The following is a 70,871-nucleotide window of genomic DNA, read 5'->3' as shown; positions in this document are numbered from 1 at the left end:
AAAAAAATCGAAAAAGAAAATAACACGCTGATATTAATAATAATAATAAAAATCGAACTAAAAAAGGCTGGGAAAATTTCAACTTCCAAGGTGGAAAAACTTGGAGAAAAAAGAAAAAACAGGGAAAAGTGGATTGAAAGTGTAAAAACGAACAGTGGCGGAAAAAGAAAAAACGAGTAAAAAATAAAAAAAAAAAAAATAATAATAATAATAATAATACGGGTAAGAAAATTTAAGACGAACCGAGAAAAAAACTTTTAAAAAAATTTTTTTTTTCTTTTTGCCTGCCAAAGGAATAAAAAAGGAAAGGAAAGGAAAAAGTCAGTCACGTCTGTTTCTGCTGAGTTTTCCTCGTGGTTTTTTTTCCTTTTTTTTCCGTTTTTTGTATTCCGAGAAAAAAAATAAAAAGAAAACTTTTCTTTTTGTGGTTTTTCTCTTTCTTTCCACATCAAAATGAAAAATACACCGGAATCAATTTTTTATCCCCTTTCGTTTCTACCTCTCCCTTTCCCTCCCCATCCCCTCCTCCTCTTTTTCCTGAAAACTTTTCGAATTCCTTTTCGGTTAAATATTTTTATTCGAAAAAAAAAGAAGAAGAGAAGAAAGGAAAAAAAAAAGGTGAAGAAAAGGATGGAAAAGTTGGAGAGAGAGTAACGATGTGAGATTACAACAACTACAACCCAAAACCCCCTCCTCCTCTCTCCCTCTTCCCCCTCGTCCCTTTGTCGATTGTACACTCCCTCGACTCGCATACAAAAAGTTTTGGGCCATTAAGCTAAGAGCCAAACTTTGTTTCCAACAGAAAAAGAAGAAGAATAAATTTTTTTTTTGGATTGGCCTCCTCTTTAAAAGCATTACAATTATTATCTCTTGTTAACCACTTATGACGTTTTTTCGGGGAGAGAATGAGAGTGAGAGTGAGAGAGAGAGAGAAATAGAAAAAGAGAGATAGAGGGGAGATGAACAACAGCTCCGGACTTACTTAAATTCCATGATGTGGTAAAGGACTCACTTCCGTTTTTCATTGTGTGCTCACTCATTGTGCTCCCCGTGGAGAAAACAATTCCAAACGTTTTTTACCTCCCTTTTCTTCTTTTCTTTTTCATTTCGTAACCGACATTTCTACTCGATTATGACTTTTCCATTGTTTTCCATCTTTTCTTTTCATTTCGAATCGATCCGTTAAAAAAAAAAAAATTCGCTCCCCCCCATTCCCCTCCCCTTCTTTTTTATTTTTCTACACGACAGAATTCGCGATATTTCAGGTACATCCCCCTACCACTACCCAATCACGACAACAACTCATCATATAAACCAAACGATTTGATATGTACAAACACAATCTTCATCCACGAATAATAATAATAATAATAATAATAAACGGCAAATTAAAGAACAATAAACCATTATTATTATTATGTTAAAACACTTAACCCCAAAAAAAACCCTTTTAAATTCGTTTATAATTGACCCTACCCGAAAGAAAAAAATTTTTTTTTTTGTCGCATCCTTGCAAATGATTGACTTGTAAGTAATCCCAACTGTCTAAAAAAAAAAAAAATGGAGGAAGAAGAAGGAAAAGAAAAAAAAAAATCTAATCAAAAACTTTTTTTCTTTCTCTTAAGAGGGAATTATTATTTAACTTCCGCCGTAGTAGTAATAATAATAATAATATCTCGGTAGCGGCGGTTAAGGGTAACAAATTATTTCACCCCTTAGTCTTTTAAAATTTTGCCGCGTTACACATTATTATCATTATTATTATTCATATTTTTTAATGCATTGTTTTTAAGTGTTGTGTGTTGTGAAACAACCGTATCAACTGTCAAAATCCCATCAAATCAATCGATTAATATTGATAAGTTTAAAAAAAAAAAAAATCACATCGTGGAACCTTTTTTCTTTTTATTGTCTCCGAGGGTTGTAGAGGGTGCGGGGGGAGGTCGAGGGGAGCCAAGGGGTGGTGAATATTCATTAAACGATTTTTTTTGTCATGCATATCAAACGTATCGTTGGGGGTTGTAGTAATTGAAACAAACAAAAAAAAAACATTGAAATCGATCATTTGAATCCAGAGAAAAAATTATGAATATTATTATTACGATCTACTTTTTGGGTTGATTCTCCTCGTCTACCGTTTGTCGTTTGTTAAAAAACAAACGGAAATCTCCGATTGTTGTCATTGTCGTTATTTTTATCCCCCCCCCCCTAAATTTGACGGTTTTTTTAATAATAAATATTAATTATTATTTTTATTATACATTCGAACCCCGCGTTTATTGACTCTGTTTAAAAAAAAATTATTATTTAATAATATCGAACGATAATATTTCGATATATCGTTCGATACCGGTCGTCAGAAAAAAGAAAAAAATAAGAAAAAAAAATAACTTCGTTTGTTCCTTCTCCGAATTTTTTTTTTCCTCGAGAAAAATTTACAATTAAATATTTTTTTTTTTAAGACGAGAAAGGACAACAATAGCAACAACAACAACAACAACAACAAACAAGAAGATTACGACGGTTTATTCAAAATACTTTTTTAGCATAATAAAAAAAATCGTGAATATATATATTATGACGACGTCATGCTGTAAACCTTTCTCATTAACTTGCCTTTTCGACAAAAAACCAAACAAAAAAATTTTTTTTTTTTGTCATATTTTTATAAATTTATGCCACGACAAAAAAGGAAAAAGGGTAGGGAGAGATACGGGGGTTGGGGAGGAAGGGAGGGGGTTGACAACATTATTATCTATGCAAACATTTTTTTTTTATGCATAATAGAATTATGCAAAATATATGTACACATTTTAATTTTTTATTATTGTTATAATTGGTATTTTAATTTCGTGCAAAAAAGGAACAAACTTTTCCTTCTCAACAAACGAACAAACGCGCACCATCACACAACAAACAACAATTGTAACATCATTAAAGAACCATTGGAATTTTTTTTTTTTCTTTTTGACTCGAATTTCTTCTCAACGGAATGAATCGGTAGTAGTGGCAGTGATATAAAGAAAATAATAATAATAAAGAGAGAGAGAGAGAGAAACGAAAAAAGAAAAGAGAGACAGAGAGAGAGAGAGAGAGGAATTTTTTTAAAATTACCTGATTGAATGATGTGTTAGTCAAAGTTGTCTATCAAAGAGAAAAAAAAAAAGAGCAAAAAGTTGTCCTCGAAATTATTATTATTATTATTAAGGTGTCCACGCGGGTCCAGCATCACAATAGGCATCTTTCCATTGTGTGATCTTTTACACATCTAACGTGACCCCATATTTACCTTTTGGATGATTTTTTCACATCCTCAGGAGTTTTTTTTTTCCTTTTTTTTTTTCTCTTTGATTTTATTTTGTTACATTTTTTATTATTATTATTTCTGTTTGATTACACACACAAAGCTACCACTACTACTACTACTACTACCGGTTTCATCCCTTTTTTACCTAAAAATCGTTATGTATTGTTATTTCGTCAATAGTCGATACCGGAAATGACGTTTTTTCTTCTTCTTTTTCTACTTATTTTTGACAATAATTGTAAATTAACGGTAACGGTTTTTTATCCAAAAAAAAAAAAAAATTTTCTCATTTTTTTTCTCCAAATTTTCTTATCAATCGACGATGATAATGATAACGATTTTTCGAAATTAAAATTCCTCATTTGAATAATAATAATAATAATTTTTCGCGCATTTTTTCAGCGTTTTCCTTCTTTCTTTCTTTTTAGTTTCTTATCAGCGAATTTTGTGATAAAACCTTTCGACGATTCCTGGATTTAGGGAAAAATAAACCGACAAATTTCTCAGCACGAAAATTCCGGGAAGAGAGAGAGAGAGGGAGAGAGACAGAGAGAGGTACTTTTATATAAAAGGTCGCGATCTCCTCTTGTCAATCAAAAAAAATTTAAACTGGAGTAACGGAATCTCATCTCAGCAGTTGGTGTCTCATTATCATTCAAGCAAGTCAAAAAAAAAATCAAAAGGTCCATTGATTCAAATAATAATAATAATAATAATAAGTAAAATAATCAGATAAATTGTTATAAAAGGAAAGAATGCAGAAATTAAAAAAAAAAAGAAGTCATCGGTTAAAAATTCAATGATTATTATTATATTTTTTTTGATGTATTGTGTGTGTGAGCCCTCTCTCTCTCTCTCTCTTTCTCTCTCTCCCGATTACAAAAATCTCCTTAAGCTAAATACGATTTTTAATTTGACAAAAAAAATTAATACGATGCCTGTTGATACGTATGGTAAAGGGAAAAAGAAGTCCGAAAGAGCGGAAGTTGATATTAAAAAGCATGTAATCGTAATGTATAAGTCGTTGAGAACAAATGATTTCCTCCTTTTGTTAAAAAATCTTTTTATTTCTTTTTTCTTTTTTTTGTACGCGTTAAAGATCGGTTATATTGAGAAAGAAATAATGAAGAAGAAAAAATTTACCCCCTCCCCCCTCCGTCCGTCCGTTTGTCGTCCATTCCGCAAAAACTATCAACAAACAAAACAAAATTTAAAAAAAAAAAGGAAAATTCACTTACGACGGTTATATTAACAGGAAGTAAACGCGTGCGCGTAACAATTACTACGTAAAAACGCACATCTGGTATATCACTCACGCACACGCACACGCACATCCGAGATTTTCTTTTTTTTAAAAATCTAATTATAATAGAAAAAAAAATTACAAAACTTTTTCTTGTTGTTGTTGTTGTTGTTGTTGCTGTCGCTTTCACTATGTGGAATTTCCTATTAGAAAATGTTTGTTGGTAAACTGATTCTTTGGTTGTTGTTTGTTGCGGATGACTCTCCACCACCAATATCTTTTTACCCATAAACAAAGCGATCAAAAATCTCCTGAGAATATTTTTTTTTTGTTAAAAAAAAAAAGGGACAAAGGCTGAGAAAGCCGGAAGACGATCTTATTGGGTGAAATTAAACGCGATAAAAAAATTTTTTTTTTAAAACAATTTTTTAGTCCATATAATGTGACATATCACATGATAATAATAATAATAATAATTAACATTAATCCCGTGAAAAATGATTATGGTCGACGATAACAAAACAAACAACAAAAAATTATTATTATCAATCCGAGATGAATAAAACATACAACAACAAGAACAACAACAACGTGGACGACTTAAATGGAAAGAAAAATTCCACGGTTTGAAATTTCCTATTTCTTCTGCTTATTTTTCTTCTGCTACTTTTTCTTCTGCTTTTTCGTCTGCTACTTTTTCTTCTGCTTCTGCTTCTGTTTTTTAATTTAAAACATTTACCGTATTTGCGACGAATTTTTTTCCAGATGAAAAAAAAATAAAACCCAACAACGACGGGTGAAATAAATAAAAAAAAATGAAATGAAAAAAAAGGGGAGGAATGGGTTTCGGGGGGAGTTTGAGGGAGGTTATTTATTTTTTTTTATAACTCAATTTTATACCCCAACACCGAAGGTGTCATTTCACCCCCTCCCCATTATATTACGATGTTTGTACAAATCTTCATTACGCGGTGTATATAACTTCGTGTCTTTGTTTTTTTCCTTCATTCTTCCCCCTCCCCTTTCCCTCGCGCGCGAACAAGATTTAAAATGATTACGTCATTATTACGCAAACTTTTTCCTTTTGGATTTACCTGACACGTTTCACCCCCCCTCTCACTCTCTTTCTCTCTTTCTTTCTCATCCCTTATTTCACATTCAAACTCATTTTATTTACACGGTAGCAAAAGAAAAAATAAATAAATAAATATTAAAATACGAATTTAAAATTTATTTATTTATTTATTTTTGTCGTGGAACTATTTTTTATGATTTACGACGTGGATTTAGAAAAAAAAAGATGTATTATATATTAATAAAGAAGAAAAAAGTCATAATAGTAATCCAATATTTTTTTTTTCATTTCGCATAAGAAGAATTTATCTTTGATATTGATTTTTATCGTGTATTATTATTATTATTATTGTCATTATTATTACATATATTATTATTATCATTATGAATCCAATATGGCGGCGGCCAACGAAACGAAACGGAAAAAAAAGTAATATTTAAATATATTTAAATTTTTTTTATATTTTTTTTCCAAAGACGTTTTTAAACGAAAACGACTCGTGATGTAATAATAATAATAATAATAATAATAATAATAATAATAATAATAATAGTAGTAGTAGTAGTAGTAGTAGTAATAATAATATTAATAATAATTTTGTTAACTGTCAAAATTTGTGTTGATGTGACCCGACCGACAACCACTTGTAAAATCGAAAACAATCGACCAAAAATTTTTTTTTTTTTTGACAATTTTTATTTTAAAAAAAAAAACCTCCCCTCTCTCTCCCTTTTCCTCCTCTCTCTCTCTCTCTTTATCTTTTACGTAACCGTAATTTTCGCAATTTAATAATAATAATACTAAAAAAAAATATGATAATGTTTGTTTGTTGCCAAAAAAAAAGAAAAAAGGTTTAACCGTCTTACGAAATTGACTGACACATTTGACCTGAAAAAATAAGAAATGACCCGAAGCAAACCTTTACAAAAAAAAATCCATCGGTTGTCGGTTGTCGTTCGTTGACTTTTGGGAAATTATTAATAATAATAATAATAATAATAATAATAATAATAATAATAATAATAATAATAATAATAATAATAATAATAATAATAATAATAATAATAATAATAATAATAATAATAATAATAATAATAATAATAATAATAACAAACGAATTCAACGGATATTTCTCATGAAAATAATTTTTTTTTTCGGACTTTAAATAGTTGATTATTACCGACCAACGACATTTTATAAAATGACCAAAAATCTTTTGTTTTAAAAGGACAAACGACAAACCCCTTTCCGCTTTCACTTTTATGTAATTTTTTTTTTTGTTTTAATTTCACAACGTGACCCTTACGAAAAAAAAAAATTCTTTTGTTTTTATTTGTTTGTTTATTAATAATAATAATAATTTTTAGGTAAAACAAAAAATAAAACAAACAAACAACCGACTGACCAAACTTGGGTTTTTTCCTGTAGACCCCTTCATCCGATCATCATGACACGTATAAGAACCTTTTTTAAAAGGTTCAAGTGGGTATCGTCTTATGAACAAGGAAGGACGCAATGCGAATATTTTCCAGTTTCATATCGACGACAACAACAACAACAAACAATGAGAACAAGTCATAGAAAACTGCTTTTTTTTTCGTATTTCCCTTAAGGCGAGTTTACCCGCCACGGCGGGGGGGGGAGGGTAAAACCGATAATTACGTAAGTTAACCGTTGACAAAAGGGTCGAAAAAAAAACGAGAGGATTTTAATATCGGTGGGCGGTTTACATAGGAAGTGAGTAAAAAAAAAAAAAAAAAACATCTGCTTTCATCGACGACGAATCCAACAACAGACAAATCAAAACAACAAACAAACGGTTTATACAAAAGACAATTTTTGCGTTTGTATTCTCTTCTTTTCTCCGACCCTGACTTACTGACTTATTCATCTTCTACCCCCTCCCTCCCCCACACGTACTCTACACTTCAATTGTTTGTAACAGCACCCACTACTTTAATAATAAATTGTCGTGTTCGAATGCTCGTACAATAACAACAACAACAACAAAAATTATATTATTATTATCATCGTCATTATTATTATTATTATTATTATTAAAAATTAACAAACGAATTAAACATTTCTTACGTGTAAGTACCAACTTTAAAAAAAAAAAAAAAAACAATTTCAAATCGTTTGACATTAATATTTTAATGATTCGAAAAACAAACACAGTTTTTTTTAAATCGTTTGTTTCTTTTGCCAACAATCAACAACAATCTACAACAAAAAATTAATCGTTGTTTGTTATTCAAGGTTTTTTTTATTAACAATTTCCCCCAGGTACGATTTGATAAAATATCAAAAAAACCTTGTGTCGGTTCGATTTTTTTTTCCCCCCCGTTTATCAAATCAAACAAACAAACAGACTCTTTTTACGAAATAATAATAATAATATCCTTAAACGTTTCGACACGATTTCAATTCCGACCATAATAATAATAATGATAATAATAATAATAATAATTTGTAGTCATAATTAAAAATAAAAAAAAACTAGAAAAAAATAAGAAAAACGACGTTTTTTTTTCACCCTCGACAAACAAAATAATAATAATAATAATAATAATAAAAATGTGATAAAATCTAACTTTGTCTTAATGATAATTTCTTATGATAATGTTTGTTTGTTTGTTTGTTTTTATTTTTTTTTTAAATTAAAAAAAAAAAAAAAACGGGAAAACACGAAACAAATTAAACTTTTCTTTTTTTTTTTAATTTTTCTTTGTAATGTGTCGTCGTCGTCGTCATATCCGCCTTTACCCCCACCACTACCGCCGCCATTATCGTGACGTCACATTTAAAAAAAACGCTCAATTATACATTCTTCAATTCGAAACCTTTTTTCCTCACTTTTAACAATAATAATAATAATAAAAAGGTTGTCTGTTTTTTTCACGAAAATCCAAAAAAAAAAAAATCCGTTATTTAGATTTCCAATAATTTTTTTTTTTGATTTATCCTCCTCCTTGTCTCTCACTCACTCTCTCTCTCTCTCTTCACATCTCACTCCTTTAATATATTTACAAAAAAAAACTTAATTTTTGCCTTTAAAAATTTTTTTTTCATTTCATCCTTTTTTTATTATTATTATTTTTGCAAAAAAAAAAAAACCCGGCAACTCGAAATTCCCACAACCCTTAAAAAATAAATAAAAAAAAATTAATTTCCCAACCCTTTTATGTAATTTTTTCCATTCCTTTTCCTTCCTTTTTTTCCTTTTTTTTTTCTACAAATTTGAAATCTCTTTATAAAAGGATTAATAAATATTTTATTAGTTACGTGGAAAAAAAAACGAAACCCTTTCTTGAAGACAATGTGAAAAAAAAGGAGGAAAAAGGTTAAAGGTTTGTTTGACACCGTGAAAATTTTCGTGATGACAACACACGCACACAGACACACAGACACACACACTTTTTTCGCAAAAATTGTCAAAAAAAAAAAAAAGGTGACATAACGAATTTATTTATTAAAACGTCAGGTAAACAACCCCAAAAAAAGGTTCGGCAAAAAAATAAAAAATTGAAAAAGGGGTAAATTATCAACAAAAAAAAGGTTTGAGGACTTAAAAATCCCGCTGATTAACCCACAATGGGACAATATCTACACACAGTGGTTTATTCCATAATATATATCTTCATCCCTTTTTTTCCAACTTATAATAATAATAATGATAATTTTTATCTTTATGAAATCGTAATGAAAATTAAATTCAATTCTCGTTTTTTTTTTTTTTTAAATCCCATACCGGAAGTTAAAATATTAAACAACGATTCCCAATGATTCGGACGCGAAAAAAAAGAAAAATTATTTTCTCTCTCTCTCACTCTCTCACTCTCTCTCTCTCTTTATACTCAGAAAACTGAGGAGAAAAAAAAAAAAGAATAAAATCCTTGTAATATTAAAAATCTCATGAACTCCAGCTGTTGGTTGGTATTACTGTAAAAGAGGAAGCCATTAAAACATCTAAACGGTACTTGAGAGAGAAAGAGAAAGAGAGAAAGAGAGAGAGAGAGGAGTTCGAATAGTTTGAAATAAAAAAGAATCGGATTGTTTTCTTTATTATTGATAGAACCGTTTTTTTTTTTTTTCGAAACGAACAATTGTGTGTCGTCAGAGAGAGAGAGAGAGGGTGAAAGATCGTTTAAGGGTCAATGTAATAAGCAATAATAGTCCTAGGGGGTGGATTGGTCACACATATGTTTCACCAATTTTATCATTTTTCAAAAAAAAGGGCTTACGCGAGGAGAAGGGGTGGAGGGGAGGAAGAAAGGAAGGTGGGAAGAAGGGAGGGGGTACTGGGGAGACGCGTTTTTTTCTCTCCTAAAACAAAAACGAAAGAAAACGCGTGAACAAAAAAAAAGAAAATTAATTAAAATTAAAATTAAATTCGATTATCGATCGATTCTCTATCTCTCTCTCTCTCTCTCACTACGTCATCGTATGAAAAAAAAAAACGATTTTATCGATCCTTTCGATAACGAAATCGACGACGATTCGATTTTTAATTAATTAAAAAAAAAATTTCAATTTAATTTATATTAAAAAAAAAAAAAAATCCGAACCGAGTTTTTCGAACAAAATGAAAGATTTAAATTATTATTATTATTACTTATAATGACTCTTGTAAATCTCGTGTGAAAATGATTTCCCACAGATTTTCCTCCTCCATTCTTGTAAGATTTATACATTATTATTATTATTATTTTTTGTTTCAATTTATGATTTATTCTTTCGGATGAGAATTCAATTACGATGAAAGCGTTTGATACGTCAAATGCAAGTGTCAAAGATCGGAGTTCGGAAATTAGAAAATCATCTCTCTCCTTGTTTTACAACACACTCTCTCTCTCTCTCTCTCTCTATCACCTCTCTTTTTCTCTCTCTACTACAACCTCTTCGTTTCCTTTTCCACCGCGAAAATTTTTCTCCGGGAAAATGTTTTTTTTATTTTTCTTTTCTCCCCCTTTTTGACTCTTTTCTCTCATACCCATTCTCTCTCTCTCTCTTTTTCTCTCACTCTCTCTTTCTCTTTCTCTCTCTCACAAAGTTTTTTTTTTCCTTTCGAACGCATCATTTACTTTTCAACAAAAACTCGACTCCTTTTTCTTTTTTTTTTTATATTAAAATTCACGGTACGGAGTAAAAACCGATTCGAAAAAAAGATTCTCTCTCTCTCTTTTTGCTTCTGTTGTTACAATGATGAAGCCTCAAAAAACAAAAGTTATGAAGAGAGAGAGAGAGAGAAGAAAAAAGACACGATTATCCATCACTCCAGGAAATCTATTAACGGTTATATACGAACGGCTAAAGTAAAGGACCCGAATTGAATTTTCACGCGACAGCTTCTTCCCCTCCCCTCCCTCCTCTTTCCTTCCATCCTTTTTTCTCCTTTCTTCGATTATCCTCCGAGATAACTTTCTCTCTCTCTCTCTTTCTAGTCATTTTCCTGCGATGAGTTACAACGTTTTTCAATTAATGGGTGTCTCTGGAAGTGAAAGGCCATGCTGAGAGGTCACGGGTTCGCACTCTTGCTAACTTTGGTAATTTTCCGATTTAAAAGATTTTTTTTTTCCTTCCTTTCCTTCCTTTCTTCCTTTCATCCTTTCATCCTTTTTTTTTTTTTTTTAGAAATGGAAAAAGCACTTTTTAAACTTGATAAAAATCTCTTTCTCCCCTCCCCTTACTCTTTCTCTATTTCCACAAAAAAAAAAAGAAAACTTCTCTAAATCTTTTTCACAGCTTATCTTTCACTACCACCCCACCCCCACCTCCTCCTCTACCTCATTTTTTTTATTTTCGATTGTCCGAATTGAATAGAATTTCAATCGATTCGATTTTAAAGAAAAGAATAATCAGATATAAAACTTCTCCCTGGACAGCATCCCTAACATTGAAATTCCAAAGTTTAAACTTTAAATGTTTTCTTCCTCCTCCCATTACCTCCTCCCATTACCTCCTCCTCTCCCCTTCTCCTACCTCCCACCATATTTTAAAGGGTGATCAAACGTTTTATTTCTTCCTTTTCTCTCTCCTCCTTCTTCTTCCTTTTTTCATTTAAAAAAAAAAAAACAAAATTTCTCTTTTTTTTCCCTTTTAAATTTTAAACCGTATCAAAACACACGTAAAAATCATTATCATTATCATTTCAAACGTTGGCGGCGCAACAACAAAAAAAAAATATTTTTCTTACTCCCACCGATCGGATCCCCGATTATTTTCTCACCTCCTCCATAATTTTTTTCTTTTCCTGAATTTAAGAAAACAAAACAAAACAAATTAAGAAACATCCTGGAAAAAAGCAGAAAGCAAAAAAACTTTTTTCTCCCATTTCAATAAATAAATAAATTTAAATTTCCAAATTTATTCCCACGCATTATTTGCTTTTTTTTTTTCTTAACGACTCACAATAAAAAAATTTATTTCCTTAATTTTTAGTGTGGGTGTGCGCACACCCACGCACACACGCACACAAGTATTCAGGTAATAATAATAATTATTATTATTATTATTATAATTAAAATGTTAACAAACTCAATAAAACAAAATTTTTACCTTGTTTCACTCTCTCACTCACTCTCTTTTTCCCTTCCCCAAAAAAAAATCAACATCATCATCATCATCATTATTATCACGAAGAGGAGGGATTCCTCCCCACCCCCTCTTGTTTCTTACCGTATTCCGTCACGGTAAAATATAAAATAATAAAATTGTCAAAACAAAACAAAAAAAAAATGTTATTCGAACGGGAAGTTAAAATGTAAAGAGAAAAAAAAAGAGAGAGAGAGAGTGTGTGTGTGAGGGAGAGAGAGAGAGATGAAATAAAGAAAATCGAATATCATATTGAAAGTCAAATAGGAAATCAGGGGAAGAGGGAGGAGGGTAACAAAAAAAAAAGCAATGTCGTCGTCGTCATCGAATCTTTTGCCAACATGAAAATTGAATCATTGAATACAAAAAAAAAAAAAAAAAAAAAAAAAAAAAACGTGGCTTTAGCCATTTCAACTTTTCTCTGTTCTGGACACGATATTTTTTTTTTTTAAATTCCGCCGGTGCGGATGAAACGTTTACTTTTTTTTTTTTTTTTTTTATAAAAATAGCACAAAATGGCGAAGAAATGTTTTTCCTTCACCCGTTCATGTTTACGGTATAACTTAATGTGTAATTAACGATTTTAACATTTAAAACGTGCTTCACATTCGAATTGGTTCCTCGTTTCATCTTAAAACTCTTTTTTTTCGTATTCAGCTGTTCTCTCTCTCTCTCTCTCTTTCTCTCTCTCACTTTAAAAAAAAAATAAATAAATATTTACGTATATATATACGCACACACGACCTGTACTAATTGAGATATTTACAACATTTACAAGTATTTTCTCTCTCTCTCTCTCTCTCTCTCATTTAAACAATTCGAAAAAAAAATCATTTCAAAATAATATAAAAGAAACAAAGAAGAGAGAGAGAGAGAGAGAGAGAGAGAGAGAGATACGGAACAAAAAAAAATCGGTAAGAAAAAAATTAAAAAAAAAAAGAAATTTTCTTTCCTTCATTTTCGAATGCGCATGTATTTGCCTTTAAGGGACGACGTCGTCGTCGTCGTCGTCGTCGACGGCGGCGGAGGCTCCAGCGAGGGAGGCTGCAGCGGAGGGGGAGAAGAGAGAGAGAGAAAACTCTAACAACAAGATAAATCATATAAAAAACCATCTGGTTATGATAGAATACTCGTGTAAGTTTGTTCCAGTAGATAACTATTTCATCTTAGAGGGTTATCACCATAATAAATTATTAATAATAATACCGAAGAGAAATCAACTTTTCAAATACACACACACGCACACGCACTCTCTCTCTCTCTCTTCCTCTCTTCCTCTCTCTCTTTTTTTTCCATCTCGACACATCAAAACTCAATTTTCATTTCTTTTCTTCCTATTTTTTTTTTTATAAATTTTTTAATATTATTCCGGGTAATGTAAAGAAAGAAAAAGAAAAAGGAAAAAAAACAGAGAGAAGAGAGAACTTTTTTTTTTTATTTCTTCTACTTTTTTTTTCTTCTGCTTTTTTTTCTTCTGCTTTTTTTTTACTTCTGCTTTTTTTTCTTTTTTTTTTTTTGCCTTTTAAACTTTTTATTGAGAACCTATTTGATTTATGTTCATGTTAAATTTACAAAAAAAATATATTGATTTTTATTCTTTTTCTTCTTCTGCTTTCCTTTTTTCATCATCTTTTACTTTCTCTCTCTTACTCTCTCTCTTTCTCTTTCTCTTTCTTTCACTCGAAATAATAATTAATTTTGTAAGAGAAGTATATAGTGCTCACTTGGTTTTTTTTTTATTTCTTTTCAGTTAGAAAAAACCCGAATGAAAAAAGTTATAAATATATACGTATATTCACGAGAGAGAGAGAAAGAGAGAGAGAGAGAGAGTAAAGAGAGAGAGAGAAAAAAACGATTAAAATTAGCAATAATTCCGAATGATGGCATTAAAAAATCAATTGTTAAAACTTCTTCTTAATAATTTTAAAATTATATTGTCCGGAAAAAAAGAAAAAAAGTCGTAAAACTGATTATAAATGCTGCTGACTTATTAAACGGTGGAAATAACGTTAAGCTAAATAGTGAAAAAACAAACCTAACAATAATAATAATAATAATAATAATAATAATAATAATAATAATAATAATAATAATAATAATAATAATAATAAAAACTTTGAAGAAAAAAAAACCTGATTTTTTTTTTTTTAATCATCGAGTTTCATTGGTTTTCTTCCTTTTTTTTTTTTTTTTTTTTTTTTTTTTTTATAGATGAGACGCGTTATCGATTCTTCGTAATAAATCGATAAATCCATTCTACTGACACGTAGTAGTTGTAGTCTCATTACCCGACTGAATTTTTTAATCTAATAATAATAATAATAACAATAACAATAATAAAATTTAATTTGCCGTCGAAAAATAAAAATTCAATATTTTTATTTATCGTCTATTATTAAATCGAAACAATAAAATTATCATCATTATTATTATCATCATCATCATCATCATCATCATCATCATCATCATTATTATTATTATTATTATTATTATTATTATTATTAAATCGTAAAAGAATATGAGGAAGAAACGGTTCGACGTGAAAAAAAAACAACAAAAAACAAATCGCTAAAGTTTTAACCGAGGGATGTATACCAACCAACACGTCACGTTTTTTTTTCTGCCGTGTCATTAAGTCACGTGACATAAAAACCACGAAAGAAAATTTTTAAAAAATCTCATAGGATTCGACCGCATGCGAACGTGGAAATTTTTTTCTTTAAAAAAAAAAGAAAAACGAGATGTTAAAGATGGTAGGAGGGATCATCAAGTCGTTGAATACGCACAAAGAAAAACAAAATAGAACAAAATGGAAAAAAATAGAAAGATGATGATGATGATGATGATGACGTTGAAACAAAAAATCAAACCAGGTAGTTACGTTAAACGATAAAATAAGAAGAGAGATTCACGAGAGAAAGAGTGAGAGAGAGAGAGAGTAAGAAACCAGTTGAATTTTTGTTTACAGGTTCAGGTACGACAAACAACCAATAAAAACGTTTTCGTAACCAACATAATAACCGCCCACCGTCACAACTTAACTCCCAATCGCTATGTTTATTAATAATAATAATAATAATAATAATAATTTTTTTTCTACATTCTCGTTTCATTATTATTATTATTGAATATTTTTTTAATTTTATTATTTATTCGTTTCGATATGAATTTTTGTTTGTTGTTGTTGTTATTAATCTATCCGTGAGTTTTTGTTTGTTTGTTGCGGTCACAATTTTTGTGGCGAAATGTTTGTTTCGTGTTTAAATAAAATCGTCGTCGTCGTCGAGAGTCGATCGTGAGAAATTAATCGTTTTTCAAACGATTCGATTATTTATTCAATATTTTTTTTTAAAAAAAAAATTTTTTTCTAGTTTGTATGTGTGCGTGTGCGTGTGCGTGCGTGCGTGTTGTTGTAGTTGTCGGTTATCAAAACTAGATAACAAATTATTAAAAAATTTAAATTAATAATAACCTTTAATCCGATTGTTTTGTTTTGTTTTTTTTTTTTGTAAACTATTCGAAATAATAATTTTTTGTTTCGAAACTAATCGAAAATTTCTAGCAGAAAGCTTTTTGTTTTTTTTATAACTTGTACAAAAAGTAATAAAATTGTGGGAGGGGGGGAGACGGGTAACGCCTAAGAAACATTCACTCGCGTACCGCATTTTTTTCTCTTTTCTTCTGAGAGAGATCAACGATGTTAATTGTTGTCAAGATAAGAGAGAGAGAGAGACCATTTTGTAATTTAAATCTCCATTCACTTTCGTACCTATTTTAATTTCATTTATACACTAATACCTGCTGACTATGTCATATGACGAACGTGACGTTCTGTCATAATTACGATACGCTAACGTCTCGCAAAATCATTTCCACGTTTCAAATGAAAATAACAAGTTTAATGACCCCTAACCGCACGCAGGCATGGTTACGAACAAACAAACAAACAAACAAACAAAATAGAAATTTTTTTTTTTTTTATGGCATCCGCTTCAACAACAATTTCCTTGTCTTAACGTTCGCGAGATGTTCAAATCAGCAAATAACAAAGTTGAAAACGTGACCGTTAATCTTCGAACGGTTTGGGTATCAGAAGCTGTCCTAATCAAAAAACCGACTCGGGTCGGTTGGCTACAATGTCCTGCCACCGCCGCCGCCGCCGCCGCTGCCAACAACGCCAACAACAACAACAAACTTCACGCGTCCTATATATGGACTTGATATCGTTCTCGAGCATTGATTTTCCAGAACAAAATAATTTTCATATAATACCCTATTACCCAAACACGCAGGGGGGAAGGGAAGGGAACGAAGGGTGGTGGGGAAGGGAATCACGATGCGAATCGAAACACATGCGAAAAAAAAAAAAAACAAAGTTAAACATATTTGAGTCATGCAAAATCAGCATTTTAACAATAATAATAATAAACACCGCGAGATGTTTGTTTGTTTGTTTGTCTTTTACACATATAAAGGTTTGCAAATCGAAGAATTCTAAAACTAATAGAATTTTTTTTTTTTCGCTATAAAACGCCTTATTTAGAACCTTGAATCTAATGATTAATAAAAAAAAAAACTTTTTACATGATAGTTGATTGGGTAAAACGCGTGCGGATTTTAAACAATTTTTTTTTTTTTTTATTGTTGAATGATATGCGAATAAAAACGCCATTAAGAAAAGTTTTTTTTTTATAAAAGTTCCGAACGCCCCCCCAGAGAACGGATGACCTCACACATATTCATGGTTTTTGGCTTTCGAATGATGGCTTTTTTTTTTTTTTTACGACTTTAAACTTTTCTTCAATTCTCTCTTCTCTTTATTGAAATTTTTTTTTTTTTTATGTGGGCTGCTGCTGCCATTATTATTATTCCCTCTCTCTCTCTCTCTTTCTTTCTCTTTCTCTTTTTTCATTTCACTACGTTCGTATATATTAAATTGTCGTTGGGAGAGATGTTTCGGATAAATTCGAACGGAAATACAAACGAACGCGTATTTTTAATAAATTTTATAGCTCGCTGGAATTTTAGTCGGACACAAAAGCTTTTCTTTGAATTTTTTTTTAATAATTTAAATTTGCCATCACCGTGTCAAGTAAATAAATAAATAAACAATTTATTTATTTATTTATTTCCCCCTCTCCCCTCCCCGTTTCCGTCGACGACCACCTACCGACACAAATTTAAAAAAAAAAAAAGTAACGGAAAATTGCATTCGGCCACTTTTTTCTCTTTCTTCTTTTTCCTCTCTTTTTTTTTTTCTAAGAAATACAATTTAAAAAATTTTTTTCATTTTCTCTTTTTATATTGAAAAACGCGCGCGTAATTTTAAAAAAACGCAAACGCTCGCGTTACTAAATTTCTTTCCAAAAAAAAAAAAAAATTTACCACCCTTTTATAATTTTTTTTTTTTAAATCGATCGATCGATCTGCGTTTATTTTCTCCGGTTTTTTTTCTCTCTCCTCTCTCTCTCTCTCTCTTTTTCATTCTATTTATCATAAACGAATGTTTTGATTAGGAGAAGAAAAAGAGAGAAAAAAGAGAAAGAGAGAGAAAGAAAAAAGTAAACTAAATATTCAGTAATGTCGTGTTTATTGTTTTTTAGATGCCTGCTCTCCTTCTTTCTCTCTCTCTCTTTCTCGCAAATACAATTCGGTCCTTGTTTTTTTTTTCTTTTTTTTTACGAGAGAGAAAGAGAGAGAGAGAGAGAGAAAAACGCAACGTATTGTCAGGTGGGGAGACTTGGCACAGGACAAACATCACGTTCGCGCAATATAGACAGGCCATTATCTTTCAAAATATCATTCCGTCAGCTTCTCTTTATTTTAATTTTTTTTTTTTTTTTCTTTTGGACTCTTTCTCTTTCTCTCCATTACCTCCCCCTCGCCCCCTCTCTCTCTTTACTTATGCATTCGTTTCGAGTCGCGGCGGTAATTCGAACGATCGAATTTCCCTCTCAACTTAAAAAAAAAAATTTTCGTTTAATTGATTTTTCAAACTCATTTTGTCAACACGGTTAGACGAAACAGTTTCAAAAGGTGGTAATAGTGTGTGAGAGAGACAGAGAGAGACAGAGAGAGAGAGAGAGAGAAAGAGAGAGACGACACGTCGTCGTCGTCGTCGTCGACGACGAAAATCAAATTAATTTTTTCTTTTCATTCCCTGTATGACAAATTCGTTATTTAAATTATATTATTATTATTATTACCTTTTAAAAAAAACAAACACGCATGCTTTCAAACAATAATAATAATAATAATAATAATAATAATACCTGAATTTACTCAAAACAATTTTAATGAGCGAGAGAGAGAGAGAGAAGATTTGACTGAATAATAATATTTATATATTTACAAATAATAAAATAGATAAGAAAGATTCAAAACTTGAAAAGTCAAAGTCTAATTTTACGATTGAATCGCAATCGTTTACGTCGTATGTGTCAATCATTTCAGAGAGAGAGAGAGAGAAAATCGGAAAATTTAAAAAAACGTTCGGAAAATTTACGCCACAGCCGTCACCACCACCACCGCCGCCAAATCATCACATAAACAATTTTTTCCGATCGATGATGAAAAATACAAAAAAAAAATAATTATGAGAAAAAAACGACTTACTTCCTGTTTAAAAATTAATTAATAATAATAATGATAATAATGGCGGCTGTGATGGGGGGCGATGGTCCACTCCCCAAATTTTATATAATAAATTCTTACCTTTTCGTTTCCGTTCGTATTATTTTCGCGATCGATAGGTCGGTCGGTTAGTCGCGTATCTATCACCATCCGTTGATAAATGAAAACTATTAACTAGTTTTTTTCTATTTCTCTCTCTCTCTCTATCTCTATCTATCTCTATCACTCTCTCAATCTCTCTCTCTCTCTCTTCTATATCTGATAGCTCCGATATATATCATTGAATGTTTATTAAACTGTCCTTTGTCTCAAGTTTAAGTTTTTATTATTATTATTATTATTATTATTATTATCACCACCACACATCGACAACGCATTTGTTATTATTATTATTATTATTCAACGTGAATTTTTTTTTTTTTCATAGATAAAGCACGTCTATCAGTCGGTATATTGTTTCGATCAATCGATGATAGTAATAATAATAATAATGATAATAATAATAATGACAATAACGACAACCCGATGAAAATTATTTTTGTTTCCTTTTTTGTTTTTCTCCCCCCTCTCTCCCTTTCTCTCTCACTCTCTCTCTCTCATTGTTTTGGAGCGAAAAAACAAATTTTTGGAGAATCAAATGAATCGTAACAAAATATAAAAACATTATTTTGTTTACGTAACAATTATTTGTAATAATAATAATAATAATAATAATAAAAATAATAACAAATGATTTATATATATATTTTGGAAAAAGGTTAACGTTATCATTTGTTTTGGAGACAAACAATTATTATTATTATTATTATTATTTAATTTGTTGTTGTTGTTGTTATTTTTTAAAAATTATTTTATATAAAAACAACACGTGACAATTCGAATGACGAATGAATGATTCTAATAATAATAATAATAATATTTTTGTTTTTATATTAAAATAAATAAATAAAGATGATGACGTAAATGGGATGAATTATTTTTGTGTTCGTAATTCCGTATTGAGGAAAAACTCGAAATGAGAAAAAATCGATTCGATTCGATTAATCGTTTAATAAAATTATCTATTTGTCGATTAAATTTTTTAAACTGTCCTTGTTAATAAATAAATAAATAAATAAAAAATGACCACGTGCAATTAAGTAGTTTTGCGTTACACTTTGGTCTCATATACAAAAAAAAATTCAATAACAAAAATCACACACACAAAAAAAAGTATGCTTTATCTTATTAAAGAAATAAAAATGCAGTTTGCAACAACAACAACGACAACAACAACCACAACAACCACGACAACGACAACAACGACAAACAACAGAAAACAGAGAAAAAACTATTTACGTAATTAATACCGAATAATTTTGTTACGACGATAAATAATACTTTTAATTATTAATTGTTTACGTTGCGTTGTGCAACAAAAAGTGCGTAATAATAATAATAATAATAATAATAATCATTTCCGTTTACGACCGTTATTAATAATAATAATAATAAACAAACCTTTTTTTTAAAAAAAAACGCGTCCGAACCCGAAGAAACCGGTTAAAAGTCTGATAAAAAAAAATTTTTTTTACAAGTTTTAACTTGTTGAAAAAGCTAACGTCCTACGTTTTTGCCTTATCGCAATCCTATGACAGTAGAAAACATCTAAAAAAATCCCGGGGAGAGAGAGAGAGAGAGGGGGGGGGAGGGGAGAGAGATCATCAAACCTCTCATTTCCTTCCAGACAGTTAGTTACACGCTGATAGCGATATCTCAATAACATGTCTTACCGAGTTTTACTGATTGTTTTTAAAACTTATTTTTTTTCTTCTGCTTTTTCTAATGATGATAATAATAATAATAAAGTGAAATAGCTAACGTCTGAACAAATTTGGACACGAAAAAAAAAAAAAAACTAGCAAAATGATAAAAATAAATGATAAGAAAGGATGTGAAGAATATTAATTATCAGTTCCCAGCCACATTCCAGGAGTGATAAGAAAATATATACGTGTGGGATGATGGTCTTTACTATTATCATTTTCTTCTACCACGACCAAAATTACAATAATAATAATAATATTTTTTTTAGTAATAAAAAGAGAAGAAGATGATGATGATCGTATTATAAACGGTTTATAAATATCGTCGTCTGCTTTATAAAATACGCAAGGGTAAACCAAAAAAAAAAGGAAAAAATTCCGTTACGCTATTATTTAATTATTTTACAATTACTTTCTTTAAAAAAAAAAAAAAATGTCAGTGACATGGGAGGAGTGGCGGACACAAACGTCTCATTTCTTCCTGTAGACTGTTAAAGATTCATCTCGCATCTGCATCCTCTTCATTGTTTGTCTTACAAACGCACACCCTTTTGTTTCTTAGCACGCGACTCATATTATTTTTTTTTTTCGCCACCTGGACATTCTCCAGATTCTATTTTTTTTTGGAAATTTCTACGCTGGAATACTTTTTCCTTTTAGTTAAATAAATTGAAATAAGAAAATTTTTTAAACAAATCAATTTAAATATGAATGAGAGAGAAACCATAAAATAATAACCGGGAAATCAGACATGGGGTAGAAAAAGAAGAAAGGAAGGAAGGAAGGAAGGAAGAAGGGTGAATGTTAGAACGAAAGAAGAAGAAGGAGAGAGAGAGAGAGAGAGAGAGAGAGAGAGTAAAAAAAGGTAATTTAAATAACGATCTTTTATTGAAACCTTATAAACAGCAAATTATTATTATTATTGATCACGATGATGATGATAATAATAATATATTTTAGTCGATGAAAATTTTTTTTTCATTGTTTAATTTTATTATGTGAAGACTCACATCGTTATCGTGTCTTTTGATAAAGCAGAAGAAGAAGAAGAAATTAAAGAAAAAAGAAGCAGAAGATGAAAAAATTAAAAAAAAACAAACGCGTTTGTCGTTCTTAAATCAATTTAAAAAAAAAAAACTAAAAGGTTTCGTTGTTTGTTTGTTTGTTTGATATTTTAAATCCATTTACGCACTTTTTAATACGCACGCGTTGCGTATCGATATTAATTTTTTAGTGCGTAAATTTTCTACCACCATCACCATCGTCACAAAAAACGGTTAGAAGAAAAAAAAAATTATCGAACAAAGAAATTTTTTTTTTTAATTTTTTTTTCGTGACCTAATTCCATAATCATAATCATCATTATCATCATCGTAGTCGTAGCCGTCGTCATCGTCACTATTATCAATATTATCACAAACGTTGGTCGATCGTAAAAAAAAAAAAAAAAAAAAAAAAAACAATTTTTTTTTTTTTCATTTAAAACGATTAATCATGAATTATTATTATTATTATTATTATTATTATTATTATTATTATTATTATTATTGATCGTCTGTTGCCAATTTGATATTTTTTGCTGTAGTTAATGTTTACGTTTTTTAAAAAAAAAAAAAAAAAAAAAATGGCGGAGAAATGGAAAGAAACAAAAGCGTAAGGGAAGAGTTAAAAAAAAAAAATTTTTTTGGTGGATCGATAATTAATTTCCCGCCTTTTTTTTTTTAAATTTAAATAATATTTTCCGGAAATGATTATTCTCCTATCGTTCATCAATAATTTCGAAACGAAAAAAAAAGAGGGGGGGGAAACTTGCGAAATGTTTTTTTGTTTTTAACATTTCATTCACATGATTTCGGTTGTTTGTTTTGCTGTTTGTTATCTTGGAATTAAAAAAAAAAAAAAAAAAAAATTATCTGAGGATGTACTTCGGTTGTTTTATGTATTTAAATATTTTCTATGAGAAAAAAAATTCGCGTTTTCATTTCTTTTTTTTTACGTCACGTCACGTATGCACTTTCGACAAATTTAAACACAACGTATTTTTATTATTATTATATCACTTCGATTGCTCTTGTTTGTCCTCCTCATTGTGTAATTAAAAACGCGGGGAATCGAAACAAAAAAGCAAAAAAAAAAAAGTTTGGTACTTTTAAAAGACAAATCGGAAATTAAAAATTTATATCTTTAAAAATGATAATAATAATAATGATGATGATGATGATGATGATGTAAGAATGAAAAATGTCGCAGGAGCGTAACGAATAAAACGCGAGTAATTTAAATAAAAAAATTGTAATTAATTACTCCGTATCACGATAATCAAATTATCTACAACGTACGAACGTTCGTTTGTTCACTACAACAAAACCTCATTACAATTTTCCATTTAAAAAAAAAATTGAATTGAAAATGGCAGATTAATTTCCCGAATTCAAAAAAAAAAAATCAAATTTATTATTATTATTCTTCATTTCCGTTTTTCTATATTTTCACGAACGTTATTTAACAAACGGAACGATTTATTTTTATAGTTAAATTTTTTTTTGTACGTTTCTGATTATTGTTTAAATTATTATTATTATTATTATTATTATTATTATTATTATTATTATTATTATTATTATTATTATTATTATTATTATTGTGTTAATTTAAAGGGAAAAGGAAAAAGGACACTAATTAAACCGGAAGAAGGAGGCACGAGACGAAACTCATCAATTTATTTTAAACATTTGGTCATCATTTTAAATAATTAGGGTCCATCGGAGGTATCTGTCGGACCGTGACACCAAATCGTTCAAAAATAATTGTGACCGTTTGTGGTGAGGAGGATGGGAGGGGAAGGGAAGGGAAGGGAGGGAAGCTGTACACCCCCCACAAAAAAGTTTTTTTTACGCCGCGTCTGGAGCGAACGCAATTGAAAAATCAATAAAGACAATTTGATTTATTTATCCGAAAACTTTCCATTTCCGTTTCCTGTCTCATTACGTATAGTTTTTTTATCTTGTAGATGGATGACTTTTAATCAATCAATATCAACAACGACCTTCTTTTTATTTTGGTTTTGACCCGTTCGTATAAAGAAAAATTTTTTTTTTTCTAACTTGACATCATCAATATTGATAATGTTTTCTCTCTCTCTCTCTCTCTCTTTTCGATGAAAAACAGAGAAGAAAATTTCAATTGTTATGTAAAAAAAAAAAAAAAAGAAAATCGACAATAGGGAGCAGGAAAAACAAAAACAAGTTTCTTCGTCGTGTTTTTCTTACAACAAACAAACAAACGAAAAAAAATTTTTCCCGAGTTTAACAACAAACAAGCCTTTGGCGAATACGTATAAACAACCCCCCCTCCCCGTCTCCCTTTCCTTTTACCCTCATCACTCGACGTTTGATATCGTTGACTGGACAAAATGTTAAACACGTGTTTTCCACCACATCTTTTGACCCCGGAAAATAAAAAAACAGATACAAAATGAAAAAGAAAATTTATTTTCGATTCTTTTGTTTATTTTAAAACGTTCGCCCGTTCGTTCGTTCGCTCGTTCGTTAGCATAACGCAAATATTAAAAATTAATTAATCAAAGAACGAATGCAACGTGAAATTAATTTCATAAACAAACAAAAATTCAAAACGGAAAGGAACAAACGGAGGATAGGAAATGGAAAAACAAGACAAGACAAATCAAAATGATAAGAAAAAATTTTAAACCTTATTATACAGGTACACGAATGATAAAAGTCACGAGAAGGAGAGAAAATAATAATAATAATAATAATAATAATAATAATAATAATAATTTTTTTTCGAATGAAAGGATGGATGGATCATTTCTCCAGCAGCTTGGATTTGGTCTCTACGCGTGACATTTACTCATTCACGGTTAATAATTGAAAATAAGAGAGAGAAAGAGAGAGAGAGAGAGATAGGAAAGAAAAACATTCATGGGGATCATTCTCTGATTGAAGATGATGATGAATAATGAAACAAAGAGAGAGAAAAAAAAATGAGTGAATTAAATTTCATTCTTGGAAACGGTGTTAAGAAACGATCGCTTAAAACGTGACACAAATAAAATATTGCGACAGAATCTTTTGTATCATCGTACCGGGGGACCGTGACGAAGGGAGTCACAAATGAAATCTCATTGACACAAAGGTAATTTATTTATTTTTTTTTCTGCAAATCCATTCATTCGCCCTGCTATCTTTTTATATATTGACCCATCTCTTATTTAACCACTCTTGGAATATTCATGATCACGTGAACAGAAAGAAAACCAGAACCATCGCGCGCGATGACTCCTTATTATGAATTTTTAATGGTTACAAAATACATGTCAGGTATACAAAAAAAAAAAATTTTTCTTCATCCTTTCATCATCATTATCATCATCATCATCATTGAATACTTTTGTGAAACCGTGGAATTAGCTGGATGCCGCTTTTTAAAATTATTTTTATCGTGTATTTAGACACAACAACAACAACAACAACAACGACAGGATTTTTTTTTTTTTGACGAGATTAACACATGGAAAATTTTTTTTTTTTTCCCGGTGACATTTGTTGTAGTGACTCTCTCTCTCTCTCTTTTATATGAATACTAATATAATATTACGGAGACAAACCCTTCCGTAAATATATATAAACCGGATGATGATGATGATGATGATGACACGGCTGAAGACAATGGTTAAAATAAATCCGTGATTGAAAACGATGCTGTCGTCGCCTCCGCCGCCGCGTTTAAATCCGAAACCTAAATATTAAATCTTTATTGTCGTATGCGAAATAATAATAATAATAATAATAATAATAATAATAATAATAATAATAATAATAATAATAATAATAAATAAAGAGGTCATAGGATTATTGTTTGAACGTATGCGATTATTATTAAAAGGACCGAAAAATTTAACATTAAAACCCCCTCTTTTTTTTTATCCCGTGTCCCGTTTATTTTCCTCCCTCCCTGCTGCGGCAAAATATGTTTTCCTATTTTTTTTTTTTTTGTGTCGGCGACGCCCCTGATTTTTATATGTTTAACTCGCAAATCATCCTCAATGGAAAGAGAGAGTGAGAGAGAGAAAAACATAGAAATGTCAAAGCGTGAAAAATGACAGATAATAAAGACATAAAGCTGGATTTGACAAAAGGGACAAAAATGGCGGTGGGGAAGAAGAAGAGTATGATGATAATGATGATGATGAGGAAAGGGGATGATGATGATGATGATGACAAACAACAATAATAATAAATTTAGGGATGTACAAAATAAAAATTACTCAATTATCAAAATATTCGGTTTATCCCGTGTTTGTCTTACCCGATGCGTGAAAATTTTAATTTTTCCGGTGGTAAATAAAAAAAATAAAAAGCAGACGACGACAGGAAATTCCGTATAATTCATCTACTCTATTTGTTAATAATAATTTTCCTTTTTTTTTTAATTACGTAATAAAATAATAATAATAATAATAAATTACGATTCGGATAATTAATAATAATTTTTTTTTTCTTTTATTGTTTTCTTTTAAGTTTTAATTGAATAAAAATAATAATAATAATTATTATTATTATTATCTAGTATCTATAATAATAGATAAGAATAATGTTTCGATAATAAATACGGAGTTGAAGGGAGAGGGGAGAGGAGGAAGAAGAGAAAAAACGCCTGGAATATCGTAAATACGACGAATTTTGTGCGCTTGCAAGAGAACGAACGACAATTTCCTGGATCGTAAAATTCCAGAATAATTTTTTTTTTTTATGAAAAATACGTTAATATAAAAATTTGAAACCCTGGAGAAAAAAAAAAGAAAACGAGAGCAGATTCAGCAAATAAATATTTAAATGCGTTTTGAGAATTCATTTTCCGATTCGGCCCAAAAATGAAATCATACTTCCGTAAATGGAAAACGCAAAACGTGATTTCATGTAAATGATCCATAAATGATACATTAGACACCCGATCGTCAGGTGTTACTCTCACCGATATCAAAACCGTTTTTTCCCCCCCTCCTACAGCCCCACAATCCCCATCGCCCCCTACCACCCCGTTTCCGCCACCGCCTCGCTCTAACTTCCTACATCCCGATGATGCGTGGATTTAATCCCCACCGAATTCCTCATCGTCATCATCATCATCATCATCACTTTAAAAAAACGTTTCTGCTTTGCACATTATAAACCCACATCAAAACCAATGGCATCCAACATGAGAAAAAAAAAAAAAAAGAATCCAATCAATTCCGATTTAATAACCCGACGTAAAATTCAATAAAAAAAAAAAATAAGAATTTTTTTGTTTTTTTTTTTTTTTTTTTAAACGAAGATATTATTATTAAAATCGTGAAAGAAGAAACAAACAAACAAACGACAAACAAACGATACAAACGACACAAACAATAATAAGTTGTTTCTTCTTTTAGTTTTTTTTTTAATTAGTATGAAACGTGACTTAAAAGGGTAATAATAGAGAATATCTGACAGTTAAATAATTATTATTATTATATACGAGTTTATTAGTTTTTCTAGTTTTGAGATATGACGTCGGTCGTGGTTCAAAAATTTTCAATCGGATTTTTTTACTCTCTCTCTCTCTCTCTCTTTCTCTCTTTCTCTTTCTCTCTCTCTCAACCAATCGCCATTAATTAAATAGTTCATCTTTTTAAAAACTATTCGTTCGCCATTATTTGTCACACATTCCTTTTTTTTTTAAACGGTCGCGTGATTTTTTATTACAAAACCTAGACAAGAAGAAAGAAAACCTATACCTATAATCGCGGTGTCGACTCTATCTATCTCTCTCTATCATTTGGGAAAATTTAATTAATTAAAAATAAGAAGAAGAATAGAAAATTTAATAAAAAAAAATCGTTTGCTTATCGTTATAGCACCCACTCACTCGCGAACAAACGAACATTTCCAATCGATATTTTTTTTTGTAAAAATTGTTATCAGTAAACTTTGTTGTTGTTGTTGTTGCGGTTGTTGTTGTTTATTTTTCTGTTGTTGCAACAACAAAACATTTAAAGATTTAAAATTTCACATTGTTTTTTGCTTTCAATTCATGTGTGAAACAAATTTGGTGTTAAAACTCGATAATGTGCAATTAAATGTTCGACTTAAAAGTGTTAAAAACTTTTTTTTTTTTTTTTTTTTTCATTTCTGATTTATCACTTTTGAAAATTTTTAACTCTCCTTATCAATATTTTCCGTTTTTCTGATTTTTAAAACGCTGATGTTTAAAACGAAAGCTTTTATGGGGAAAAAACAAAAACAATTTTAGATGACCGTTTAAACGTTTGTTTAACATATTAATTCACTCATTCATTTTTTTTTCCCATCTTTTGTCAAATTTTTCTTTTCGATTATTAACCGAACGGTTTTCTTTCTCGAGTGTTACCATTTCAATAAAAATTTGCGATGAGAAATTTTTTCTTTTTTTTTTTCGAGTGTTATTAATTATATAAAATTAATTTAAATAATAACAAACAAAACAATTGATTTTTATTATTATTATTATTCTTATCAAAACCTTATTGTGTTTGTAAAGAAAAGGGGAAGGGTAGGGGGGTAAAGGGGAGTAACAAAAACCTCCACTTGACGTTAAAATCGAGAGTTTTTTTTACAAGAGAGAGAGAACATTTGTACGATCAAAAAAAAAAAAACCTTTTGAAAAATCCCCGGGGATTTACACTTGAAATAACATAAATGAACTTACCGCGATAATAATAATAATAATAATATATTTTTGGGAACCGTTTTTAACCCGAAAAAAAATTTTTTTTTTTTGTTTCAAGTAATTTAATTACAAAAACTCGAGTTAAAATTTATGAGGCACAAAAGAAAAAAAGAAAAAAATTTTTTTTTGGTTTTATTTTATCGGCCGTATCTTTTAATTTTTTTCTTTGAAAGAATTTTCGAGAACGATGAGTAGGATGGGGAGAGGTTGGGGAGGGGAAAAACCGCGAATCGAATACTCTTTTTTTTTCGTTTGATTCGTTGTCCGAATCACCTGGCGATTGTCATCATTTCGAATTTTTTTTTTTTTTTTAATTGTACAGGTGTAGAAATATAAAACTTCTTTTTTTTTTTTTTAATATATATAGCATTTCGTAAATTGTTTTTGTTTGTTTGTTTGTTTGTCGAGTGTTAATTGACTCACTCACCGGACGAAATATTAATCCAAAGATATTTTTTTTTTTTGTTTAAGTTTATGTGTGTGTGTTTACAATAAAAATTCAAACGCGTGTAGGAAGAATAATTTTTACAGAAAAATCCTCCCCGCCCCCTCTCTTCCCCTCACTCTCACACATTCGTTGATCTATTTAGAATTATTATCAATAATCATACCCGATAAACTTCCCTAAAAAAAATTTTTTTTGTAAATTTTTCCAAAATAATAACAAACTAAAAATTTTTTTACAGACGGAAATTATTATAAGAAAATTATTGACGTTAATGTTAAACAATACCGACAGTGAGTCATTTTATAATAAATGAAAAATTTCTTTTCCTTTTTATTTCTCACGTTAATTTTTTTTTTTTTTTTTGTCCTGTAGAAAATTATAATATTTTTCAACAAAAAAAAACGACAGCAGCAAAAAAAAATGGTTTCGCATTTATCAAAATTATATTTAAATAAACTATAATTTTTTTTCCTTTTTTTCCTTACATGTTTAAGATATTTAAAACATAAAACATAAAAAAACTTATAAAATTATTACTTTTTATATATATATATAAATATAAATTTTCATCGGGAAAGTTTATACGGCATTAATTATTAGTTTTAAGGTTAGATAAAAAACAAAAATTGCGTGCAATCGTTTTCGTAACCCAAATTTTTTTTATAAAAATATATATAAAATAAAATTTACAACGACGACAAATCCGATTTATTAATGATAACGACAAAAATAATTATTAATTAATACAAAAAAAAATTATTATTACTATTAATAATGAAGGGGAGGGTGAAAGGAGGAAGAAAGAAGGAAGGAAGGAAGGATTTTCTTTTAAAAACTCGAAGGCTACATATAAAAAAAAAAAAAGTGACTAATGCAAATACGACGAAATTTAATACCTGAAACACCAACAACAACAACAACAAATTTGATGAGAGAACGTTTTAAGAATGTAAGATAAAAGTTAAAAAAAAATTAAATAAATAAATGATCAAATATTTAAAATTAGTGACACTATGGTTCTAGAAAAGAAAAAAAAAAGTTACAAAGAAAATAATGATGATGATAAAACCACGCCCAAAACAGGAGAGAAAAAATTTTGTCGATTATTTTGATGCTGCAGCAGGAGTTGGAGCAACAGCATCCCTTATAATTATCTTGTCAGTTCAAAAAAAGAGATAATGACGCAGGCGCGTATATATGAGAAAAAAAAAGATGTAAAAAATCGTAACGCCCTAAAATCTATTGAATAATATCGGGATTGGATGAGCCCCGGGGAATGATTATCTTGTCATCGGGAATTCGTATGAGTGAGGATGCGCCGGATCATCCTTATCATCTCCCGCCCATTGCTTACCTTGTGCTAACCTTCTTGCGACGGGTTTCGACCTCATGCTCCTCGGAAAAATGAAAACTAAAAATTTTCTTTCCAATAACCAACCAAAAAAAGTTTTTTAACTAACACAAGAGATGTTTAAATATCTTTCGAAACCTTTTTTTCACTCTTATCACCAAAAAAAAATTTAATTAATTAATAAATAAATAAATTAAAACGATTCACGATTGATTGATTGATTCCGTACGTGAAATTTTTGTTTTTTTTTTTTTTTTTTTTTGGTTTTCGTTTTCGATTTGTTGTGATGATGACGTTATTAATAAAATCCCGCCGAATAAATATTTCGAATCGCGGAAAAAAACGATCATTATGTTTATTATATTATCCCGATTGTTAAACACATCGATAACACATTAATAATAATAATAATAATAATAATAATAGTGACACCACCACCACCACCGATGACGAGTTTCTGGAATATAAGAAAATAATAATAACGAATCCGTTTTACCTTCGAGTCAGAAGTAAGTTTAATAATAAAAAAAAAAAAAAAGAAAGAAAGAGAGAAAGAATAAAAAAAAAAAAAAAGAAGAAAAGAATAAGAAAAAGAAGAGAAGGAAAGAAAAAAGAGAGAGAGAGAGAGAGAGAGAGAGAGAGAAAAATCACCCGCACCACGACGACAGCGCTTCAACGGTGGATGAGTGAACGAGAGTAACGACACTGCCCGGGAATTTCCTTTTGCTTTGATTTGAATAAAATAAAGAGTTTAATAAGAAATGTAAAAAGAATTTTCTTTTATCAAGGATTTACACGTTTTTTTTATTCTTTTTACGTTGAAAAATTTTTTAAAATTACATTTTATTTCTTGTGCCATCTCTGATAGCGGAGTCGACCAATGGGAAAGAGTTTTTAGATGAAGTCCATGTGATTGTTATTGCGCAAGGGTCATTGCGCAGGTTCCCCGCTCTACTCTTTAAATTTAATAAATTCTTTCTTTTTCTCTCTTTCTCTCTCTCTTCTTCTTTTCTTTTCTTTTTTATTTTTCTTTATACGACAAACCATTTTCCCTTTTTTTTTTTCTTCTGCTTTTTCATACCGTAAAATGTGAAAATTATTTTTATGAAAAAAAAAAAAAAAATAGAAAAAAAATCATTACGCATATTTTTATTCTACGAAACTATTTTTTTTTCCATTTCGGAGAAAACCGGAAAATGATTTCGTTGTACTTATGCCCTTATTACATAATAATAAATAAATAAATAAATTCCAAAATTTTTAATTTTTTCGTCTTTATCATTTCATTTTTCTCCCTTTTTTTTCGATTTGAAAATTTTTTTTCTCTTTCCACGAAATTTTATCTTTTTTGCGTTTGTTCTTTCTTGTTATGTGTGTGCGTGTGCGTGTGCGTGTGAGTTTTATACGCATGCTTCGTAAAACTTTTCCTTTTTTTTTTCAAATTTCTTTTTATTTCTTTTCCTCGATTATCCTTATTATTATTATCATTATTTTTCCCTTGTTTAAAATTATTATTCTTTAACTACGTTAAATTTTTAAAAAAAAAAAACCCGTTCGGACCCGATTTTAATGGTATATCGATGAATGAACGTCCTTGTAAGTTAAAATCTTACTTAAATAGAATAAAAATAGTTTTTTTTTTTTTTTTTAAACGATTTCTTATGTTTTGTCTACGTTTTTCTTCAGTTTTTTTTTTTTTTTTTATCAGTATTTATTTAATGATCAATAATTAATCAATTTCATTTTAATGGATGGTTTTAGTATGAATGCGCGTTTAAATTTCGCCATTTTTTTTCTTTTTTTCTATTTCATTTTAAAACGACTTCGATAACGACTTTTTTTTTTATTTCCCTTTCGAAAACTCATGTGACAAAAACGAATTTTTATTTAAAAAAAAAAAAAATTATTTATCATTAGTTTAATATAAAAAGGAAAAAAAAAAGAGTAAGGACATTAATTGGCAGCAAAAAGGTTAAATTCAAATGATTTTCCGGTTTTTTAGGGAGTTTTACATCCGGTTTTGACGTCACGAATCCGACCCCGACACGGGGCGTCTTTCGAACGTCTTTTACGTGCGTGTTGCGGTCAACAAAAAAAATTTTTTTTCAACTTACCCTCTTTGTCTATTGTCCACCACCACCATCACCACCACCACCACCACCACCACCACCATCGCCACCACGACAAAACAAAAGATGGGGACATTGTTATTTTTCATTTCTGCACGCGATCTTACGCTTTTCTTTAATGCAATTACCCTTTTTTTTCCTTACCGCATTTAAAATAACGATTTTTTTCGATTTCAATTCGATATATCGAAACTCTCCTTTTTTTTCGAGCAGAAGACAAAAAAAATGACAAAGGAAAGGTTTCCCCTCCCCTCGTGCATCAATCGTCTGGTCACGATTTTAACACTTGGACAAAATGAAAATAATAAATATAACTTTAACGTCACTAAGGAAAGCAATTTAATATCGATTAATTGGGGATCTCTGAGGAGGTAGTGGGTGGTGGGGGGTAGAACTGGTAAAACAGAAAAGAAATAAAAGAAAGGAAAAAAAGGTTCATGAGGTCATTTTAAATCAAATAACAAATAAATATTGTTCCCTTCCAAAAAAAAAAATAAATACGTCACAGATTTATAAAACGAGACTCGACTTGTAATTTAAAAAATCAATGTTACCAACATAACGATTTAAAAAAATTTTTTTTTTTTAAATTATAAATAAATTTATTTAACGGTTTTCTTGTAATTACGATAGGGGGAAAAAAAATTATGCGTGTCAATAGTTGTGTAAGGTAATATAAAAAAAAAAAAAATTTCTAATGCTACGTTCAATCCCCGGTTAAAACCACGTTAAAATCCTTTAACCGTCGCAAAAAAATTTAATTTAAATTTAAAAAAAAAAAATTTTTTTCAGTTAAAAACCTCGCGTCGTGACAATTTTCTGATATTGTTTGTTGTTGTTGTTACTTTACTATTTTGTTTTGATTATTTATTATTGTTATTTATAATAATCCGCAATTAAAAAAATTTAAAAACGTTCATTAAAACCCGATATGAAATTTTTTTTGTGAAATAAAATCGTCACGCCCCATCTAACTTCCCTTTTTCTCTTTCTCTCCACCGAAATAAATAAAGAAAAAGGAAAAAAGGAAAAAATTATCCTTAAAATCATTGCATGGCATGTTAATGACACTTATATTAACCGTCGTTGGTCAAATCCTTAAAACTAAGAAGAAGAATGGGAAGGGGGGCGGGATAAAGTGGGAGGGAGAAAGAAAAAATCGAAAGTTGACGTGTGACCACATTTTGAAAATGATGGGGCGATAACATCTCCATCGAGTAAGTCAGTTTATGTCATGCGTGTCTTTTACAGGACCTTAAACAACAACAATATAATAATAATAATAATAATAATAATAATAATAATAATAATAATAATAATAATAATATAATAAGCTTTCTTATTAAACTTTTTTCTTTTTTTTTATCGATGAAAAATTCATATCTTAGAAAACTGTCGTGGTTTTAACGATGGTAAACTCATGAAAATTTTTTTGTTTATAAAAATTTTCCCAACGCGATCGTTCTTATTGTTGTTATTGTTAAATCGAAAAAAACATTCGATATTTAAAATTTTTATCGTAAGATATCATCTATCGTCGATTTACTCAACACACACACACACACACACACACACACCGGAAAATGATGAAGTTTCCCTCCCCCCGCCCCCCCTCCGAAGTAATCCAACAATAAATTCTTCATTTTCAATTTTGTAATTTCGAATCTTTTCAATTCAAATTAACGCAATTGAATAAATAGATTGTTTTCCATTATAAATTGATACTTTTTTAACCATGAGAAGGTTTTTAATTATTAAAACAAAGAATGTGAAAAAAAAAAAATTTCGAGGGTTTTTTATTTATCTTATTGCGCCATTTATAATCGCAAACTACAAATCGATACCATTTTTTTTTTTTTTAATTGAAACTTTTCATTAAAGCAAACAAATAGCCCGTAAAATAAAAAGGCAAAGAAAGCATTTCATAAAAGAGAGAGAGTGAGAGAGAGAGAGAGAGAGATTCAGGTCAAAAAACTATAAAATAAATTTTAACATTCGAGTTTTGTTATAAAACCGTCGGATCTGGCAACGTATAAATAATTTTTTGTTGAAAACGACAAAGCGTTTATGCAACAACCCAAATTATTCGAACTTAAACATTCGAATGTATTTAAATCCCATTTTTTAACCGTCGAATCGTATCCGCCGGTATAAACGGCATTTCCTGTTTCCGAATACGTCACGGCGTTTATAATTAAATCCGATGCGACGATTTCTTTAATTCGTGGAAAATTTTTATCCAAATTATTTTCGTGTATGCATAAATTTCGTCCGTCACGATTTAAAAAACAAAAATTTTTCCCTAGAAAACAAAGCGGACTCCTTCCTTGGTGTGTGAATTTAACAACCGCGCAAGGTTTAACCGAACCTTTTGGCAAAAAAAGTAAATCAAAGTTAAAAGAAATAGAAGAAAGTTTAAATAAAATTATATAAATTTTACTTACCGTTAACGACTTCTGCCACGACTACATCTCTATCTCTTGCCGTGTATACCATATTTCCAACAGCCATCAAATCCCAAACTTCTTCTACCAATTCGAATTTTCCTATTTCTTTATCATCTTTAAATTTGATGACCTGAAACGAGAAAAAAAATTATAAAGTTTTCTCCTGTAGGGTAGGAGGAAGCTCCAAATTCTACTGCCACTTTAAATCAATTACATTTCCTTCGGTATCGCCAGCCCATAAAACCTTTTCGATTTTGTCAACGTAAAGTTTTTGCGGTTGGTAACAAGTTGAGGTCAACGTTCCAGAATTTTTACCCGTTTTTAAATCCCATAATTGTATAGAACCGCCGGAGGAGCACGTATAGAGAACGTTGTCGTTTGCTGCCATCGATAAAATTCCACCGAGAGCTTCCATCTCTGTAACAAATTCCAGATCCGGTTTCCATATCTGTAAACAAAAGAAAATTTTATTTTTATTTTTTAAATTTAAACACGTCGTCGGATGCATGCGATCGACTATGTATTGCGTGAGTGCATGTATTGTCGTCGTCTGACTTGAAAAACTTTCATCAACAAGGTAATCTGAGTAAGAAAAAATTTATCCTCAAACAAACAACAAACAAACAAACACACACAAGCACACACACCTACGCATCGTTTTATGATAAAACTTTTATAATTTGACGCAAATCAACGTGAATAAGTACGACTGAAGGAACAACAATCATTTTAAAAACAAACAAAACAAAACGAAATAATAATGATGATAACGATTAATTTTTTGCGAAGGGGGAGGAGGGGGGGGAAAGGAAAAAACGTTTTGAAATTTAATCGTAATAAAAAATAAAAAAAAATATTCTTGGGTTTTTCCTATTTTCACATGCACTTCATAGACAAAACGCTTTTCGGAGGAGCAAAAAAAAAAAAAAAATTTATTTTGTAATGAAAACGATTTAAAACAAAGATGGCGCGACTCGTTAAAACATAAAACACATTCAGGAATAAAATTTTACAATAAATCGATTGATTTGATATTTTTTTTATTGATTTTCACCTTAATTTTACCATCATCCGATCCTGATATAATTAATTCATCGTGACAAATAATATTTGAAACATTACATTTATGTTTATCTTGTTCAGAAGAATTTTTAACAGTTTTTAAAGACATTTTGTTCTACGATTCACAAAGTTTAGAATAAAACTGAAAAAAAAAACTATTTTTAAAAAATCTATAAATAAAACTATTATTATTATTATTAAACATCGTCGTTTTTTAAACGTTTTGGCTCTTCGTCATATATTTTTTTTAAAATTTTTAATTTGTTATTGAGATGATCCACGTTTTTAAATTTTTTAAAATATTTAAAAGTGGATTCAAAATTTCAATTTTTTTATTTTTAATTTCCCAAATTTATTTAAAGTGTTTGTTTGGAAAAAAAAAACAAAAAAAAAAACAAAATGAAACTGACTGAAAAGGAAAAAGTAATTTAAAGGGATAAAAATTAATTTGTTTTGACTTATTAATCCCGTATGCGTGTTTGAATTCCCCTCCCCCCCCCCAAAAAAAAAAAAGAAAACTAAATCCTTTTCCGTATTATCTACGCACGCGATAAAAATTAGTGCGTGGTAAAAAAAAAAAAAAAAAAAAAATGCACGACTTTAATAAAAATGACATAAAACGTCGTCAAAGGATTTTTTTTCTTCCTTTTTATTCTGTTTTTTTTTTTTACCTTTGTTTGATTAACATTTTTTGATTTTGGCTAATTTGTGAAAGATTTCTAAAAATATTTTTAAGTTTGTGAAAACAAAAAAACATTTAAGTATTTTTTTTGTATCAAAATTTTTAAATACTGAACAAAGTTTAATTTTAGAAATAGAAAAAAAAAAAAAAAAATTACTTTATTTATAATTTATGAATGATCTTCTCATTGTCTTTTCATTGATACTCATTAGTCATTCATGTTTTTGTTTTTTTTTTTGTAAAATGTTGTTTTTATATTACTTCTGAATAAATATTAATTGTTTTATATTATTATTGTTATTGTAAACTTTTTATTTTATTTGTGTTTGAAACATTATTGCTCATTCTTTTAATTTCCTACAAATAAAATAATTACAACATTTTACAACATAAAAACATTAATGTATTGTTACAACAACACTTTATAATATTTTTATAAGGATTAACTATAATTAAATTTGGAAAAACTTTAACTTTATGAAAATTGGATCACTCAATACTCAAAAATGTTAATGTCATAGAGAAAATGAATGGTACCTGAAATTTTAAAGTAATAATTACAACCGTTAAGTGATGAATCAATTATTTAACATAAAGTATGATGAAATAGATGTTCTTTGTCTTAAAAAATTATAAATTTTAATAAGTATTATGCACAATAAAGTAAAATTCATTAAATTTACAAGAATGTTTTTTGGCAGTTATGTAAACAAAGTAAAGTTAGTGAAAACATACTAACTTGATGTAAAATTTGACCCTAATCATAACGTTTGAAAAAATGACTTTCTCGATTATTTCAATTTTAAAAAATTTAATGATAAATTACTTAAGGAAATTTATAAAATGATTAATTAATTGTAAATAAATAATAAAATGTATATTAATTTGATAATATTTAATAAAATTACCTTGTAAATGTGTCGGTGAAGGAAAAAAAAAACCGGTATTTTAATTCGTTAGAAACTCCCAAGCGGATAAAACGTGAACTAATTCGTCTAATTCCACGTAAAAACAACATAGAAAAATGCTTAAAAAAACAATTAAAGTTTTTTAATATTATGTTAAAATGGATATTAATTTAAATAAAATATGTAGAATTTGTTTAAAGGAAGGAGATGATTTTAAATCAATTTTTTACAATGATGAAATATCTAGTCCGATACCCGTTTCGACAAAAATAATGGCTTGCTCTTCGATTCAGGTTATATAAATATATATAATTTTTGTTTTTGTGTATTTTTATCTCAAATTTTTTAAATGAAACGTTAAAAATTTTTAAATTTTATTATTTAGGTCGTTCTCGGAGATGGTTTACCCGAATTAATTTGCACCGATTGTCTATCACAAGTTGATGTTGCCTATGATTTTCGAGAAAAGTGTCTTACTGCTGATGCAACTCTTAAAAAATATGTATCAATGGTTAAACCTCTGTACTCTTATACAGATTTAGTAAGAACTTTTTTTATATTGAAACTTTTATATGTTTTGTATAAACTACCCATTCAAACCTAATTCTAATTCATAATTTTATCGAAATGTTTAATTAAATGCTTTTTACGACAATATTAGAGTCGCTTCAAGTTTTTCTTATTTTATTCCCTAAAATGGCATAAAATAATTTATATAATGTTATTTTTTTTTTTTAGCAAAATCAATTCCAAATGACAGTTAAAAGTGAAGAATTACATTTAGTTAAGAAAGAAACAAATGGAAACAATGATTTAACTAAATCTAACATTGAAGATTTTAAATTAGAAAATTCAGAATTATATTCTTTTAAAGAAGATAAGGAAGATAATTTAATTAACGATAACAGTGAAGTGCCTCATAGAGTGTTAAAAAGAAAGAAAAAAACTGAAAAAAATTTAGAAGTTAAGGTCAAAAAAAATTCAAAAGAAAAAAAAATCTCAAATTCGGATGAGCCTTGCGATAAGAAAAAGAAAACAAAATATGAAAAAGATGTAAAGTGCCCGATTTGCAAAAAAACATTCGCTTATTTATGTATATTAAAAGATCACATGGTCCAACATACAGGTGCCAAACCTTATTTGTGTTCTGCTTGTGGCAAATCATTTGGTCACACTGCATCATTAACAAATCACATGAAGACTCATTATTCTGACAAACCGCATAAATGTGACAGATGCGAATTGAGTTTTCACAGGCGAGCACACCTTGTATTACACATAAGAACGCACACGGGTGAAAAACCCTACGTCTGCGATGTTTGCGGACGAGATTTCGCACAAAGTACCTACCTCAAAGAACATAAAAGAGTTCATTCTGGTGAAAAACCCTTTGTGTGCGATATATGCGGTCACGGATTCGCCAGAAAATCTTGCCTTGTTATGCACAGGAGAGTTCACACGGGTGAACTACCCTACGCGTGTCCCGAATGCGGACGAGCTTTCAGTCAAAGATCGCAACGTAAAAGGCACGTTAAAAAAAATCACAAAGGTTCTGCTTGTTTGAGAGCGACCGGGGAACTCATATTAAAAGATCTTGATTTAAAAAATAAAAATTATAATAAAGAAGAAAGCGTTAATGAAACAATCACGACGACGAATGATAATTCCACGAATGAAAATAATAATTTAAATTTAAATCAAGAAAACGATTTAGTAGTAGTACAAAGAGATAATACAATACAACAATATCACGTGACATCTCCTCCTCCTAACAATTCCTCCATGTTGGTTTATCATCAAGACAATGTTTCAATGTTATATCCGACAATGGTCATGCCTTTACCTCTAATATAATAAAAATCATTTCAATGAAATAGTAATAATCTTTTTAAAAAAAACTTTATACTAAAATCTCAGGGCTTGAAATTATATATACATTTATAATAATAATAATAATAATAATAATAATAATATAAGTGGATTTTGCTTATTTACTCTATTGAGCTTTTATATATATATATATTAATTTTTTTTTGCGATTTTTTAAATATTTGCAACTCTCTCGTTTTGTTTATTCACGTTGGAGAAAATAAATAAATAAATAAATATATTTATGTACGTAAAAATAAAATTTTTATTTTTTTTATCATCATCCTACTTATTCCAAAACGTTTAATTAAGGTAATTAATAATAATTACATAAAAATTAATTAATAATTAAATGATGGGAATCTCATCGTCGTGAAAACAAAAGAAAATACTTTTTTGATTGACTGAGTAAAAAAATCTAAATTAAATAAACGGTGTTGTCGGAAATCATGAGTAAATTTTGATCGGAAAGAATTTGAAAACACGCATCGATTTCTTCTTTCGCCATTGGTTCCGGTTGAGAATTTAAATAACTCATAACTTCGTGCATGGGAAGTGATTGTTCTCTCGTCGCCACAAAAATTTTCGATATCGTATCCTTGAATACCTTCAACCTTAAATTTTTTTTTTTTTTTATAAACCGATTGAAAGATTTGTGTGATTTTAGAGGGGGGGATCGGGAGGCGCCATATTTGATCGCGATCGGTTTTAATTAAAAAATTACTTACTTTTCGTTCGAGACATCGATTTGTGTCGTTTGACTCGTTCCTCCTTTTTCTCTTGTGATGCGAGATTGTTCCCTTAATTCGGCCAATGATGGCGTAGGTTGTTCTTCTTGACTCGTCAATCTTTCAAACTCATCAGCTTCCTGTAAAAAAAAAAAAAATTTAAATTTAATAATAAAAAGTAATAAAATAGTATTTTCAAATCGTGAAACTACCAACCTGTGTACTTCTTAAACGTTTTGATCTTTGATCTCGTATTTCGTTGTCTTCATCATCATCCACGTCCATTTCTTCTTCGTCTTCGTTTCGACTCCTTTTCTTTCTATCTCTTTTATCGAGTACTTTTCTAAAAATGGCGTATTGAACTAATTCAATGGCAGTAGCTGCATCTTCCGCATCGACGGTTTTTGAAAATCTCGCTTTGGCTCGTGCCGTAGACAAACGTATCAACGTTTCTAATGTTCTTGCCGTAATGGGTTGAGTCTACAGAAAAAGTTTTTTCAATTAATTTAAAATTATTATTATTATTAAAAAAAATTATTACTCATGACTCACTCTGGCAACGTCGGAACTTAATGTATCCTGAGACCTAAGTCTGGAATATTCTTCCGATATGAGTTGTGATGCTTCTTCTGATAAAATTGGTGGTTTCATTGATTTACACATTATTATGTATTTTTTTATAAAATTTATTGTTAATATTTGATCTCTGTTAACAATAAAAATTATTATTATTATTATTTTTTTGAACTTACTTTTCATTCGAACAAAATTAAGTAAAATGAACTGACTTTTTGGATCGATTTTTCCCATGCAGCAAAGGATTATATTTTTCAAACATATCATTTTCATTATTCTTTCCAGTATCGTTTGATGTGTATATTAAATCCGCACCCGTGTTCATCGAAAGTACTTCTCCATCTTGTTCATTTGGATTTCTGTACCTATGCATTCTAACAACATGATCCGAAATCCTTTTATCATCTTCTGTATCAACGATATCTAATAAAACAAAAAGCAAATCGAAACGGGATAGAAGGGAATCTTGGAGTCCAATATTTTCCATTGGAGTTTTATACTGATCGTACTAAAAAAAAAATTATAAAAGAACAACCATTAGATTTAAATTATAAAAAAATTTGCATTTTTTTAAAAATGTGTAACGAACGTACTTTTCCATACACGGGATTTGCAGCAGCCAACACGGAGCATCTAGCATTTAAACGTGCGTGGATTCCAGCTTTGGATATGGTCACTTTACCCTGTTCCATAACTTCGTGGATAGCCGTTCTGTCAATGTCAGACATTTTATCAAATTCATCGATGCAAACAACTCCTCTATCAGCTAATACCATGGCACCAGCTTCTAATCTATAAAATTAAAAATATGAAATAAAAAATATTTTATAAAAATTTATTTCAAACATTTAAATTACCTTCTTTCATTAGTTTCGGGATCGGTGGTGACGGCTGCGGTCAAACCAACTCCTGATGAACCTCGACCTGTAGTCGGAATTGCTCTTGGCGCCGTTTGTAAAACAAAACGAAGCATTTGTGATTTGGCAACACCGGGATCTCCCACGAGCAAAACATTTATGTCACTGCAAATTATATTTAAGTTAAATAAGTACTAAAAGAATTTAAAGCAAAAATAAAAAAAAATTTCTTTTACCCTCGAAGTCTTGTTCCATTGGGTAAAACTTTTTCTGCTCCACCGAGTAACAAACACAAAACTGCTTTTTTGACATAATCATGTCCGTGAATAGATGGAGCAAGGGATTTGCTTAAAAGTTCAAAAATGTCTTTTCTTCTTGACAATTTTTTAAATCTATTCATATCATCTCTCGAAAGAATGAGATTAGATGTTGATGTTATGAGAGAAATGCTATTCGCAATGACAACAGTACGAAAAATTCCTAAAATTTTATTTTTAAAAGTTGATTTTATGCACTTTTAAATAACTTTTAGTAGGAGTTGAAATATAAACAGGTATATTACTTACCACTTGTGAAACCTCCATGTTTTCCAGGCAGACATCGATAACAACCTATGACTCTAATTCTATCTCCAGGTTTTGCGGCATCGACAAGATCATTGTCGCAAATGACATCAACTGATCTTGGAAGTTGTCCAGCAGGTGCTTTTTCAGGCATTTCTTGAATTGTTAGCGTTTGATGATCTTTATAACAAGACAGTCCATATTCAGTTTCTAACAAATTCCCATCTTCGTCCTAAAATAATTATTATATATATAAAAAATCATTATTCAAAATTTGGCTTTTAGAAGAAAGATGGAAATTCTATGTACAAACCTTTGTAGGATAGACAGCTGAAGATGGATAGGCTTCAGTTGAAGTTAAATCTGTATACTTTCGTTCTAAAAACTTCCCCGTTGTTGGACAATAATGTACGCTACGAACTATTTTTAACTTTGAAAAAGAACCTGGAAAAATTAATATTAATTAAGTCAATAATAATAATTATACAAATAATTTTTAATAAATAACAAAAAAAGAAAGAAATTTACATTTAGAGACGATTCCTTCGACGCATATCAAATTTCCCAAAAATTGGCTGGTTAACGTTCTTGGAGTGACATGTTTGCTTCCAAAATTTCCTTCGAATCCTATAAAAAAATCTTCATATTCTTTAGCATAAGCAGGATCTATATTAGCCACATATTCTTTGACAGCTCTTTGAAAAGCAGCTAGCTCGATAAAACAATTATTCAATAAACTAAAAAAAAAAAAAAAAAAGAAAATGTAATTAAAATAAATATTTAAAAAATATTAGAGACATTTAAAATAAATAAATTAAACTAATTTTACCCCCGACATCGATTTGGATTTTTTTTTCTTAAATCATTGACATTTATAATTATTCTTCTATCTTTGTCTTCAATCATGGCTTTAGTTCTTTCATAGTATTTACCGCTTTCTTGCTAAAAATCAATTAAAAAACAAAAGCTAATTTAATTGTACATTGGCGAATGAAAATAAAAATTAAAAATTAATTAAGAATTAAAAAAGCAGTCAATATTACTAAGAAGAGCATTTTGTAAAATTTTAATTTAAACTCACCTCATCATCCAAAAAATCTAAATAATCTCTTTGTAATTCTCGAATTAACACTTGATTATCATCATTAATAATATCCTCATTCATTTTTAATTCTTAAATTATTAATAATAATAATAAAAAAATTAAAAAAAAAAAAATTAAAATATTAATTATAAGTTTCAACAATGCAACAACACCTTGTAATGAGAAATGATTGTCACAACATTTTTCCCGCAAAAAATTTTTTTCATCTGCATCCACGTCGGTAAAAGTTTACAGTTGGCAACGCTGAAAATTGTACAGTTGTTACTCAGTGGCAGACGGGAAATAATAAACACTGGAATAATAGCCACGTATTGCATTTTTGACCAGTATCAGGTCACACACTACACTGCCAGTTGTCTACATTCTTTCGTACAAAGTGTTTTAAAAAAATTTCACATATATATTTAATTAAATAAAATTATTTTAACTAAAAATGGCTGCTAAACAAAGAATGAAAATTGCTAATGAAAAAGCTAGTAAAAATATTACAATGAGAGGAGTTGTACAAAAATCAAGTGTAAGTATAATTAAATATTTTCTTTTTAAATTATAACTGGATTATTTATCTAAGGTAACGTTATACGTTGACCTTATTTAATAATTTTTTTTTATTTGTGCCAAATCTTTTTTATTAATTTCAAACTTTTCATTTATTTTCGATTCGTTTTTTGTCGATTGAGTGTTTTTGTATTCCATAATGTTTATATTATGTATTATTATTATCATTAGAAGATCATTTACATGAAACATATGTTTTTCTCTAATCACTAAATTACATTTGTCTTTTATTATTATTATTATTATTTTTTTTTCCAGAAATCTCAAGATGATAAATACAGAGTTGGTCCATGGCTTCTCGCATTATTCATATTCGTAGTATGTGGTTCAGGTAAATACAATAAATTAATTAAAATTAAATATATAATTAAATTGAAATTAATTAAATAAAAATATTTTCTTTTTCACAGCTTTACTTCAAATAATTCAAAGTATTAGAATGGCATAATTTTTTTTTCCACAATAGTTAAATCTGGTCTTACAACACAACTTTCAACAAACTGGCTTTCAAATTTCAACTTTCTATCGCAGGTATAATAATAATAATAATAATAAATTTCACCATTCCAAACATCACATAAACCTAAAAAAACAAACAGACAACAACAACAACAACAGAAAAAATCCAATTTCTTTTTTAATATTTTCATATACACACAAAATTTTTCTTACCAATCGAACATACATCAGTCGTAATTATAAGTTATTATTATCGATTATTTTAATTATTTAATAATTAAACAGTTTGATGTTAAAAATAAATAAAGCATTTCTTATAAAATATTCATATTCATATAAATAAAACAGTTAAGCATTTTTAGCAGCTCCCAAATATATATAAAATGTCAAAATTTTTTTTTTAAACGATATTTATGAAAAAAAACATGTACTAATAAAATGTATTTTTTTTGTTTTTGATTCGTTTAAATCAAAGTACTAATGTTTAAAATATATATCTATTTAAAATAAAGATTAAATTTTTTTTTTTTTTTTAAATTTAAACAAAACAATTTATTTTTTTTTTAATTTTAATTTTTAATTTTGTAAATTTTTGTATATAAATAATAATAATGAAAAAAAATAAATAAATAAATAAATAAATAAAAAACTTAAATGATAATGTATAAATGAGAAAATGAAATTAGTTTGTTTCATCATTCCCAAAAAAAAAAAATCCATTTGATTAAAAAAAATAATAATAATAATTATCATATGAAAATTATTCGAGAGATTTCGATAAGAACAACAACAAACAAAAAAATTTAAATTTAAATTTAAATTTATTATTATTAGTTTTTTGTGCATTTATCTAAAAAAAAAAATAGTAATAATGATAATGATGCAATATAAAATTTTTTATTAAATTATTTTTAATGATTTTTCTTTTTTTCCCTCTCTCTCTCTCTCTCTCTTACTAATGTTAATTTCTAATCGTGATAAGATTAAATTAATAACGATGATAAATTTTTATATTTCGTCGTCGTCGTAAAATTTTTTATAACAATCGATTTGTTAAACAAACAAAACAAACAAAACAAAAAATTTAACAATTTGAATTTTATGTTAAATTAAATAGCTTTACTCCACGAAGATTTAACTCCCGATATAAATTTCGATGTATTTTTCAACCGGAAATTCTCTCTAGTTGATTTACATTGAGCCGGATGTGAAAGTATTGCTAATGTTTGCGGTCTTATAGACATGGTTGTAAATTTTTTATTTCCGGCTTCGATTCTAAGTCCTTTTACGGTATCGTTTAACGAATTTGCAATCTGAAAAATATTTTTTATTTTTTTTTTGGCAAATCCGACTTGAAACTTTATGCGCATTAGTTTTTCTACTCCCCCCCCCATCTCCCCCCGCCATAATCATCATTACCGTATCAATTTTCAAGGTAATTAAGAAGTAATTAAAAAAAAAAAAACTTGCTTACCTTTTTCTCCGTGTCTAATCTGTATTTCGCATTGTTTACTCTTCTTTTTAAATCGGCTATGTATCTTTGTAATTGACAAGCTTGTATTTTATAATTTGCCTATTGGAAAATAGAAAGACATAGAGATAGAAAACATTCTATTTACACTTTTCCATAACGACATTTTTTATTGCCCGCCATTTTTAATTTTTAAACTTATCACTTAATAAATTAACTTGGATTGAAAATTATTTCGTTAATCGATTTTTTTTTTTTTAAATTAACTTCGACGTTTTTATTACTTATTATTATTATTATTATGGCTACTACTTATTTTTTAATAAATTTTATTACTTACTCTTATTGATGGAATGTTATGTAATAATTTATGAGAAGTCGTACGATCGATCGTTATTATCAATTCTTTATGTAATTGATCTCTTTTCTCTCTTAAATCGTTGCATTGTTTTTCATATTTATCGGATATTTCTTTTGCATCGTTTATCTTTTCCTGCCATCCTGCCTCGCACTTGACAACAACAACAAACAACAAACAAAATTATTATTATTATGCAATTGTTTAAAATTTTTATGATTTGTTATTCGGTGTACCTTATTCTTCGTTTCCAATACCTGGTGTTGACGAAGAACAGCAGATTGAAGCAATGAATTCCTTTTATGTTCCAAAGTGCGTCTCTCTTTCAGCACTTCGTTGAGTGCCGAGAGGATGCTTAATTCTAAACAAACAACAAACAAACAAACAAACAAAATATTATTAATAGTATTTTTAAAAAAAAATAAATAAATAAAAAATTTTAAAAAAAATTTTACTTTGTATGTTGTTTGATATTTTGAGAGTTGCCGAATCAGGAGCCGGAACCGGAACTCTCCAATCCGTACCTAAAAAATTTTCTTTTTTTTCCGCCATTTTCTTTTTTTTCTATTTTATTTTACAATAATAAAACCTGTATTAATATTTGTAGGAATTGTAATAGAATACAAGCGGCGCTTATTTGCGGTTGATTTAATAATTCCGATAAACATTTTCCAACGTTTAATAATTTTTCAAACATTTTTATATTTATAAAATTTCCTCTCATTATAAAAAAAACAAAAAAATGATTGAATGATTGACTGATTGATTGATTGAATGAATGACAACAAATTTATTTATTTATTTATTATTTTTTCAAATATTTTGTTTTTTTTTTTTAAAATAAATCATTTTTTTGTCAAAACAAACACTTTTTTTTTTTTTTTTTCCCCAACCTTTAAAACTAACTAAGAATGATAAAACACAACAAACAAACTTTCAAATGTTATTTAAATGAACAATTCTAAGAAACTAATAATAATAATGATAATGATAATGATGATAATAACAAACAGCAACAACGTAAAAGAAAAAATCGAGAATCGGAGATTTCCGCGATGTCGTCCCCACCGACAAAAAACATGACGTGAACACAATTTTTTTTTTTTTTTATTTAAACTTTTCACCCCCTGCATTCAACCCCCACACGCCACCACACCCCCTCCCCTCATCTTTCTTTCTCCCCACTAAAATAATTTTTTTTTTTTTATTTCTTTAAAGATTTATCGATCGATTGTTTTTTTTTTCTTTATTATTATTAAGGTAAAAAGAAACGTCACCAACGTGCACCGAATTTTCTTTTTGTTCTTTACAATTTGAAATGATAATAATAATAATAATAATAATAATAATAATAATAGTAATAGTAATGATAATAATAATAATATATAGTAATTTTTCATAACATTTGCATTCGGTCGTTGGCATCAATTTGAAAGAAGAAAAAAAAAAAAAATTGTCCAAAGGCTAAAAAACTAATAAACTTTAATAATAATAATAATAATGATAATAATAATAATAATAAATTTCAAATGATAAATTTTCATAACATATAACTAATTTATTTTATTTTAATTACTCGTAATAAAACGTAATTTTTTTTTTTTTAACCAACGTAATAAAGTAATTCGTTACTTATATGATTATTTTCAATGAGGTGCGCGCAAAAAAAAAAATAAATGAATAAGACAAAATGTAATTAAATCGATTTTTTTTCTTTTTCCCTCTCCCCCTCCCTCCCCCTTTCCCGATCGGTAATAATAATAATACTTATTTATTATGATTACTGTTATCGGTCGTGTAAAAATCGATTAATCAAAATCGATAGAATCGATTTTGTTTTATTTTATTCTCATTTTTTTTTTTTTTTTGTTTGGAACCCCAATGGAAAATTTTAAAATTTTACTAGGGGGTTCTGGAAAAATTCCGGTGGGAAAAAAAAATTTGGACAATTGAAAAAGTTTTTTAACCCGGGAGAAATGCAGCATTTTTCACTAGCCTACACCCCCGGAAAAAGGGAAAATGTGGGACTCAGACGAAGACTCTACCCAACTAAAATTCCTGGGCGTGTTTTAACGGAGGGAGGGGCTCGGGGGAGTACAACCTGCTTTTCGGCCTCAACCTCCTCCTGAACCAGAACTATCAGGTCCACACTCCCGCCACCCACCTGAGGAAGATCCCGGTGCTTCCCTTTTTACTCTTCGAAAGGCAATCCCGATCTGTTACCATCGTTCTTGCCTTTTCCGCGGAGTCTCCGAGTTCGCGAATCCCATTCATCGTTCATCTTTCCCGTCGCGACTCCGCATTTACTCCATTTTAAATCAAGTATCCAGACTCATCCCCATGGAACAAGAGTCAACGAATCCCCATTGCCCTGTACGTAGGTACAGGCCTGTTCTTGCTGGACAAGCTGAAATCGAACTCCCACTTCCAGGATTTGACTCAACTCACGACTCTCAACTCGGTAACTTTTCCGGTTTCAACCTGTCTACCTCGGGCTCCCCAAAGGCATCCAAGTTGATCTCCCCCAACGAAGAAATTCAATCCCAGATCCCCCGTCCCTAAAATATCCTCCCCTAACCTCCTAGTAATTAAATTACAAGAATACACCACCATCACTCCCATCCTCGTTATTTACGTTTTCGGTTAATTTTTTTAAAAATTATTTTCCCGCCAAAAATCATTCATTAAAAAAAAATTCATTAACAAAAAATAAATCGCGGACGTACACGCACGCACGCACTTACCCACCGTATAATTTTTTTTCCTTAAAGTTAATAACAACGAATTGTAATTTTTTTTTTTTTTTTAAACGTGTCAAAGTTTATAATAAATCATCGCCATTTTTAAATAAACGTTTTGAGCTTTTTTTTTCTTTTCTTACATATATAAATTTTACTAATAAGTTAAAAATTTGTTTTTTTTTTTTTTTCTCCCCTAAAGATTAATAAAACTTTTTTTACGATGATAATGATAATGTTGATGATGATGATGATGACGAAAATTTTTTTTTTTTTTTTTTTTTTTTTGCAATTTTAATTGCAACGTAATTTATTTCGGGAAATATTTTTCAAATATGCTTCATCACGTCAGAATCACTTTAACAACAACCACAACAACAACAAAAAACTCATTTCGAAAATTATTATTATTATTATTATTTTGTGTGTGTTATATGGTATAAACTGTTTAAAAAAAAAAAAAAAAAAAATTACGCGCTCCGGTACTGTTAAACCATTATTATTATAAAACGTTAAAAAATATATAAACAATCATTGCAAATAAATTTTCTTTCTCTCTTTCTCTCTCGCTCACTCTCTCTTTCTCTCTCTCTCTCTCTCTCTTTAAAAAAAAAATTTTCTTTTCTTATTTTCTTTTTTATATTGCACTCTACGATTAATAAAAAATTTAAAATAAAAAATTTTTTTTACATACATTAAACGAATAAAACAAACATAACTAATTTATTTCCGTTTCACATTTTAAAATTCAATCATCATCATCATCATCATCATCATCATTATTATTATTATTATTATTAATTAATTTTATATATATACATATATTTGACATAAAAAAAAATTTTTTGTAAATATTTAAAAAAAACAATAATAATAAAAAACACGACGCGAAATTTTATTTCTTTAACGAAACATTATTAATAAATAATAATAATAATAATAATGATAATGATAATAATGATAATGATAAAACAATATAAAAACGTCAATGATCGATTAAAAAAAAAAAAAAAAACAACGACGACGACGTCAACAATCGCAGTAATAATAATAATAACGATAATAATATATACAAATACTTAAAAAAAATAATGATAACGTTAAAATATTTTTTTTTATTACGTCACAGTATTATTATTATTATTATTATTATTATTATTATTAAAATTTTTTTTTTGCATAATATCAATGGTATAAAAAAAAAAAAAAATTTTTAAACAAACAAAATATAAACAACCGAATTCAACGAATGTTTTTCTTTCTGTCTCTTTCTCTCTCTCGGTTGTTTTAAGAAAATTCTCCAGCTCTACAGATATACTCTCACTCTCTCTCTCTCTCTCTCTCTCTCTTTTTCCATCCTCCATTAATTTCTTCTCTTCTCCCCTCCTCCCCTGATGATGACGTTTGAACAAACGTAGCCGTACGGTTTCAGTCGGAATACCAACGAGTGCAAGAATCGTAAACTTTCGACGTTTTTCTTTTCGATTTAAATTGTAGAAAATTTTTCCAGTTGGAAAAACTTTCATTCCTCTGGAAGAAAAAAAACAACAAAAAAACAAATTATCATTATTATTATTATTATTATTATTAGCAATTCACGTATTCGTCGTAGCTAACTACTCTCAACAACAACAACAAAAATTAATCTACTAGGAAAAAAAAAAAATTGTAAAAATCCGACGACGCCGGAAACGACGTATTTTTCATTTCCGTTTCCGGTTTTTGTTGCTTCCCCCCACTCCCTCACTCTCCGTTAAATTTGTCGGATTTTTCTTACTATCAATCACAAACGTTTTATTTTTATTAATTAATTTAAAAAAAAAAACAAACAAAAACAAAATCAAGTCAAAAACTGTTAAGAACAAACATAAATTTAACGCGAGTGCTCTGTTATCGATAATAATAATAATAATAATAATAATAATGATGATGATGATAAAAAAATGTTTTTGTTTTACCTGGATATACTAGAAAAAATTTATCGGCTCTGGAAAAACATCCGTTTCTCTTTTTTCTTTCACGATCTTTACGAAGAAGATGTTCCGCATTTTAAATAATAAGAAAAGAAAAAAAAAAAAAAAAACAAAATCATGACGTTTAGAAAAAATTTTTTTTTTTTTTTGTTCTGGTGACACGAATACATTTTGATGACGTTTAATTAATTGTCTACCTTTCTTTCTCTCTCTCTCTCTCTCACGAAAATTTTTCCGCGGAAAATGAATAAATATATGTGATCGATATTGATAATAATAATAATACTTACCACGACACGTTGTTGTTGTTGCTGTTTTTTCTGTATTCTTTCCTCCACCGTCGGCTCGTTCTGGCGTCACACGTCACCCCAAACGATTATTTTTTTACCTCTATCGACGCTTGCTATGGCCGTACCGAAAGGTAACCAGGACACGGCCGTCACAGCATTCCTAAATTAAAAAAAACATTTTTTTTTTTTTTTTTTTACAAATCAATGATGACGATAACAAAATATGACACACATAAAAAAAATTATTATTATTATTATTATTATTATTATTATTATTTCACATCATTTGACGCTCGTCTAAATTTTGACTTTGACGAAAATCAAAGCATGCGCTTAATTAAAAAGACATGATGAAACACATATCACACGCTAAAAAAAAAAAAAATGAATTATTATCCGACGAAAGAAAGAGAAAGAGAGAGAGAAAGAGAGAGAGAGAGAGAGAGAGAGAGAAAAGGAAGTATAAAACAAACCGTGAAGTCAAAAAAAAAAAAAAAAAAAAAATTACAAAAGTCATTCAAAAAATCCGTTTGACATTATGAATTAGCCCAAAAGTGATGGGAGATATAATCGCCCGAGAAGAAGAAGAAGAAGAAGTGGCAACATCATCGAATCATTTCAAATGCGAAATAATAATAATAATAATAATAATAATTCACGCTCGCAAAGTCAAGGTGGTTGGGTTCGAGAGAGGAGCGTCACAAATGAAGATTAAAAAAAAAAAAAAAAAAAAAAAAAAAAAAATTGGGTTAATAATTCATAATGTCGGATCAAACAAAAAAAAAAAAAAAAAAAAAAAACGCTTACGTGTGTCCCTTGAGGACAACGTCAACCTTTGTCGTACTCCCCCTCCACACAAATATTGAACCGTCTTTTGAGCCGACAGCTATGTGCTGACCGTCGGGGGAAAATGTCGCTCTGGCCCAATCGCAACCAACTTTAAAACCTTCGGCACTGGATGCATAAAAAGACAAAAAAAAAAAAAAAAAAAAAATCATCATCGTCACGTCGTGACCACCGCCACCGCCGCCGACGCCATCGTAACGCCACATCGCATAGAATTTATTAAACGTGTATTAAAATAGTATAAACGTGAAAATGAAGGCGGCGGAAGTGGTCGCATGAAACAAAAGGAAAATTTTCCCTTTTAATGATAATAATAATAATAATAATAATAATTACCTGAAAGATGTGACGATTTGATTCATTCTCAAATCTAATAATTTAAGCGTGTCGTCTCGTACGCAACTCAATAAATAATTGGCATCTAAGTAATAATACGAATAAAAAAAAAAACATGCGTACGCCCATTAATAATAATACTGATAATGATAATGATAATTAAGAAATTTTTTTTTTTCCTGTTACCTCTCGACAGATCTAACGAAGTTACTTTTCCGTTGAGAAGAATATCGTTGGCACTCGATTCGGATCTCGTGTCCCAAAATCGTATTTTCTTATCGAAGTGACCGCTTATGATGGTCGAACCTGCACTGTCGGAAGTCACCAAATCGTTACAACTCGAACCCGCGAATTTCGTTTCGATGCCTTTTATTTATTTTCCAATTCGATTCGTCGGAAAAGTTCAAAAAAAAATAATAACAATGATAATAAAAGTCTGCAAAAACCGCATAAATACAATACTACTACCGCCACCACTACCACTACTACTCACATGCTTTACTTCTAAGGTCCCACACTTTAAGTGTTCTATCGTGGCTCCCCGTGACCACTTTGGAAGGTTCACCCAAGAATTTTGCCGCCATAACTTTACCGCTATGACCCGTTAGAGTGTGCTGAAAAAGAGTAAAAAATTTCAATTCACGAACGTATAACAAATTTTATTGTGATATTTTTTTTATCGAATTTGATAACAAAAATATCAAAAGATGATAATAATAATATTAACAATAATAATAATAATACGATTATTATTATTATTAAAATGAGAAAAATTTTCACAATTAGATCAAGTAGCATAACTAAACACAGTTATAATGATTTCCAACTTTTTTTTTTTCTCTCTCTCTCTCTCTCTCTTTTTTTCTTTCGGTGATGATGATGATGATGATGATGATAATAATAATTGAATTCCATAGCTTCCGTTCGTATAAAAAACTTCCCGCGGAATTTTAATCGAAAATCCGTAAATAATAACAATAATAATAATATTAAATAAAAAGATTCGAAAGTGAACCGTTCTTTTAAATTTAACCGTTTGTGTCACGTGACAGAAAAAAACAAAACAATTGTTTACGTTTAAAATTTAAATAAAATCGTTTAGAAAAAAAAAAAAAAAAAATTCATTCCAGAATGAATGATTCGCAAAATAAAAAAATTCATTGGAAAAAAAAGCCGCAAAAGAATTCTGAAAATTTTGTGTGTGTGTGCGAAAACAGGGGTGCCAATCACAATCAACGAATTCCCCCCCCCAATAACGACTTTATTACGTGTGTCAATATAACTGATTCAAAAAGAGAAAGAAATCGCCGAACCGACAAAGAAAATTCGCGGGTTTTGTAAAAAAAAAATTTAGTCTAAAAAACTTTTCCTAATTTTACGGTTGATTCCTCGCATTCAAAAGTCAAACTCATGTCACGTAAAAAAAAAAAAAAAAAAATTTTAAACGTCGTCGTTGTCATCGTCGCCACCGTCACCGTCATCACCGTCACTTTAATTAACCAAAACGGTCAAATTGTTATAAATAAAATATTTTTCACAACTTCCGTTATGAAAGAGAGTCACTTGAATTTTTTTTTTTTTTCTTTCAATTTTCGACGTCATCATCAAACGGAAAACAAGTCGAAGATATAATTCATTGAACGATTCATTATTATTATTATTATTATTAAATGTCCTGCGGTCGCGCGAATTTGTTCATGCGACCACAAAAGTGACACTAAATAATTCATAAACCGTACGTACGTGACAATAAGCTCTACCACTAAAAAAAATTTGCACTACTTTTTTTTTTTTTTTTTATCGTTGACATTTTAATAAAGAAAGGATAATTTAAAGTTGCCAACTTAATAAAAAAAAAATCCCGTATAATTCTAAGAAAATTCCCTCCCCCCTCGATATTCACATAAGGTTAATATTAATAATAACAATGTAAAGTAGGTTAATAAAAGACACGACAAATTTTTTTTAATAGTTTTTAATTAAAGGCGCTCTAGGCTCGCGAAAAAGAGAGAAAAAGAGAGAGAGAGATTGAGAGAGAGAAAGAGAGAAAGAGAAGACTGGAAACACTGGAATTCGAAGTAATATGGGTAAGGAAATGACAACAACAAAAAAAAAAAAAACCGTGAATAATTTTAATATTAAATTATTTGGAGCGTGACAGAATAAAAAAACAAAAAAAATTTTTTTTTCTCTCTCTCTCTCTCTCTTACAGTGCAGTGGCATTAGAAAAACGAAATACAGAAAAAATTCAAACTGATTTTCCTCACATCCGTTTCCTTCTTATTTCTGATACCTTCATCGATTTGTAAACTTTTCCAACAGATGAAAAACTTATTTGTTCCCATAGGTCAAGCCACTTACGTTAAAAGAATTCGTACAAACGGAGGCCTTTCCAACAACAACAACAACAAACAACAAAAATTTAATTTATCTAAATTGATTGTTATTAGAAACGGATTCGCATGTAATGGGAAAATTGGCGAACGGGAAAGAGCCGAAAAGGATTTTGAAATTAAATTTGGAGCTGCTACCGCAAATGGATTTGAAAATTATTACCTCATTCGGTATTTTAATGTACCGAAATGATATCGTTTTAAATAGGAAAACGTCGTCGTCGACTGTTACTGCTACTACCACGACGACTACTACTACTACTACCACGATCACACACGCACGATCCGTTGTTTCCAAGCATTGTTTTAAAATACATTTATCAACTACTAAATTCTCTTGTCAAAATGTCGTGTGCCAGTTATTTCTTTTCCTTCATTTTTTTTTCTCTTTCTTTCTATCTTTTATTTTTGACTCTCTTTCTTACAAAAAAAGGAAGAAAGGAAAAATCCGGATGTCTATCGCCATCGCCACCACTACCACCACCACCACCACCGCGATGATTTCATCCCGCACGATCGTCGCATTTTTTTTTTTTTTTTTTTTTGATTTATTAAACTCGGGTTAACGTTTTTTTTGTCTACGTCACTTACGGTCGGGTGACCATCGGGTTAACACACGCGTAAGTGTCGCATTTTATTTAGAAAATATTTATCATCACGTGACCACGTGACCACAGAAGGAAAACTTCTCGCGTAAATTTTCTTTACGCAACATGAAAAGAGACAAATTTAAAATTTCATTTTTTTTTTTTTTTTTTTTTTTTTACTTTTGCCGTTAATGACACGACTCATCAATCTTATAAACCGTTCTCGGGTGGACTTTGAGTGGTTGTTGCGGTTGTTTTGCAAAAGGTTGTTGTTGTCGTTGTCGTTTTTTTCAAAGTTCACCGAATTTAAAAACATTCGAACGAGTGACAATCCGCGAGTGACGCATTTATTTATTTATTTTTTTCCTTTTACGCGTTTTTTAATTATAAATCAAGACAAACGAGAAAAACGACGCGTGCGCGAGCGCGGGACACGCGCACGCACATACGCACACACCCAAAAGGAAGAAAAAAAAAATTCCTCGTTTTAATTACTATGATGATAAAAAAAAAAAAACGTTATCATCAACGAGTAAATTAATTAACTTGATTTATCAAATAATTCGAAAAACGAGAATAAATAAATAAAATATGGCGTCGCGACCATCTTGGCTGGCGTTCACCGTATGAAAAGCAAAAAAAAAAAAAAAAAAAACCGTTGCTCGCACGAGCCCAAATTTTTTTTTTTGTCTTGTTTGCTCTCGTTCATTTAAATTTTTTTTTTTTTTTTCCGTTTAAGTAAGAGCAATCATCATTATTTTTTTTTTTTTTGCGACATCAAATATTTGCCATCACTTAACGTCACACAAAATGATGATTATTTTTTATTTAATTTTCATTTAAAAGTCTTTTTATGTTTTCCGTTTTTTTTTCTTTTTCGATTCGTGACGTCACTTAAGGCAATTTTGACTCGTGTTGATGATGATGATGATGATGATGGTGACGACGTTCTCTTTATAAAAACAACGCGTGTGTGTGTCTGTCTCTTATCATCACGCGACTGAAAATTAATTTTTTTCTTTTTATTTTATACCAAAAGGCAATTTAAGACGTTAGCAAACACACACACACTACTAAGAAAAATGATGATAATAATAATAATAATAATAATTTTGACAAAAACACAAACAACAAAAAAAACATAACTGACAGCATATTAAAACAACGATAATTATTAATGCGAATTAGAAAAAGAGAGAAAGAGAGAGAAAAAAAAACATTTTATTTTTAAAAACGTGAACAAAACAAAAACAAAAACAAAAGAAAAACAAACAAACGAAGGAACAAACAAACAAACAATCAAACACGATCCGAGTTAAAAAAAAAAAAATGAGGAAATTTCATAACGACTCTTTATCCACAATAATAAATTATTATTTAAAATATATAATTCATTAAAAAATAAATGAAAAGTCAATAATAATAATAATAATAATAATGATAATAATAACAGTTTACTAATAATAATCATAATAAAAAATAAGTAAATAAATAAATTTTTTATTTTTCTATCGTAATCATAATATCAGTAATTAATAAATTTTTTTCTTTCTTTAAAAAAAAAAAAAATGATTTATGATGAGAGAGAAAGAGAGAGAGAGGGAGAGAGCAACAGCCACGGTTTATAACCGTTAAACGAAAACGTAAAATAAAACAAACAAACGAAAGAACAAACGATAGAACAAACGGACACAAAATTTATATAAATATATATTATAGCGAAAACATTTTTTTAAAAAACGTAAAAAAAAAAACAAAATAATAATAATAATAATAATAAACGACGACGACGACAAAAATTAAACAAATTTAAATAAATAAATAAATTTTTAGAACATTCGATTCACGACATGAGAGAGACAGTGAGAGACAGAGAGAGAGAGAGAGAGAGATTTATTCCCAATTTTTTTTTTTCGGTTGCAAAAACAATTCCTATAATTTACCATAAGCCAATATGAATTTTAAAGATTTTTATCTTCTTGATAACATAATTTCCGGGGAGGGCGTAGGGGGGATTTTCCAGTCGATTTTTTCGTTAGAAAAGAAAAAAAAAAAACAAATTCAGGTGTATCGATATGAACACACACACACACACGCGAGGTGGTAGAGGCAAAGACCTTAAATAATAATAATAATAAAAATATTTGCGGTCGGAAAAGAAAAAAAAAAAAAAAAAAAAAAACTAAACCTTTGCAAATCAATATTTTGCGGTGTGATACTAGAATCGGTCGGATACTTTCTTTCTTTCTTTCTTTCTTCACCTACTCATATAATATCATTACGTACTCGTTTTCTTTTATTTTAAGCCGCTTTTTAATGGGGGGGGGGTCGGAAAAATCCTTTTTGTTTTTCTATAATACACACACATATATAAATAAATCGATTATTTGAATTCGAAAACGATTTTAATTCACGGACGAATTTTTAAACTCCGGCCCCAAAAAAAAAAAAAAAAAACATGGAAACCATAATTTTTTTTTCTTTCTATTTTCTTTTCGATCGAATGTGTTCGAAACGCGATCGATAATTTAAACAAAAACAATGATGGTGATGATGATGATATGAAATTTTCCGTAAAAGTTAGCGTTTTTCACGACGACGTTATAAAAAGTAAAAAACAAAACAAACATTTTTAACGTCATTCGTTTCCAGCTTCCAATTTTTTCCAAAACTTCTGAAATTGGCAAAAAAAAAACATTATCATTATTATCATTAATATCATAATCATCCTTATTATTATTATTATCGTCATCATTATTATTAATAATTTAAGAAATAAAAGAAATGTTTGGAGTTCCTGAACTTTTTTTTTTTTTAATTTTAAAATCCGTTTGATTTTAAATTCTCGAGAGAGAGAGAGTCATTCATTCATTCATTCATTCATTCATTCTCGCCGACGACGACGTGTTACAGTTTTTCAAAAAAAAACCGTTCCGATAATAATAATAATAATAAGGTCAACAACGCGTTCGAGAGTTTTTTTTTTTTTTTGTCTCTCAACCTAAAAAAAAAAATTTTAACGAGTTAATACTACTACACCCCCGCCGTAATAAAACAAACAAACAAACAAACAAACGCAAACCAATTAAATTACGAATCAAATTATTTTGGGTTATAATAATAATAATAATATTGATAATAATAATGAAAACAAGAGGAAGCACGTACGTTTGTTTTTGTTCGAAATGTTTTCCGTTATTATTCAATTCAATTATTTAAACCAAAAAAAAACAAAAATAACCGAATGACACCTTTTCGAAATGATCGAGTTCCAGTTCCAGTTCGAGTTCGAGTTTTTTTTGGAATTTTCCAGAAGGTACAAACGCACAACGTTGACGAAATTATTTAATTTAATTTAATTCTTGCCAAATTATTTCGTCACGAGAAAAAAAAAAATTCACCTCCATCGCATTCTTTTAATATACAAAATATAAATTCATTCATATTTATTACGAAATCATCATCATCATCATCATCATTATTATTATTATTACGTTTTTTTTAAAATTAAATTTAAATTCTCCATTTTTTTTTTTTCGATGCCATTGTTCCGAAATGAAACGAATAATAATAATTTTTAATAAATTGATTTTATACAATATTAATTTTTTTTTTTTTTTTTCTATTCTTTGACATGAAAATTTTTCCGAGTCATGAGATTGGAGGGGGAGGGGTGGGAGGAGGCGTGGGGGAAGGCAACGTAACCGTCGTAATGAGAGAAAAAAAAATAAGAAAATTTGAATGTAAAAAAAAAAAAAATTGAGTGCGTGTGAGTGCGCGAGTAAAAAAAAAAAAAACAAAGTCCCCCAACGCAGTGGTTAATTACTCAAATTCCCCCTCCACTTTACTCCATCGCCCCCCCCTAAAAAAAATGCAAAATAATAACAAAAAGACAGACGACCATCACCACCAAAAAAAAAAAAATTTAATTTTTTTTTTTTTTTTTTAAAAACCTTTTAAAGTCTCGTCGTCATTCTCAATATAATTAATTTTATTAATTAAAAACAAACTTCGGGGGGAAGAGTGAATTTCGTGAGGGGACGAGGGGGAAGGCAGGAAAGAGGGAAGAGAGGAGTAGTTAGGGGAAAGGGGGAAGGAGGAACAAGGGGTCAAAACATCCAATCGTAAATTTTAATCCGAAATGAATTTTATATATTTTTTTAAACTCGTTTCATTCACCCCACGATAGATTTAAAAAACAAAAACAGCAACAAACAACAACAACAACGAAAATAACAACAATAACAACAATGATAATAATAATAATAATAATATTCCAACCGTGTTTTTTTTTTTTTTGTTTTTCGTTTTCATTAATTGTTCGCCGGTATTGTTAACATTAATTCAGATTCAAATAATTTATTTAAACGTAATTAAAATAGCAAAAAAAAAAAAGGGGGGGCGTGCAGTTGGCGGGGGGGGTTGCGGGACGAACAATTGCGTTGCTCGCGCGTTTTCGCTAATAATAATAATAATAATAATGGCGAAAAATAAAAAAAAAAAAAAAAAATTTAACGAGAAATAATTACCGTCGTTTCCGTTGTCAATCCATCAGAGTTTTTTTCAACACACGCACACGCACACACAAACCTCGTAATTACTAACTAAAAAAGATAGAAAAAGATAGATAGATAGATTTTAAAAAAAAACAAATATTCTCTCTCTCTCTTTTTTTTCCCTCGGGACATTAATAACGCTTGACACCTTCGATTTTCTTCTTCAAAAATTCTTTCTGCATATACCTACCGATCTTCTCAACGTTTTCAGGGTTACAAACGTAAGAAAATTTTTTTTTAAAAGGGATTCAAATAAACGACGAATGATGATGATGATGATAATGATGATGATTTTATACTTCGAAGGCTAAAATTACTCGTAAAACGTCACAGTCGAGACCAAAATAGAAACAAACAAAATACGGTAGCAGCAACAAATCGAATCACGGTCACAAAATATTATTATTATTATTATAATTTAAAATTCACGCCGTTTTTAATTAAATGACGATTATTATTATTATTATTATTATTATTATTATTATTATTATTATTATTATTATTATTATTATTATTATTATTATTATTATTATTATTCGTATAGTTTGGAAGACGAATTCATCGATGAATTATAACGGTTGATTTTTTTTTGGTTTTTTTCGACTCCCCGCGAAGTTTTTTTTTTTTTTTTTTTTATAAAACTTTTATTCACGAAGTACCTATCTACTATCATAGTAGGTAGGTAGAGTACCTACCTACCTACTATCATTGATAAATCAGTTTGTATTCACGCGGGTAAATTTTTTTTCTACGAGATTCATTTACCAACTTACGAGATTTCCGTTATCTTCCAAAAAAAAAAAAAAAAAAAAAAAAAACGTAATAACTATAAATAAAATAAAAACTATCAAATAAAAAAAAAACATTTTTTTTTTACCCTAACTTTTATCTATATTATAAAAAAAAAGACAACAACGAGAACAACAACAACAAACGGATAATTATACTCGTTAAGTTGAATAGAGAGAGAAAGAGAGAGAGATGATTGTAATGACAACTTATCTAAAATAAAATGAAAGTCCCTAATTTGATGAAATTCGATCGTGTTCAACCTTTGCCTGCGTTTTACGCAAAAAAAAAAAAAAAAAACAATCCATCATCATCGATAATAATAATAATATTTTTCGTTACCGGTAGTAGTGGTAGTAGTAGTATTTGTAGTTGTAGTGATCATCGGATTCGATCAATTTTTTCTTCTTCTTCTTCGTAAAAATTAATCCGAACGGGCCGTTTATGGCATAAAAAACGTGTTTACGTATTTATTAATACATTCGCAAATTACTCACGTGAGAATTTTTAATTTTAATCATCATTATTATTTTTCATTCGTTTGTTTGTTTGTTTGTTCACCACCGCGTTTGAATAAAAAACATACTCTCGGAAAGTTCGCAACCTTTTTCAAAAGAACAATCCGGTTTTTTTTCAAAAAAAAAAATCATCAGCCTTCTTTTAACGGTTAAAATCCGATTTTCAAGTGTTAATTAAATTACTATTATTATTATTATTTAATATTTATACGTACGTAAATTTAATAATCCAATATGGCCGATCGTAACGATTAAACAAACGTTTTTTTTTTCCCTCACGGCTCTTGACAACACAAATAGTCCTCGCGTTTTCATCAGAAACGCGTCAACAAAAACACTTAATTGTAAATACCTTAAAGGTTTTTCTTAACCTCCTCTTCCCCTCCCCCTTTACTTCCCTTTACCCCTCATTACCCCCCCATTCACTCCCTCAACAAATTATTCCTCGTTAAATAATTTTTTTTTCAAAAACATTTAAAATTCTCTTAAACGAGTTTTTCTCTCTCTCTGTCTCTCACATTAATTTGTCACGATAGAGGAAAAGAGGAAAAGAGGGGGGAGAAATTTCTAATCAACACATTTTCCGATTCATGTGGTCAACGCGTGCGTGACAAGAAAAAATTTTAAAAAGACAAAAAAAGAAAAAAATTTTCGTAACATGAACCGAATACGCGAGACTAACAAAAAAAAAAAAACCCAGCAGGATTAAGAGATGAACGGAAAGAAAGACATGCGATTTCCATTATCATTATCATCATCATCACTATCATCGCCATCGTTATTTTATTATTATTATTATTTTATTCGTAAGTGAACGAAGGAATTTTACTTAAATAAAAAAAAAAAATAAACGTATCGTTAATCTAATTCCTTAACATGGTTTTTTTTTTTTTTTAAACAAAACAATGTCGTTTGACATTTTGATTTATAAAAATAAATCCATTATATAATAATAATAATAATAATAATAATAACCACGTGACATTTTTCATAGGATTTTTTAAAATAAAAACTATGATTGCTAAAAAAAAAAAAAAATACAACAACAACAACAACAACAAAAGGAATATTTTTTTTTTAAATCGATTTTAAATAATTTTTTAATTATCAAGTCTTCGTCGTTGTCGACGTCATCGTCAACGTCATCACCAACGTCATCGTCATCGTCATTACCATCGCCGTAGTCGAACAAATTAACTTGGGAAAAATAATAATTATTATTTCAAAACCAATAATCTTAACCGCCGCCGTCGCAACCGCATTTATTCGTTCCATTTTCATTTCACCTCCCTACATCCCTCCCTCCCGTCCCGCCCCCCAAATAAATTTTAATTTATGATGATGATGATAATAATGGCAAACAGGGGTAAATTTTTTTCCAAGAGACAAGAAAGAGAGAGAAAGAGAGAGAGAAAAAACGTGCGAAAAACAATTCAAAAACTAATTATTACTTTTTTTTATTTACTTATTTATTTATTTATAACATTTAAAGACAGAGATAGATAGATAAAGAGAGAGAGAGATGAATAATATTTTATTATACGAGGCGTTAATTATTCACTTGTTTTCATTTAAAAAAAAAAATTACACGTAATTAAAGTGGCGACGTATACCTATATACATATATGTCTGTACCTGACAAGGGAAAAACATGCAATTTTTACTTTTGCATACCTTTTTTTTTTTTACAACAATCAGAGAACGAAAAAAAAATAAATAAAGTATTTATTATTATTATTATTAATAGTATTGCAAAAAATCAATGGTTGAATGAGTTTTTAATTAGTTTTTAAATTTAAAAACAAAAAAAAATTATCATCATTATCGTTAAAAAATTTTTTTTTTTTACTCCTTCCATTTGCAACAAAAAAAAAAAATTATTTTTTTATTTATTTATTTACGAACCCCTCCCCCTCCCCCCACATAAACACACGATCGACGTCATAATTAATGAAACGGACGCCGTCCGTCGTCGTCGTCGTCGTTTTCTTCTTTTTTTTTTTTCATTCACGTTTTTTTTTTTTTTCGTTTTTCCCCCTCGGACAAACAAACAAACAAACGAGGAAACAAACGAACAAACGAAATAAGCAAGTAAGAAGTCAAGCAATCACGAATCGGAAAATTATAACTTTGAAATATTCATAGTTTTTTTTTTTTTTGCATTTTGCATTTTTGCATTTTTGCATTTTTTTTTTCTTTCAACAAACTCATTATTAAATAATAATAATAACGATACTAATACTAATAATGATAATAATAATAATAATAATAATAATAATAATAATAATAATAATGATAATAATAATAATAATTTTAAAAGTAAAAAAACGCACGCGGACGCAAATTCTTTTTTTGCATAAAATTATTCTGAACACTTCCTCTTTCTTTTTCCCTGTTTGTAGAGTTAACTAAAAAAGATAAATAATAATAATAATAATAGTAAGGTTGAAAATTTTCCAACAGTAAAATAATTTTCCGTAACGGTCGGTAACACCGAGAATAAATGAAGAAAAATTTTTTTATTATTATTTGTAATCGCGCCGTCGGGAAAAATCAATTTTCCAAACAATTTATTAGAATATCATAAATACTACCGTACGAAACCGACAATTTCAATAAAAATTTAACTAACTAGTTTATTATTATTATTATTTACGCATGACGACAATTTAATAACGCAATAAAACGCACTCACGCACGCACGCAAGCACGCACGCGTTTACGTAAATTAAAAATCATTTTTTCATTTTTAATGGAACACTCACTGTTATGATTGATAATTAATTATTCAAATTATTCTTTCCTCTCACCTTTCCCGCCAAAAATACAAAATGTCGTGGCAAAAGACAGTAAAGACACGAGAGGGCAAAACGGAAACGATTCCATTTAAAAAAATTTATACTTCTAACGACGTGCATAACTCGTTACGTACGTTTCGACGTGGTATTATAATAATAATAAAACCACCTGCTGACACGTCAAAAAAATAAAAATAAATAAAAGAAAAAAAAAATTCAATGGATTAAAATAGTTTCGGCTGATGATAATTAGGGGGAGGGGATGGGATTAGGAGGAAGGGGAGGGGAGGGGAAAACGCGCGTTTTTAATGATGAAATAATAAAAAAAATTTTTTTTTTTTTATTCTTTTTTACGATTCTTCTTCCTTTCTTAGTATTGATTAAAAAAATTTTTTTTTTTACGGTTAAAATTTTTTTTTATGTAATTTCTCAGTCATCATCTTCAGGTTTTCGTTTCGCGAACCTTTTTACCGTTAGAAAACCGGGATACCCGTTTTTTGTAGTACTTCCTTTTTTTTGCATTTTCGAGAAGGAGAGAGAGAGAGAGAGAGAGGGAGAGAAAGAGATAGAATAATATTTTGCTGTTATTAGTTGATTAAAATAATTTTTTTTTTAAATTCCACAGAGAATATTTTATTAGTTTCACTTCCGTCCGGTATTTAACTAGTAATTAAAATTTTTCACGAACCCCCCTCTCGCGCTTCCCCCTTGCTTTTTTCCCCCCCGCATTTTACCTTGACTCCCCACTCCCCCCATTATTTTTTTCAAGTCATTAGTTTTATTTAATTTTATTTAGTTTTTTTTTTATTAACCGAAGCCCAAATCCGCGTTTTAATGTTAAAACAAACAAATAAATAAAAACCGAACGTTACGTGGGTAACGAAAACCGGAAATTCCGTGCTTTACAGACGTTTAATTTAACGTTTTTTTACAAAAAAAAAAAAAAAAAAACCGTTATGTAAGTTCGTGGGCGTTTTTTTTTTTTTTTTTTTTGAAAACATCAATTAATTAAAAAAAAAAAAAAAAAACGAATGAAACGAAGTCTCGGAAACTTTAAATTGTTTTCTTCTTTTGATTTCCGAAATAAAAAAAAAAAATACGTACGCGGCGTTTTCTCGTATCTTTTTTTATTTCCCATAATTGAAAAACATTAAAAAAAAAAAAATACGTTCGGTGCATGAATAATAATAATAATTAATAACCGTAAATTTAGAAAAAAAATTTTTTTTATGTAACCCGGCGTTAAATTTCAGTTTAAAGGTTAATACATGATTTAGAACCGTACAAACAAACAAACGAAAAAAACGCGTATTTAACATGATTTATTTTATTTTTACGAAAACAAACAAGGATACGTTATCATCATCATCATCATCATCATTATTATTATTTTTAAATAAATGAGTTCGTATTTATTAACGCATAAATAATAAATTTTGAAAAAAAAATTCATGAGTGATTTCCATTTTATGATCGCGTTAAATAATAATTTTTAATAATAATAATAATAAATTTAAATTCACGCGTTTTTGTTATGTAATATTAAATAAATAACGCACGTTTTAATAAATAATAATAATAATAATTGTTCTTTTCTCCCCGATTTTTTATTACGCCGGGAAAAATTTTACAAAAAAAAAAATGTCGAAAATCGCGTGCGATATCGTCATCGTCGTCGTCACGCGAAAAAGTACCAAAAAAACCTGCGAATAATTTTATGATACTTTGAATGGGGGGGCGGAGGGCAGGGCGTGGAAAAGGGAAGGAACGTTTAAAAAATGTCAACCGGAAATAGTATACACGCCCCTTGAGGAAAACGACAAAATATTCGCTTTGAAACATCGAGTGAGGGGGAGAAAAAAAAAATACGCGCGTGGGAAAACGCGGGAAAAATTTGAAAAAAAATTTAAATATTAAACCGTATCAACACGCGCACGCACACACACACACAGCCGTGGCAGAAGAAATATCATGAGTACGAAAAAAAAAAAAACACCGGGAGCCGATATAAATTATTGCAACGGGTAACGGTCAAATAGTTTTTTTTTTTTTTTAAAAATTTAATAATTTATTTATCGATAATAATAATAATAATAATAATAATAATAATAATAATAATAATAATAATAATAATGATGGTATTAACGACTACCATTTTCCCGTACGAATAAAAACATCTGGTAGCAAATAAAAAGGTCAAAGATCAATTAAAGAAAAAAAAAAAGAAAAAAAAAATTTCGATTACGAAACGTCAATAAATAAATAAATATAAAAACTTGATTTCGAACGGTAGTCGACAACCACAACCACAACAACAACAACAACTACAAACACAACAACAACAACAAGGAAAAATTTCCATCGTTTTATTTTTATTAAAAAAAAAAAATTAATAAAATTAAATTTAAAATTTTCGAATCCGTAAATTATTTAATAGGATTATTATTATTAAAATTTTTTTTTTAATAATCATAATGATATTAACTGTAATTAAAAGTTTATGCAAGTGTTCCCCTCCTCCTTATCCATTCCCCTCCCCTCCCCTCATTTTCTCTTACGTTTGCCGACTTAGGCTCAATTTAATCGGATTTTAATAATAAAATTAATACGGGTACGCACAATTTCGCACTCGAAACTTTACCTTTCCTTTCTGACCCTTGCCCCTCCTTACGTTTTCTCTTTTCCCCTCTCCCTTCTCTCCCTTCCTTCCCTTTTACTCACAATCCTAATCCGTAAAACTCGTTTTAAAGAGATTTTCTTTCCGGTTCGCCGAAACTCATGACACAATCAATCGGTGGGAAGAGAAGAAAAGGAAAACGGAGAAGGACGAAAGGGGGGGGGGAAATAAAAAACAATAACAGAAAACGAGAGAAAGAGAGAGAGAGGAAGAGGAAGAGAGAAAGGAAACGTTAAATATTTACTCGCGTCGTTCATTTTTCTCTCACGGTTCACAATTAAAACGAATGAAACGTTCGCAAACATTTTCTTTGGAATCGGGTGACCCCGGATTGCCCCCCCGTGGAAATGATACACGAGTTCATAGTTTGTATGTTAACACCTTTACGCCACACTAAATACCACATTAATATGTTTTTACATTTCCGATTCGAACGAGGCCTTGACGACGCACACACACACCCGCGCGTGCGTGCGTGTGCGTACACGTAAAACGATCATAAAATTAATTTTTTTAGACGTTCGCTGTAGGGCATAACCCGTTCTCCTCCTCTTCCTCAACAACAACAACAAACTTTTATTAAAAAAAAAAAAAACTCGTGAGTACAAAAAAAAAACAATAGATTAATAAATAAAGAGAGTAATAAATTCAAAATTTAATTGGAAAGAAACAATTTTTTTTTCCGCCCCCCCCCGATTATAATTTCGCACCATATTATTTATTATCATTATCATTATCATTATTATTATTTTTAAAAGGGAATCGTTGAGCAAACACCTGAAAGAAGGTTTTGATTTATTAAAAATCCTCAACCTGAAATGCCTCACGAATACAATTTTTTATTTTTTTCGCACGATTCGTACGCAAAAAAAAAAAAAAATTACCGGAAACGGAATTTAAATTTTTGGCGCGCTTTTTTGTTCGTTTTTCCCGTTTCCTTCTAACCGCACGTGTAAACCTCGCGTAATATATATTTTTCTCTCTAATATTTTTACGATGTTTTTCACTGTTGTTGTTGCTCTTGTTGCTGTTTTCTCAATTGATTCTCGTCATTTTCATTCTTTTTCTTTTTTCCGCACACACACACGAGAGAAAAAGAAAAAAAACTTAAGCGAACGTGTGAAAAATTAAAAAAATTTAATAAAAAAAAAAATAAAAAAGAAAAAAATGGGAGAATGCAATTAAATTTTTAACTTACACCTCGCCCCATCATTAAAAGCATTTAATTTAAATTTTTTTTTTTTTTCTCCGTGCGTTTTTATCGAAAACCTTTGACCTCAAATGCATCATTTTATTAATAATAATAATAATAATAATAATAATAATAATAATAATAATAATAATAATAATAATAATAATAATAATAATAACAACAACAACAACAACAACAATGATAATATTTTAAGCGTTTAAAAGAAAATTCAAATGAAAAAAAAAAAAAAAAATGGTGGAATTGAACTTTTTTTTTTTTATCAATCGATTAATTATATTTTATTGATAACGTTTCTCTCTCTCCTTCTCTCTCTCTTTCTTTCTTCTTCTAATAAAACGATTCGAAATTAAATAAAAATTAAAATCTGAGCTCACTTAAAAAAAATTATAGTCCGGTCCACGTGAGAGAGAAAAAAACGAGTCTTCAAATTAAATTTTTTTTTTGTTGAATTTCTAGAGAGTTCGATGGAATTTTAAAAAAAAACTTTAACAGTCCGTCCGCCCGTCCATCTATCCATCTAACCGTCCATTTAATAAAAAAAAAAAAAAAATTTACATATCAAAACTTTAACAACAACAAAAACGTACCTATCTTAAACGCATTTGACAAATTCGAGAGAAACGTAGAGAGAGAAAGAGAGAGGGGTGGGGAAAACTTCACAAAAAAAAACGGGATCGTAATAGTTTTGAAATAGATTGATAATAAATTGAAAAAAAAACTCACAAACAAACGGTTTAAAACGATTTATCGTAAATCAAATACCTGAATCCTGAAAAAAATTTGACTTTTTGAGTGGCAATCAAAACCAAGAGGGGCCGCGACACCCAAGACACCCAACCAAAATATTGCAGCATATCTTAATCATTTAAATACAGACTCAAATCAATTTTTTTTTTTAAATTTAAATTCCTCTATTTTATTTATTATTATTATTATTTGATTAATTTAAAAACCCATAAAAAAAAATTCTAATCATTAATAATAATAATAATAATGATGATAAATTTTTATTAAAAAAAAAATTTTTCCACATGTGATACCAGAAAGAGAAAGAAAGAGAGAAAAGAATCGCACGTGATTTTTTATGGAAAAAAATGGCAAATTTTTAATTTTTTTTTGTTCACCGGTTTTACGTAATTTTTTTTTTTTTAACGTCATCATTTCATACGTCACGTCGACGACAGTGACGATGACGACGACGATGACGTCGACGACGAACGTTCGGAGCAACGAAAATTTTTTCAAATTAAATTTTTTTTTCTCTGTACTCTTTTTTCCATCTCCCTCCTTTTTTTTTTTTTTAAATAATAGTAAAATTATCATCATCATCATCATCATTATTATTATTATTTTTTAAAACTATGATCAATAATAAAAAGTTGTTCTATAAAAAAAAAAACTCGTTTAATAAAAAAAAAAAACATATATATATATATATTTTTAATTTTTTTCTTGTAACATTATTATTACAATAATTTTTTTTTTTTTATTATTATAAAAAACAAATTATTATCGTTATTGCGATCGTTACCGTTTCGATAATTCGATTAATCGTATCGAAATCGTATACGAAAAAAAAAAAAATTGTAAGCGTACCATACAATGGGTGAGAAAGAGAGAGAGAAGAAAAAAAAATGGCTTCCAGATGAGAAAAGGGTAATTTTTTTTTAATTTCAATTCCTCACCGAATTCCCCCGTTCGGTTCGGTTCGGTTCATTCCGCGTTCAGTTCGGTTTTCGAACGTTTTTCTAAAACATTTCAAAATTTTTTTGGCGCGCAATTATTTCGAATTTAAAATAAAATGGCAAAAACGAACAAACGCGAACGCTTCATCTCATCATCATGCAATTTTTCGGTCGATTCTAACGGTTATCCCCCGACGATTTTACCGCCATTTTTAATTTCACCCTCCCCCCTCCCCGATGGGGATTCATACGTGCGAAAACAATCACTTCTGCCCTCCTCCCCTCGTGCGAGAATCGCATACAAAAAAAAAAAATTTTAATTCTTTCCTTCCTCCCTCCCTTTTCCATTCACGTCCCTCCCACCTCACGTTCATCATCCCGCCCTTCCCCTCGGGTTGATGTTTTCGAGATTGCGCAATAACCGTTAAAAACATTTTCAATTTTTTTTTTTAATACCCGTGTTGCAAACTACGGCTACTACCACCACTACTTTTACTTATAGTAATCACCAAAGTAATAATTCCAATTTTAAAATTCCAAACGATAATTTGAAATTTAAATTTATTATAGATAGACGATACTCGTTTCAAAATAATAATAATAATAATAATAATAATAATGATAATAATAATAAAAAACTAGATTGTTCTTCTTTTAGAATTTGTTAAGTGGTTGTGATTCGTAATAAGGTAGTAGTCGTGGCGGTGGCTTGGTAGTGGTGGTGGTGATGGTGTCAGAGGTAGTAATAGTAGCAACAACACACGCACACACGCACGCACACACACACACCTTGCGGTGTTTTACACTTATTAAATAATTTTTTTTTTTTTGCCTCCTAATATTAAAATTATGCTTGCATGGAGGCACGTAGTGCACGCATTTCAAGGTAAGGTGACTAAACTTTCACGATTGATTTTTCATAAGGTACTCGCTGTCGTTGTAGTCGTGATGATGACGCGGGTACCACCCACCACCACCACACCCCAAATCACCGAATTTGATTTATAAGCAAAAGTAATAATTTAATTTTTTTTTTGTTCCTTTCCTTTCCATTTCGTACTTGTGGAAGAATTTTTTTTTTTTCTTTTCCCTCCTTCCCCGTAATTTTCCTCTCATACCTCCCTTTGAAAAATCGATTATATAATAATAATAATATTATATTCGACGTTACGAAATTTTGCGGTCAAAAATTAATAAAAAAAAAAAAAAAAATTCACGAAAGAATTTTTGTTATAATTCATTTACAACGTGGTAGCTCCCCGTGTTAACATCATTCCGCAGCCCCGCCTCCACTTCCTCACGCCCCCTCTTAAAAATTACATTTTTTTTTTTTATTTAATTTTCGCAGCCCCCCTTTTATTTTATTTTATTTTTTTGTTTCTTTCGAAAAATAAAAAACTAAAAAAAAAAAAATAAATTTCGAATTCGTATAATTTTCAAATTTTCAATAAACCGCAAAATAAAATAATAATTTCTTACGTTCAAGGTGAAC

At 29.2% G+C, this 70,871-nt stretch overlaps 6 protein-coding genes across 6 annotated transcripts; 2 read left to right on the top strand and 4 right to left on the bottom strand.

The window, feature by feature from the left end:
• Positions 1-34,325: 34,325 nt before the first annotated feature.
• On the bottom strand, positions 34,326-35,955 carry Phum_PHUM496020 (Polyadenylation factor subunit, putative; the record flags this gene model as incomplete). The annotated part of the gene is made up of 4 exons (XM_002430667.1): positions 34,326-34,705; positions 34,782-34,914; positions 34,999-35,232; positions 35,839-35,955. The coding sequence occupies 4 exons, from the start codon at positions 35,953-35,955 to the stop codon at positions 34,326-34,328; spliced, it is 864 nt and encodes a 287-aa protein (XP_002430712.1).
• Positions 35,956-38,189: 2,234 nt separating this feature from the next.
• Phum_PHUM496010 (uncharacterized protein) lies at positions 38,190-39,290 on the top strand (the record flags this gene model as incomplete). Its single annotated transcript, XM_002430666.1, has 2 exons — positions 38,190-38,955; positions 39,139-39,290. The coding sequence occupies 2 exons, from the start codon at positions 38,190-38,192 to the stop codon at positions 39,288-39,290; spliced, it is 918 nt and encodes a 305-aa protein (XP_002430711.1).
• Positions 39,291-39,723: 433 nt separating this feature from the next.
• Phum_PHUM496000 (DNA replication licensing factor MCM3, putative) lies at positions 39,724-43,451 on the bottom strand (the record flags this gene model as incomplete). Its single annotated transcript, XM_002430665.1, has 14 exons — positions 39,724-39,919; positions 40,034-40,173; positions 40,250-40,513; positions 40,586-40,739; positions 40,822-41,117; positions 41,203-41,401; positions 41,467-41,631; positions 41,703-41,946; positions 42,033-42,261; positions 42,343-42,473; positions 42,558-42,766; positions 42,859-42,971; positions 43,111-43,202; positions 43,400-43,451. 14 exons carry the CDS (start codon positions 43,449-43,451, stop codon positions 39,724-39,726), a joined length of 2,484 nt encoding a protein of 827 aa, XP_002430710.1.
• Positions 43,452-43,567: 116 nt separating this feature from the next.
• On the top strand, positions 43,568-44,140 carry Phum_PHUM495990 (stress associated endoplasmic reticulum protein, putative; the record flags this gene model as incomplete). Its single annotated transcript, XM_002430664.1, has 3 exons — positions 43,568-43,651; positions 43,951-44,023; positions 44,103-44,140. The coding sequence occupies 3 exons, from the start codon at positions 43,568-43,570 to the stop codon at positions 44,138-44,140; spliced, it is 195 nt and encodes a 64-aa protein (XP_002430709.1).
• A 1,120-nt stretch (positions 44,141-45,260) lies between these two features.
• Phum_PHUM495980 (uncharacterized protein) lies at positions 45,261-46,704 on the bottom strand (the record flags this gene model as incomplete). The annotated part of the gene is made up of 5 exons (XM_002430663.1): positions 45,261-45,464; positions 45,626-45,724; positions 45,963-46,133; positions 46,238-46,334; positions 46,559-46,704. The coding sequence occupies 5 exons, from the start codon at positions 46,702-46,704 to the stop codon at positions 45,261-45,263; spliced, it is 717 nt and encodes a 238-aa protein (XP_002430708.1).
• A 4,343-nt stretch (positions 46,705-51,047) lies between these two features.
• On the bottom strand, positions 51,048-52,747 carry Phum_PHUM495970 (uncharacterized protein; the record flags this gene model as incomplete). The annotated part of the gene is made up of 5 exons (XM_002430662.1): positions 51,048-51,141; positions 51,789-51,935; positions 52,164-52,248; positions 52,350-52,529; positions 52,657-52,747. 5 exons carry the CDS (start codon positions 52,745-52,747, stop codon positions 51,048-51,050), a joined length of 597 nt encoding a protein of 198 aa, XP_002430707.1.
• Positions 52,748-70,871: the final 18,124 nt, after the last annotated feature.

Source organism: Pediculus humanus, genomic scaffold (genome assembly GCF_000006295.1).
Source record: "Pediculus humanus corporis 1103172108265 genomic scaffold, whole genome shotgun sequence".
In the NCBI taxonomy this organism is placed as follows: domain Eukaryota; kingdom Metazoa; phylum Arthropoda; class Insecta; order Psocodea; family Pediculidae; genus Pediculus; species Pediculus humanus.
This window is presented reverse-complemented; position numbering and strand designations above follow the sequence as displayed.